Below are 71249 nucleotides of genomic sequence, written 5' to 3'. Positions count from 1 at the left end.
ACTACTGGTCACTGAAGAGGGATATTCAAGAGTGTACATATTTTAAGTGTAATAACAACCTTATTTATTCAATTAAAACTGATTTGAATTAGCATAAAAATAACTATGAGGATCACATATTTTAGTTTGTGGGACTATATATATATATATATATATATATATATATATATATATATATATAGTCCCACAAATATATATATTTAAGTAGCACACCGGGCAACTACTTGAGTAGTCTGTAGTCTTTTAACAGATACTTTTACTTCTGCTTGAGTAATTTTAAAGTAATAGTACTTTTACTTTAGTACAGTTTTTGGATACTCTACCCACCTCTGATGACAAGACAGCCATCTATGGGAACCCTTAAAACACTTGGCTTATTTGTTCAATGTATTGTATTAACTAATACCTACCCATGTCTAAGTTATGTCCTTCCCGTTGACCAATCATAAAAGCAGTGTGATTTAAAAAGGCAGTAATTGAGAGGGTGGCAATATCCCACCCCTCTCATGTTCAGAGGAAAATGTTCCAGATGGCCAGCTGTTTGCACGTAGAACCTGATAATCAAGGCCCTCCTCCTCGTAAGCCTCGACCTGGGCTGGGGGGGGGGAGTTATCAGAGACGAACCCCCTGTGGGCTCAGACCACGGATGGAGGTGGACGCCCTCATGCCTCACAATGCACTTAACTGATAATAACTTATCAGCCTAACCACATCAGCTCAGCTCTACACTGGCTGAAAAGAGACTTCCAGCAAGCAGACAGAATGGCAGTGAGATCAAAATGTCATACTACATATACTAATAGCAATACCAATATTACCATGAGTACCACAATCACTAATAATAATAATAATAATTATTATTATTATTATTATTATTATTATTATTAACCCTGGTAAGATCGCGTAGGAGAGCAGCTGCACCTTAGAAGTGCAAGCGAATGTGGTCATGTGCTCTTCTGGCTTTCAGTTCTGAGCAGGTGCAAGGAATGGGTGTCGTGAGAGGAAGTGGTGGAGATGGGGCATAGAAGGACAACATGGGCCCACCTCACTCTTCACGCACTCGCCACATCCAGAGTTCTCCCTGAACTAGACTGAATGATGGCCAAAGACACTCAGCCTGCCTGATGGACTCTGCGCAAACACTTGGACAGGTTGGAGAATCAGACCCGCAGAGACAGCAGGTTGGCTTGGGAGTTACCTTCACTTTCTCTTCTCCTCGCAGATGGCCTGTCTGAAATAGCCACTGCTGAGCTTATTATCTTCATTATGTTTCCACTATACCATTTCTAGGTGATGTAATTCGATCATTAATTCAAAATGGCAACTAATTTTTGCTACATGAGTGAAAAAGTCATTGTGAATTGCTTGTCTACTGTACATTCCCTTGAACATGAAGTTGTAGTAAAGCTTTCTTGAAACCATCACCCACAACACTCCCTGAGGGCACAGTACATAGTACAAAGGTGTGTTCTACACCTGGCAACGCAGACGGAGGCCGTGTAAGGCTTCTGTGTAAGGCTCCTGTGTCTTTAGGAGCCAGTTATCCCAGCTGAAGAGGGAAGAACAATGAGGTCACCTTTACCCTCCACATGGCTGCACAACAGAGTGGAAAGAACAAGTTCTGCTCCTAGTACACTGAGATGCTCCGAGCAGTGTTGTCTGACTTTTTTAAACTACTGGTCATGCTAAAGTTGTTAACAAATCAGGAAAAAGGGGATAAAAAGTTCTTAAGTCTTAAGTTAAAAGTTTCATTTTTCAACTTACACATTCATATATTCCTCATTAATGATGAGTAAGCAAAGATTTGATCTAAATGTTCTCTTGTCCTAGCAGACAAAGAGAGAAATGCATGAGTAAATCAAAGAAACGTGTGTCAGCATCTGAGCAAAGAACATCACAGGGACTAGTGACCCAGAGAAGGCAAGGCTTAGGTCAAAGGTCCTGACCTAATTTCACCAGCAAAAAAAAGCCAGCAGGTGCCGAGACCGTTGTCGCGTCCAGGTAGACATGATCTCTAAGACAGCGGGGTACCGATGACAGACATATATGTATTTACTTAGAAATGCTTTCAAAAGCGAATCAAGTCCAGGAAGACTTACCCACTTTAATACAGTTGTTTCAAGTTCCTTTTATATAGTAAACCTTTTTAAAATGTAACTGTAAATTCTTTTGACTGTTTAAATGGCATATATACCTGCAAACCTTTATTTGCTTAACAAATTCTAAAAACCTCCCCTGAGCGGAAAACACCAAAAGGGACAGGTGGCGAGCGCTTAAGGAGAATGCAATAGTAGATAGTAGAAACATATTGACATTTACAACGTAAACTCTTCTTCCTTTATGGAGGGGGGGTGTGGGTTACCTGGTCGCACACCTGCACAGCCATTCACGAGCTGTGGGTTACCCTTTGTGTGTGTGTGAGGCTATGAGGAAGTTCACCACCCTGTGAGGATGTTACATAACAGTTAAGTCAATATGTCTCTGCACATCACAGGGAATGTCTGAGTTCTTTTTAACATGGTGATTTAGGGAGGAGAATAACTAATACAGCCAATAGAAATGTTTCTTTTGTTAACTGCAGCTTCGGTTACATGCATGAACGCAAGTTAAGCGTCATAACAAAATGTTACAGTTACAGAATAAAATACTGAAGATGTAATAAATATGGCATTCATATGAATACAAAAAGGATTCATCTTAAAATGGACACCTCCTCCTGTGACCGAGGCAAACAGCATTTGTTTATCTTTTTGTTTGCCTGCCATCTACGCAAACATTATCAAAACAAGTCATTAATAAATCAGTCTAAGCCTAGTCCATGCACTTTACGAGTTGCTCTTATTCCCTTTTTATATAGAGAGTGATGGTGCTAACAGCTAATTTGATGAGTTTTAATCCTCTTACACAACCGGCAGTAGACAGTCCTGCAATCGCAGTTTCAATATGTCCAGTCCTCTCCGCCACCTACTGCGACAGACAGAAGAGGATAGTCCAAAGTTTCCCGCTTTCTCGCGCACAATCCAAACTGTCATTCTGATTTCCAGAGCCACGCGGTAGCGGATTACTTCTAGTCCAGTGGCTCCAGTCAACAGGTCCTAGTTCCTGGGTGGCTACCCCCCCCCCCATCCCCTCACGACCAAGAGAACGGTTCCCGTTTTCTCGCACACACACAAACGCAGGCACAAACGTGATGTCAGAGATGTGCGCTTGTTTAATCACAGGGAGGACATGCGTCCCCTCCCACCTCCCACTGAGCGCGCCTTTTCTGGGCAGCTGTCCCCATGCTGGGCTCATGAGTGTGTGTTTGTATATGTGGCTGAAGTCGGCAATTCGGAGCTGCATGCCATTCACATGTCAGGGGACATTGTGCGGGCCAAGGCAGATATTGGCAAACAATGGTCATCTGTCTGTTCGCCCAGAGCCAACTCAGCAATAATAAGAAGCTGTCAAAAGGAGTCAAACAGGCCCCGTGGTCAGACAAGTCTTTGTTTCTGTGAATGGACAAGGTTGAAAAGAATGAAACGATGCCCTCGTTTCCAAAATTAAAAGAGGCCCATGGCACAGTCGTACATTTACAGTTTGCGAGTCAGTCCTTGGTGCAGGTGCAACATGTCAAAACGCATTTTGGATTTTAGCTACGTCTAGAATGGCACAAACACTAACCACAGTCTGATCGCAAGTTTGAGTGTGGTCCAAAAAGAACAATGTGTGGGTTGGGTGCAAGTCAAAATAAATGCATTAAGATATGTTACGTATTTCCATACTTTCCAATCCAAAACAATGCCTCATATCCGCAATACCAAAGGAGAAACAAAAAAGACACCCATCCCAGCATGCATTTTCAGCACAGTAGGACTTTACTAATGAATACAATGACATGAGCACTGATACAGTATGAAATTGCAGCACTTCTGCTCAGAACAGTAGCCAGTACGGCTGTTACTCTCTACCAGCTTGTTCGTGGCCTTTGTTTTTTACACTATATACTATATTTTGATTATTCGACTACCAGTTCGCAGCCCTGTGAACCCTGGATGAAGATTGTATGCTATTACTGTAATATTTATTTTATTGTGCACATTATATGTTATAGGAGCAGGCCAGTGCAGTCTTACTGAATGACCTTTTGACTTGACACAAAAATGGATGATATGACCTTATTTTCTTGGCTTTTAGCAAGAGACTTCAACTCTTTGTCCATTGTTCACCACAAATATGTTTTTATCTAAGGGAGAGAAGATAGTGCAAAAGGGAGGGAAGGTTCCCACGATTGCACAGCATTAACAAGCCACGAACGAGTGGACACTACGCGACTGATGATTCCTGCAACTGTCTTCTGTGGTAGGCAGTGGAGTTGTGGTGGGAATAATTCCTCACCTGGGAACATGATCCCTGAGGAATGTTTCCCTCCACGACCGGATGCATCCGTGGCCTCTGAACCTGGGGAGGCAGTCAAGTGAAGCTGCCGGATTGAATTTACCCCTGATTTGCAACACAGATCCCTCTATTGTCCAAACATCTCTACTTCTAGAGAGCAGTCATGAGGAAAGGAGCTGGGAAGATTGCAAAGAGCCCAGATTTGAAAACATAGCACAGAATAAATGCTTGAAATCTCTGTTTTCTATTGCCCTTAACATCTAATGTAGTCCCAGCACAATGCAGGAAATGTAATAACTTTAGCAAAAACAGGTGAAAAACAAGTGATAAGAGTGATAAAAGTATCAGTCCTGCTAAACAAGCTAGTTATCTGTTCAAGAGAGATTTTTTACCCAATTCCAATCTGGTGCAACCATCATTACAAAGTCCAGAGCCCAGCATTATGGACAAATCTGGTCCAATTAGGGCTAAATCTGGGGTGCCATTCAGTGGACAGAAGGACCTTACTTCCAACTAATTGAACACCTTCAAAGTTCCCTGATGTTGTTCTTTGAAAGTTCCCTGACATGAAGTGAGGCCAGCGTGTGCCTCTCATTAATTCTGCAATCCAACCAAGCATCTGCTCAACTGCCACCAGCCAAGCCATGTCTCTTTCCAGACCCTTTTCCACACAGGCATCATGAACCATATTCCCAAAAGCGTTTGGCCAATGTCCACGCTGTACCCGTGTACCTCCCCTGGTCCAACCTTGCCTTATCCTCCATGCTCTCCACCAACAAGAGGTCCTTGGCGGGCCTGGTGCCTGTTGCACAAGCCCCTCGTCTTCCATCTGCTTCTGGCTGTGGCCACACGCTCTAGAAGCCGGCCAACCATGCCAGGACCTTGTGGCCATTCATGCAAACCAGCTTTGATTCCCTTTGTCGCTGCTAACTGTACTGAGGAGTCCACATTTGTTCAGGAATAAAGGAGGTCCTTGTATCTTTGCTCAAGGGTGGGGCCAGGCCGCCGCAGACGAAGGGTGATGCTGGATGGGCGTTTGTTTTATGTCTGTTTACCCACACTTCAGTGTAGTGCGCATCCCCCGCCCCTTGTTCCTGACACCCATAGACAATGTCTTCGCAGTGTTCATGCAATGGCCTCTCCACCAAAGATGCACTTCATCAATTATGCTATTCAAGGATGGTTCAAAGGTCACCACCGCAGTAAACAAGGCTGTCTGACTCGATGGCTAGTTGGATGGATAACTTGCATTTCATCCATTTATTGCTGACTGTAATGACCATTACCACACAAAGGGCAGCACGGGAGACATCTCTGTACTGCCTATTGGTTGTCTGCATGCCCAGGCAAACACTGGCTGGGTACAAACTTCATTAGCAAATAGAATGGGCTGCTAAATGCATGTGGGAAAGCTACCCTTAACATGTGGGAGACCTAAACATAAACAGAGACAATGGATTTGCCACTGCTGAAGCCATGCTCAAATTATCCTGGCCCTCATCATAAAATGCAGACACTACTGATGCTACAAGAGCACTGGAACTGCCCGTCCGTCAGATGGGCATCTGTCAGAACTGCCAGACTCCTATAGGACAACTATCTATAATATGCATGTTGATTAGACCAGTCCAGGCAAGCTATTGGAATAATTGATGTCTTTACGATATCCATCTACAAGACAAGAGTACTGTAATCCATCAGCTCTCATGTTTATAATATTCTGTTTATAATTGAAGTCTCACAAGGGTACATGCAGAATGACTACAGTTGATCAGGCCAAATTGTCTTCGAGTCCCTTTAGTGTTGTAATGGTCCAACAAACACCTCCATGTGTACCTCAAGCATCCACCCTTCATTCAGTGTTACACCCGTGCCCCTCACCAGGGGTTCACTCTGGCCTTCTCACCATCCTCCTCACAGCAGGGGGTGGGGGGTGGGGTGTCCCTTAAACATGGACACACTTCCAATAGCCTCACAATAACATTCCACTTCTAACACCATTTGTGTCAAAGGCTGAGGTCAGCAACCACACCTAATCTCAAACCCAGGTGGTAAATATGTTTTCTGACCACCAGACCAAATGAGGCGGGTCCTTGACAGAGCAGCCACACCACCACATATTCAACTTCCTGACTGTCTGTGTCACACTTTGTCCTACAGGGGTCATTCCTGAGTGACAGCCTCCAACCCTTCTGCACGCCCCCCTCCTCCCACCCGCAGGTTCTTCCTTCCCCTAATATCTAGTGTTTCTTTTCCGTATAACTGTAGGCTCGGGGATGGGGTGGGGACCTGGAATCTGGACAAACGAGAGTCCGCATCTGCAATGATAAGGGAGAAACAAGGGGAACAAGGTCGGCATGAGGTCCCCACTATTAGCGAGCACTGACCAGTCGCCGCCTCGATCAAACACAGCCCACAACCCCCCACCGGGCTCTGTCGTATCTGCTGGAGGGAAAACTTGTCAACTGTCATACTGGGGCTGAGAAACTGGAGGAAAAGGGCAGTAGGGTATATCCTCCCCAGTGCCAGGACTAAAGAGCCACTTTGAACATCTACTTGTTTCTCTGTTGAGCAGGGGATTAGAAGACTGTGGAAGACAATGACTATATCAATATTTTCTTTTTGTGAATATATCAGATACATTTTCATTATATTCTCTAATTTACATATTACATATTCCACACTCGAAAGTACCATAGCACCATATCATTCCCCAACAGTATCAAAATAACTCAGTCCCCCATCGCAAAGGTGAAGCACAACATGCGAGGAAGGCCTCGTGGCAAAATCAGTCAACCTGTGTCACATTCAGTGTATGTGTTTCTCAATAAGATTCATGACCTCAGTTCAAATTATATATGACCTCTTAACTTCTCTTACCCAGTCTGCCTGAAGCCTCTGATAACTATATGTTAGTGAGTGGCCTGACGAGGTCTGGGCCATTGTCTGCAAACATTGCCCACAAGACAAAAGAAACACCTGCCAGATTAGTTCCCTGATGGCCCATCAGCAAGCTCCCGTGCTGGCCGGCCATGCGCTGGACACAAGGCCGTCATTGTTAATCCAGCAGCCCGGCTCCTCATTTCAACGTAAATCCCTGTGGGACTGAGTACAGTGTGACATGCCTCGGGGTCAACTTGGCAGGGCAGTACAGTATACTTCATGTTGGCTTTATGTTGGCTATCCCACGCCTGGAGAGCGAGCTCCTCTGGGCCGCTGACCCGCCGGGGGTGTGCGGAACACATGCACCCATCCTTCTACAGCAGGCAATAAAAGGTCGCATTATGAGAGCGTCCAGCTACCGTACAAGAGGCCAATCTGTCCAGGCAGGGCCCTGCATTGTGCCCAGGCACAGAACCGTCATGTGCATGTGTCATTTTCTCGGGTTGGTGCCAGAAATGACGGCACAGGGACATGTGGTGTCTAAAGGAAGCCGTGTCAGCCACTTGTTGCACATCTGTCTTCTGCCCTAGAAATCCATACTGCTGAAATGCTTAACTTTCAAAGGGTCTCTCTCATTGCATGGGCTGTGCTCACGTACCCTGGGTGACATGTTAATCATCAGAACTGTAAAAAGCCAAAGTCTCTGTGCAAACTCGTTCGTACCTTCCAGTAATGTGCGGTAGATTTAAAGCATGCCATGTAGTGTTTCAAACGACTGCAGATCATTTAAATTGGCCACTGTAAAAGTGAGACCAAATCCTCCGGATGTGCTAGACAGGGGCGAATGCATAAATCAAGCCACACATCTGTGGGGAACGTAAATGGACAACCATAACTTTTCTCTTTAGCTTGTGAAAAATCAAAAGCACAACCGTTTTCAACTGGTTTTTAATAGGCTGTAACCATACCTTACATTGCCTGAATGCCTCTTTCATCCCCCACAGGAGGGCTGGAGCATTCCACCCTAATCTGATTGTGGATGTGCTCGTGTGCTGATTAGCAGGCAGAGGGAGCAGACACCCATAAACAGAAACAAAGCTTTTAAACAATAAGCAACACATATCTCTGACATCCGAAGATTTAGAAGGCAGTCTAAACCTTGCCCAAGTAGACATTTCCTCTACTCAAACTCTCCCTCCAAAAGAACCTGTCGGTATGAAAGGCCAGAGTGGGCCGGCAGGTCGAGGCAGGGGCAAGGGAGCGGGGGTTCGTCTCCAGCAGCTGAGGTGGCGTGTGAGAGTGGGCGTGCGGCTAGGCCTTCGTGGCCTCCGTGGCCTTCATGGCTGGGCTGCTGATAAGGCTCGTGGGAACGGAGTGGGGTCAGGGTGCGCTGTGACCAACTCAGGTACACGTGCCATGGTTGGATTTCCTGGATTCTGCCACCCACGCCGTGATCACAGGTTAGAGGGTGCAGTCAGCACGGAGCCACCTCAGCAGAATGCTTGTTTGTTCTGGAGAGTAAACAGAGACCAATTACCAAGCGGTAACTTTGATCAGCTCTCTGTGTTGTTTGGGGAGAGTTACCATGTTCCACAGCAGAGCAGGCAGAGTTACCATGTTCTGCAGCCTTTGCTTGATGGATTCCTTATAGATTTGCAGTGGAACTGACAAAAACATTTATACAAAGATAATCAGTAGAACATTAAGCAGAACTTCATAGGTGTTCTTGGGACTGCTCTTTAACGTTCGTTTTATTCCTCCGTACTAGTTATCTTAGTATTCTTAAGTGTTAGAATTCTTATTAGTAGCAAAGATTAGTGTTTGGACACTAATTACACACTCTCAGTAATTCAGACCCAAAAATGAATAGCTTCATTCAATGTTTCAGAGTAATCCAAGATAGCAGGATTAAGCCTGCAACACAGACAAACCTTGAAATATTCTAACTCAAACACAAAACAGACCCAAGGAAAATGCTGCAGGCTCCCACTGACAGCTGAGTTCCTCTGTCACAGAGCGCCACCCATTGGCCAGCCTTGGTGATGTCCCAGGCCGCACGCACAAATTAAGTGGGAGGCATCAGTGCTGGGCTTTATGCACCAGGGCCCGTAGCATCCTCAGACAAAGCTGCCTTCACTCGGAGACGTGTATAGAAGGAATAGAGGTCTCATCAGGAACTGAATGGAAGGAACAGCACACAAGACAAATGTGCTTTCATGCGACAGGGTTTGTGAACGCGCAAATCCTCCGTGCTCTCTTTGATAGAGCCTGAATTCAGAGGGCGATCGTGTAACAACAACAAGCAGCAGCAACCTCCGCTCCCCCGCCACCTCGCCAAAAACACAAGACCTTGCGATGGGCTTCAGACCGTTCCAAAAAGAGTGCTGTCTTGAGATGGCCACACAATCGAATTACTCTAATGCAAGTGGACAGGCAATCTCCATACTATAGTAAGCGGGCACAATGCACTGTAATTACGTATTCACAAAATGCAAGCATTTAAAATGTGTAAGGTGTAAGAGAACTATAGGCTTGGAAAACAGAAAATAGGCCACGACTGACGTGAAAGTAAGCGATCTATCCTCAGAGCCCTCAAAGGAAACTGAGCCCAGTGCCCTTCGTGAATAGCTGAGAGTTAGGCATGATACAAGGTTCAAATAAATAAACTGATTTGAAGTCTCTTACACTAAAAGGTCAGACATGCGAATTGAAAGAGGCCTAGAAGTTTACCATAGGCTGTGTAATGCGGCTGGTTGGACATTGTTGTGCTTTAAAAAGAGAAGTGCCCTGCTTTCAGTAACTGAAGATGGACAGGAAGCAGAGGAAGTGAACAGATAAGCAGGATTTCCAAGTAAGCAAAAAACAAAAAAAAAAGAAAAGAAAAAAAATATATATATATATTTATATATAAATCTGAAAAAGAGTCTAGGTGAGTGCAGTGCACTGTAGTAAGAGATGTAGAGATATTCAAAATGGTAGTAAAGTACACAAAGAAACAACGCTGGACCACCTCTGTCTGAAATGTTCTGACTCTCTGGAAACTGTGTACTTTACTACAATTTTGAATTTTTTTCTCTCTCTCTCTCTCAGAGTGAGAGAGAGAGAGAGAAAGAGAGAGAGTAAAACAACAAGTTTCTAGAGAAATATATGAATACATACATTTACATTTGGAAAATGTACTACTCTGGTTAACTTTAAACCACACACAAAAAGCATCATTCCATTTTATAATATCAGATTCCAGATGCTTTCCCCCAGTTAGCTGTTTAAACAAAGCGCTCCAGACATCACTAGAGAACAATATGGAGGCAGCACAGAGTTTCTTAGAGCTCCTTCTGCTCCTTCTCCCGGCCTCTTCTCAGAGCTGGAGATTGAGAGCTGCAGAGGGTCTATATTTTCTTAACAGATGGGTGCTCTGCTGTGCTAAGCTGTGAGGGTGTAGCCCTTGTGGTGCACACGTTCAGAGATGCAAATGGAGGCTGTCGGCAGATGTGGCTTTAAATAGCCTCACACAGAGAGCCCCACTGCTGGAGCCCAGAGGGCTTGAGCCCAGGCAGGACTGGGTGGGGGAGCCTCCCCCTTATGGAAATAAATGGTTCTTTGGGTTAAAGCTAGTTTTAAAGTGTTAAGGTCTCTCAGGCAAAGACAGAGGGCTCAGTGGAGGGGAAGGGAATAGTGAAAATGTGCATTTAGCACTGTTGACAGGTTCAGGGTGGTGTGGTGCGGTGGGGGAGTATAAGGTTTCCCTAAGAAATAAAAAAAGCAAAAAGCAATACAGATATAATATGTGCAACAGAGAAACTATTCAAGCATTGCTATTGGCTAGCTCTGCCTCCATCTCCAGATTAAACCAAAGAGGAAACTTCATGCCTTGTCACAGACCTGAAAGATTTGCAGAAGTTCCGCAGATGGGTTGATGTAATCTAATTTTGAAGAACTGGAAGAAAATAAAAAATTTAGGCTTGACCAAAAGCACAACCCCAACACTGCTCTTAGGTAAATGTATAGCTGCAGGAGGAAGCGATGACAGTTAAATAAACACTTCTCCCCCTCGCAATGCTCAAACCGAAGCCTCCCAGATGCAGCTTCAATAGGCCGGAAGAGTTTTTTCTTGCCCTTCTGGAAGGAATTCCCATTCACAAAAAGATGAAGTGTTTTAAAAACACAGCTAATTCCCCCATGCTTCAGAGAGTGATGAGGTAACAGCTCAGTGAACGATCAAGCCATACATCATTAAATAATATGTAAAGCATAAATAAATACGTGTGTGTGCGAGAGAACTGTGTCAGAGCAATTTATCAAACTATACTCTTAAATTGTCGGGAGTCCTCATCTACATCTCTGTACATACCAACTCTAAAAAAAATTATTTCATCGTATACATACAAACATTCTAATTTTTTCCTTTATAATGCCAGGGTCAAACGGTCAAAAAATGCTTAGGCAGCTGAGATTTGAGAAATCCCATTTTGTAGCCCTGAAAGCGTTAAATAAATAAAAATACAGGTAACTTCTTATTTGAAAACCTACAACTAGTCACCTAGGTGACCATTTAAAAAAAAAACCCATCTACTTCATCTGAATTAATCAATTAGCATTCAACAGGAGTTTGGCTACTTCACAGCTTCTGTAGATGTGATATGAAAAGCAGCGTGGATCTTCTGCACCCAAATAGCTTGGCATGATCAGGGTCTTCTGAATAATCTGAACGGTCAAGCAGCGTGAAGCCTTCTGGGGCTCCTTGAGTGACCGTCAAGCAGACACGAAACCGCGAGCCATCTCTTGCGGACGTCTTGCAAAAGCTAACATCGGATAGATAAAGCCCTCCTTAGCTTCCATACCTTGTCAAGTGACCGTGGCCAGACCACTGGGTCATCCGAGTGGAGGAATAACAAAGTGAGTCTGAATTCATGCAGAAGTGCGCAACCATTGCTCTGCTTTGTGAGGCTGCCTTTCAACATGTACATTTGGCCCTCAGGCAGAGTCACTAAGAGGCCATGCTGTGTGCCACATTCTAATGAAGAGCACCTGGATAAGGTGGTGTTAGGCTGGTCCCAGTGAGCCAGGCCATCAAATTTAAAAGCTAAACAAAACAAGTAATGAATAGTAACATATGCCATTGAAATGTGAAGCCACTGGAGGCCCTGAATTTGGGGAAACTACCCCAAAGGTGTTTTTCAAATGGTAAGTGGAGGAGCTTAAATATGCTATAAAAGGTAAGAGGCCTCTTGTTGAGGTGTGAATCCTCGCTACCCCTGAAAAAAAAAACAGCACAGTGCTCCATTTATAAGCTCATTCCATTCACATAGTCATTGTTAGGATAGGTCAGGTTTTCCTGCTGTTACAGAAAAGAGGAAGTGGAGGGCAGGTTTACACACTGACTTTGCCACAGGCAACGGACGTCTCTGGTGGTCCCATTAGGGCTATTAGTTTTACTGACATTTTTTAAGGGCTCGCCATCCAGGCTGACCCAAAGCCTAACTCCAGGCTGGACACTGCCGTCAGCAGGGCCTCCTATAAACATGGCCGGGAAGACATTCTGCTGGGAGAAGACACAGCCCTGCTCCATCAAAGCACTGGGGAGCGTCTGCATTGACACGGCTTGGGTCTGGCATCCAAGGAATCCTTTTTAGACATTTATGACCGGTTGAGGTGACAAAGACATCAAAAAAGCATTTGTGGAAGTGAGAGTGACCAGATGGCAGACGGTAAAAATAATTACCATAGGTTATCAGATTGTTGGTGGTCAAGCCCATCCTAATGTTTTATCAGTTAGATATTTTTACAATCTATAAAAACATTGGGAGGGGCCCTGAGGATTATATAGACTATAAAAATCTGTAACAGGTTTACTGCTTAATAAAAAATTAAAAGTAATAACCCATGGCCATTACCTATTTCACATCCAGCCATGCCAATGCGAGACAAATTGGATGTTGAGTTGCATTGGTCTTCAATAAACATTTAAAATTTCCATCTACTAATCAATCAATCTATTAGTCAGGTCTTTCTGCTAGGAATGTTTTGGCCTTCTTTAATTAACCATTTCAAGAAGAAGACAAAGAAGAAAAAGAAAACAAAGATGAAGTAGACAAAGAAGACAGAGGAGACAAAGAAGAAGAAGACAAAGAAAAAGATTAAGGAAGAGTGGTCATTAAGTGGAGCCATCTTCTTTCCTAACTAGGGTCACTCTCTGTTCTTGCCCTTTGCTCTGTGAAAGCACAATGTGAAACTCTGCAACCAGCATATACCACTGTGATAACAGAAGTGTGCTCTGAGTTATCTCCACTGTAACGCCACCTAACATCATTCCTTTTAGAATCATCAACATGTCAGTGTAAGACTAGTTAATAGAGGAAGATGTCAAATTGAATAGGCATATGTTAGAGATATAATGTTTGTTCTCGATAACATTGGTAACAAAAGGTAGATAAATGTTTGTCCTTGATAACATAATAATAGCAGTTTATTTTTTTCTGGCTGAAAAACATCCATCAATCCATATATCCATCCATCCATCCATCCATCCATCAGCAGGTCCGCCAAGTACAATATATGAAGCCTTGGGTGTCTTTTGGTGAGACAGAGCATGGGGTATTTGACAAAACATGTCCTTGACTTTGGGGCTCCAATAAAACAATAAAAGGACACTAAATCTTACCAGCAACAACCTGTGGGAGGGTTACAGTCACACCATGCGCATCACAAAGACATGCTCCTCCGTGTTGAACATTGTTGGACAACTGAGGAGCTGCGTCATCATATTAAAATAAGAAAACAAAAAGGGCTGCCATAAAAAGAAAACAGCAGCCTCACAATGCCGCTATTCTGAGCTCAAATGAGATATAAATGCTCCAAAAAGGCATCTGAAGGAGAGGAACTTTCCCATAAAAAATAAACACATTCTTGCCTTGCCATTGCCTCGTAAATGTGCTGGCCCTCTTTGTGTGAGTTATAGTGCCTGACTCTTGGTCAATCGAGTTCAGCTCCTGCTTCATAGTGAGTGAACAATCGGCAAGTTCCATCATCAAGAAACGAGAGCATTTTTACGCATTAACACAAAAATACATAAAAGCCGCATGTACGTTTAAAGGCAACTTTTCTTAATAAACTTTTGTAGAATAATAGTAAAATAAGGCAGTGCCTGAATTTTCCCTCTTTTAGGGTCTAGTGGACCAACACCAATCAATCAGTGAGTCCAGTCACAGGCAAAGTGAAAGAGAATTCTTGAGCTCTCTCCCATGACAGAACCAACAATCCATTAGAAGTTAATAGAAACAACTATTACTCTTGAGAAAATAACACCTTTAAAAAAAACACATTTTATGGAGCCTTTAGTGCCTTTTTTAATTTTGAAAAAAAATGTGATATGTCCATTGGTCTTAAAATAACCCAACAAGCCCATTAGTCATCTCAATCAAACCAGATAAGCAGAACAACAATATAACTGTGCTGCACGAGTCAATTACGGCAAATATTCAGCATAGTCGGATTACTCAGAGACCTGTATTTCATGAAAGACTCAACATTTAGGTTGTATTTTTATTTTCTGACAGGGGGAATACCTTTTGAACTGGTCTCTTCACATCCTTCACTGCTCACAGCTCTAAAAGCAAGGCCAATACACATGGAGATGGAACAGCAACCAGAAATGTTTATTTATTACCAATAAAACATTTCAAACCAAGATGTTATTAAGGCATTGCTTGTGAGTCAGCACTGGGAGACAGAGGCACAAGTAATTATGCATATGTCTAAAGCACATTACACAGAGATAAATTAAGCCGTTGTGAAATGTTAAACCGCGAGACATACAAACCTTGAAAGATGAATCTAGTTTACAGATTTTATTTTAATACCTTATAGCAGTCTGACAGTCATGCTGAAGCAGTGTGTTAAATTCTATTCGGACAACTCACTCTGTCTCTTGGCTTTTCCCTGAGCAACTTGGCACCAATGAAAAGACAGACAACATGCCATATCACCCTTCGGAACAGTAGTAGTATAACCAGTACCACCATAAGAACACCAGAGAACATTTTGGAACAAAAGCACACGGTGGCAGCTAATGATGTTTTAAAGTGCCAATGGTCCTTTTTACAACTGCCCCCAGTGTGCGCCGGCCAAACAGAGACGAAGAAGTATTGATTCCAACGGAGAAGACAGAACAAGTGCCTTGGGCAATGTCATATTAGCTGCATGCCATCCTCAGGTGCAGACAGCTCACAGGGCAAAGTTGGGTTGCTGTTGCTGTTGGCGGGGGGCACAGCGGCGGCAGTAAGTTGGTGGGGGGGGTGCTATTCGGTCCTGCAGCACTATTCAGCTTTGGATTTACCCACTTCAACCTGCTAACAATGACAGCTCTGTCCGAGAGAGCGGCGGGGCCCTGGCGTCCCCCCGCACACACACCCAGAGGCCTGATTTGTGGAGTGCACCCCACTCCCTGCTCCCTACTCTCCCTTTTCTGTCCACCCTTGGCTCTTTTCTTCGCGCAGCACTGATGTAATCCAAAAACTTCCACGGGAGCAGCTGCACAGCGAAACTGTCCTCTACAGCTCACTCCCTCGCTCGCTCTCTCTTTCTCTCAGACTGCTTTCTTTCCTTTCTTTCTCCAGTGGCATGCGAGGCTGTTTCTGGGAGGGAGCGGTGGGGAGCGGGGACAATTAGGGCCTTTCTCTGCGCTAAAATGGGCTATCGCTTCAAATCTCCTTTGCCATCTACCTCTGTATCCTGTTTGAAGAGCCTTCGGCGTCTGGGTGGAGGAAAAAAAAGAAAACCCAACAGTTTGGAGATGTGCCTTTAGACAACAGAGGTTTAGACACAACCAAAAAAATAACAGAAGTGCAAGCTAGGAAGTTCTGCTAGCAGTTAAACCTTGCAATGTTGTATACGATGTGAAAAGCTCACTCCATGTTCAGCTGGGATAAACTGAAAATCACAGACTGCGACAGAGCCCTTAACTGCTGGACTTGGATTACATCACAGGCTGGACCCTTATCATAGTTACAAAGCAAACTTTAAGTGTATGATTTTAAGATCTTGGCATGACCTTTCTGATACAGACAGAACAGCACTCAGCTTTTGTCTGATAAGGCATTATGTTGCAAAGCGATAAGTTCGGCAACCTTCAAATCGCGTTCAAGATATAACATTTACATAACAGGTGTCAATGAGCTGTGAACCTCCGAAGGTGAACTTGTGGGACTCCAGAGAGTGGATGTCTGTTTTCATTTGCATTGGAGCTTTCCAGGACCCTGCTGCATGCTTTGGTGGAGGCCCAGAGGGTCTATGGGAAATCTTGTTCTATACCCTCCCCACTACATGCCACCAAAGATGGAAGAGCAGACAGCAGTCTGTTAAAGTACAAGGTTGTCTGTGTAGAAGACCTGCATAAAAATCAGTCCAAAAACAGCTAGCATGCACTACATAAACATATGTGGCAAAATGAAATCTGGGTGCGCCATTGTCTGGAAACATGCAACAACAAACACGTAAAACTGATTCCACTTAGCTTCCATGATATCACCATCCAGATCTGAGAAATACCTTGAGTTCTGACATTCTGGGCGCCCCCTTTTGACCTCTCAGAAATGTGATGTGGGGCAAATGTGTGCAGAGCAAACCAGTAGTAATGGCAACCAGAGGGGCAGAGGCTGTGAATCAGCGATCAGAGGAGCAGGTTAGGGTGCTCAGGGTCGGAAACAGGACTCTGCTTAGCCGCAGGGCAGGAAGTAGTCTCTTCAAGCCAAGCAGGAGGGCACACGGATGGTAAATAAACAGTGTTAAATACACTCAACACAGTCTCCATTCAGCTGGGAACATCTCTGGGGGCAGGAGTTGCACCCAAAGTTCGAAGGGAGCAGAAAGCAGAACAGACAGAGGGAATTGATTAATTAGAACATACAGCTGTGAAGCTTCAGACATTACTGGCTTTGTAAATATTATTCTTGATATAATCAAACTTCACAATTTGATTTTTAACATTTGTTCTATAGAATTATATAAAATGAGATTCATGCTAAATTATAAATAGGTAAGATTTTATGTTTAAAATCACCATAGCTCAAATCCCTGAAAGGTAATTTTACCTTCTTTATGTTTTAAGCAGCTCCTTTAATATAGGTAATAATAAAAATTCTAATTATTACTGCACCGTGTATGCAGCCCTTTTTCCTGGAGTAATTACTTTTTAGCACTACACTCAGGAAGCAGGCCGGATCATCTCACCTGCACTGGCTTGTTCACCTGTCGGGGACTGAGCTTCACACGGCCCTTTTTTTTTTAGAAGTTCCTCGATCCTCCAATGACATACTTGTAAATGGCGACCTGAATGTTTCACACATGCCAGTAGTATTTAAATGAATTGCAAAAGATGTCCAAGCAATCAAATCATATTCAAATAACTGTACACAGGTGGTGAGTTGGGGGTTGGAGGGGTGCAGTGTAAGAGGAACTTGGGGACAGGACTTTCTCGGAGAGGAGAAGTGGGCTAAAAGGAGGAAGTCGCACACAAAACCCAGAGTTCAACTGGCAGGACTTGACAGGCTAAAGAGGCACTGCACTAGCGGCGACAGCCATTTTGGTCCTCGTCCAAGCCATGTTGAGTGCCAAATGATGAGGACACAGGACCCAGGATGTGGGCAGACTCTGCAGTGTGGGTGGGCTGACCCCACCTCTCTGTGTGCCTGGGCCCCCGTTGATAAAATGGGCATGGAGGGATGTGCCTCTTCTATCCCCATTTAACCTACATTGTGAGCTGTCGCTACTTAAATGGGCTTCAATTGAATTGTTTCCATCACTTTATGCCAAGGTTCATGCCTTATTACTTTTACCACATACAAGCAAATTGGTTAAGTGTGCATCTCAAGGGCCTTAAAGACAGAACCAATCTATGCGATTCTGTGTTGTAAAGTCATAATATAGGTGTTTTCATGGTATTACACTCAAGATTAGAGAACATTCCACATTACTTTCCACAAAGAAACAAAAACCACGTTTATTTGGTAATAAAATGAGCAAATTCCAGAAATGTGTCACCCATTGCTTTCCCGGTGGCATTCAACTCCACACTTCTGACTCATGGCCAGGCAATAAAGCTGCCAGATACCAGCATCATGTTTGCAGTCAACTAAAAGCAACTTTAAAAACAGAGGAAAAACGGTCCAAATTGCAAGCAGTATTGCTCAGCTTAGTTAACCAGGAAGCTTATTTTGTGAACAAGAACTTCTGAATTCTGAATGATCTGTGTCTTTTCACAGATTGTCCACTCAGCAAAAAAGCATGTCAGCTAGGAGCAAAGATATAAAAGCCCAATAAAGAATAACAAAAACCAGAAATGGAAGTCTAAGGTTTAAATCAAAAGTACATTATGGTTGAAAATAAAAAGGATGTTTTTATCCCACAGTTCAAGAAGGAAAATATCACTAGAAACATTACGGTACATTACTAGATTGACTTGGCATCACAACAGTGTGATTATAACAAATTGAGTTTTATTTTATTACATTTAACTCCAGCATTTATTTCCTGTCTGGAGAAAGCTGACAGTTGGGATTTCCCATTCCGTGTGGGGGAAAGGAATGTGAGCTTATCGCCAGTCATCAGCTGCCGTTGCTTCATGCAAATAATTCATTTGCCTGTAAGTTTACAGTAAACTTCTATTACCACTGTCTCCCAATCTGCTAACCTAGCAGGCATAAGAAAGGAACAGATGCTTTTCTTGTGACTGACTATTAAAAAGACCCCCCCCCCCCCAATAAAAGCATGCATTGTGAAGTCCCAGCTAGCTTTGCGATTGGAACAATATGCTAAAACCCTTAGCCATATTGCAGCAGGCAATGGTCAATGCAAGAATCATCAGGAACAAGTTTCCTTAAAAAGGTGACCAAAAAGCTGGTAAACCATTTTTATAGCTTTTTCGAAGATTTTTTTGCTGGCTTTTTTGAAATCTTGATCTACTTGCTTATTTCATTCTCAAAGTAAAAAAAAAAAAAAAAGCCCACACTGCCACAAACTTAGCCTAGCAAACTATAACCTAGTCACAGCCTGAAGATCGTTCCTATACTAAACATTGCATCCAAGCCCTCTTTCATGTAGTTTCATGCAGTTTCATATACTCTTAATAATATTCATCAGCTATTTGTGTGGTTATGCATCTGGATAAGGTAAACTGTACTGTATTTTGTCAATACTTCTCTGAAAGTGGCGGACCGACATCGAGAAAAAGACGGGGGGTGGTATGCTTCTGTGTAGACTGGAAGAGAAAGCAGGTTTGGGCTGGGGGCGGGGAGGGGTGTTCCAGGAAAGCAGGGAAGCGGGTTATCGACAGGCAGGGCGCAACGAATGGCTGGCGCCAGACAAGCTCCACAAGCCTGAGGAAGATTTAGCGCCAAAGAGAGCAGAGTGTCGGGGCGAGTGCGTGTGTGTTTGGGAGTGTGTGTGAGAGGGTCAGCCCCTGAATGCAGAGCTGTTCAGGGCAGATTTCACGGCTGGCTGATCACAGGCGTCCGTGGCCCGACCCTCGCGACAGCTGCAAGGCCCTGCCGGCATGCCCGCTCCCCCCGCTGCCCCACACGCTGCCTCCTCCTCCTCCTCCTCCTCCTCGGCCCCGGCACAAAGGGGGCCCAGCCTGGCCCGGCACAGGCCGGCCCAACGCCGCAGTGCCTGACAGGCCGCAGTCACCGCTAACGATAGCAACTGTGTGAGGTATGCATGAAAGAGAGAGGGGGTAGGGGGAGGGAGGCATCATGCTAATGGAGTGAGTGAGCGGAGTCTGCAGCTCCTTCTTGCCCCTCTGCCGCTCAGTGAGGGGCTCCCGTCTCTATGAGATTATTTCTCTTTCTTCTCTCTATTTGCTTTGCCCCATTTGTTTCACTAGCGTAATTTTTCCCCCTCCTTCTCACATCTTTTCTTAGAGGCTTTATCCCCATCTGCATAGCCTCGTACCGGTCTCGGCTCCGGCGAGAGCAGCGGCCCGTTCCCCGCTCACAATGCGGGGACGCCGCGGCCTTGACGCAGGAGGCCAAACTGGGTCAAAGTTCAGGGGAGACAGACTGGCATCGTGCACAGCCAGCCTCACTGTGCCCGATCAATGACACCCACCACAGACACATGACAGGATGATAAAGATGGCATGAATGGTTGAGAGCGTTGACAAATGATCAATGCTGAATCAATGCTACGATAAACACAAAGTAAATATGCTGACCAACAAGTTTTTAGTTACTTCCCAAGCTGTAATTATTCCTAAAAAATACTTCTTATGTTTCTTATAAATGTCCATATATTAATATGGTTTGGGACTAAAGAAGTCCTGAGCTGACTAACCAATGTCATAAAATTATATTACTGAGACAGATTTGCCTCATGTTGAAGCATCCACTTTAAGGAAGGGTAAAAGCAAACATTATCATATGAAGGGAGTTATAATATTTACTTAATCAGGAGTTATTACCTCACAATATACCAACTGGCCACAATTCAAACAATACAACAGTAGTGTTTAATTTGGGGAAGAAAAGGTTCTAAGAAACAGCATCAGAAAAGAACACTATCCAGAGTAGTTAGCAACATCCCTCACCAAAAAGTGTCCCGCAAGCTTATGACCTGCTTAATACAATCAATCAATCATAGGAGCTGGGCTAGAATCTAAGGCCACAGTACAGTTAAACTCCCCCACCACTACCCAAAAGGCTTGGAAAGGTGCGTGACATTCAGAAGACCTATAGGAGGTATTCCCTCTGCACTTCTAAGAATTACAATGGCTGGGAGGGAAATAGCTTTAGGATCAACATATTTAGAATAGGAATATCAAACACGACAACGTATATTTGCACCACTTTGTTTTCTTACATTACCTCAGAATACATTACCTCAGAACTTGTGTCTGGTGGTTTATCTATGCATCTAGATACATAGGTCAGTAGCGCCATTAGACATCATGTTTTGTGCTTATATTTGGGGGTCTTTCCTTGACCACCCATATATCCGAATGAGATTTTCATCTCGCTCTGAGGATAAAAATCATATTCCAGAGAATGAAAACTCCACCACTGCTTCCGTGGCTGGATGTTGAGGTCTTCTGACATGTTCTGTGGTGGAAACCTCTCCCTAGTATGACAGGAGGCCTGGTCATCCTCTAATGCCTCACATTCATCATTGCTGCGAGGTCTTGCCCTTGCCCAATCACGATGAACTGCTGACCCCACAGGGTCACTTCGCTTGACCACTGGCCACCACTATGTGCCCCAAGCCAATGGAATGAGCTTAGATTGGACCGATGGCTGCTGAGAGTGTTTACTAGAGCACAACGAAACCACTGACAGCCTTAAATCTGCGATGACATGGACTTAAGGTGGAATAATCGTTTTTCTTAGCAGGACAGGCTTTGCTGTACTGCTGACATCATTCACCGACACAGTTAGATCAGACAGCACACAGCAAACCTACAGATGCTTTAAAGATTGGGGGGGGGGGACGACAGAGAGTAACAAAAACAAAGTTGCTAAGTTCAACTTGGTCCAGATTTAGTGCTCCAGAAAGTTGAGTGCAGAAGAGGGGGCAATAGAACCTGATGACATCATTCCTCAGAATACAAATACAAATTTATACAAATTTATTTTCAAAAGACTCCTAACAGAAATTAACATCCAGTTAGAGGCACAGGCACCTGATCCGTTTCCAACCTGAATGTTTTGGATGAGCGTTCCTTTTCAAGAAACCAATGACGGGCATGAATTAGAGAAAGAAGACAATAAAAGCTAAGATTCCACTCCTTCTCCCTTAGGTTGGCTGGCACAGAGTCACATGCACAATGAAAATTTGGCTCAAAGGTTTCATGCACCTCATGTGACAGCGAGAGCACTTGAGTGCCTACTGAATCTGAGCCGATATATGCATTCCACACAGGGATCGGGCCAGTGGAGAGTGAGAGCAGGTAGCTGCGTTTCACTGCCCAATACTGGCCTCATTGTCCCGTCCCTGTGGGAAACTTGCAATACTTCCTTCAAGGGCGATTACCAGGAAACTTAAGATTCTGTATCAATGACCCTTCTCACGTTTGTCGCGAGAACACTCATCTGCCCTCATATCTTGCAAAACGCAAGCATACAGCCTTCCACCTCACGCCCTACACACACAAACACAAACGATGGAGGGTACCTGTCCTTTATTGCTTCACCACTTGACCCTGTGTAGGAGGGCAAGGTGTGAAGGTTTAATCCAGTCCCTCAGCTCGGTCTACATGCGTCCTCGGAAGAGAGTAAGATAAGCTTACTCTGACCAGATGACAGATGGGGCCCTGCAAGCAAAATGTCTGCATTATCGTGTCTACGCAGAGAGAGATAACAACAACATCCTGTGCCTATATCAGCCAAACGGGCTCATAACTCCTGGATGACACGGCTAAACAACCACTGGCTGGCGAAAGCCTCAGGCCAGAACAAAGTGCAGGACACACCAAGGCTCACCGAATGCGCCATCGGGCACACGTGTAGGGAATAAAGGGAGGTATGGAAAACTGTTATCTGGGGAAGAGAAGTCAAGGAGTGTTTCCAAGGTCTTTAGACATGTAAACCTCGCTCAATTGATCAGCTGTCCCAGCACTAAGGCCTTCTGTTTCTCCGCAACAAAAAGAGCACGAGAAACCTGTCGCTTCTAGGGTGGCCCATATCGACATCTAGTGGCAGCCTGTGGGGCAGCTCTGTCATGCCTAAGGGAGACTAACCAAGAGCAGCGATGACAAGGACTAACGGCTCCTTTTTTCCCCTTTTTTTTGCAGCTAACGACGGAGAAATGTGGACAGCTGCTGGGCAGTCCCATCAAATGCCAGCACTGACCCTGGGCAGTGAGCTGGGAGGAGGGTGGGCGAGGGCTTCACTTTACCTCCAACTCTCTCTCCATTCCTTCGGCCTGAAAGTATCCCTCTTTTGCCATTCAAAGCTCATCACCCCAGTCTCTCTGCTTTCTATAGGGCCTGCTTCTTTTGGTTTTTTTTTCCCTTCTTCTCACCTGTATGCAAATTGGCCAGCGTTCTGTCTCATTAATGCAGGAGAGGTAGGGCGAGATAGCAGCAGACCGCTTCCGCTGCAACAGCAGGTCCGCCGCACTTTGGCCACAAGTTAATTTATTACTGGAGGGTTTGGAGGGCCAGGCGCACAGGGGATGTTTGTTAAAGATCCTTTTCAGCGTATTCACTTGGCCGGTGTACGGCGCTTTGAAACCCAGCTATTTTCCCCCCGCAAAGAGTGGCCATTCACAGAGAATACAGGCAACCTGAGGGTAGAAGTGGAGGGGCAATTCTAGAAAGAGAGAGAGGGAAAGATTAAGCAAGGGAGACCAAGAATGGATGTGTGTGTGTGTGTGTGTGAGGGGGAAAAAGAGACAGACAGATATAGTTTTTAGACAAAAGTAATGTCTTTATGTAATTAGAGCATTTCTGTTAAAGACAAAAACCATTCAGACACACTGGAAAGAAAAGCTATGAAAGGGATGTGGTTTATTCGAAGAATCAACAAAACAGGGTTAGGCCACGCAATCCCAGCTGTCAGTACAGAAACATGATCTTTTTTTCTTTTTTTTTGAGTTTTTGGAAAGTCCCTGATGATACCTCAAAAACCTGATGTCCTCATTCAGAGAGTACTCCAGAAGTCCTTATCAGTAATCCAGCACACACAACACACACACACACACACACACACACACACACCTCAGCAGCTGCTGCTTACAAAGAGCAAGGAAGAAAAAGAAAGGTGTGGGTAGTACTGGGGCTGTAGAGAGCTGAACTTTCCCTCGGTGTCTCTCATTATTGACCGCCCTCCTTATTCTTGGAACAAAACAGGGCCGGCCCAGCAAAAGCTGAGCGCGGTGGTCCACTGCAGCGTCACCTGGCTGACAGGTGTTCGAGAGAAGCTGCCAGGGGTGACGGGATTAACAGCCTTGCTCACCTGAGCGAAGGAGAGGGAGGGGGCACAGGGCAGAAGCAGACAGGTGCATCTGCTACGGCAGGGCTGCGGACACACACTCAGCAGCGAGGAGCGCAGGGGCAACCACGTAATTACAGTTAGGCTGGCATGTGGAGAGGGCTTCGAATTGCAGCAGTGGAGGTGGAGGTGGAGGTGGAGGTGGAGGACAGATGGGGGAGCGAGAGGTGTAGAAGGTCCAGTTTCCACGTATCAGATTAGGGGGCTCCTCCTTGATCCCCGGGCGAGGCCACATCGCGTGGGCGCAGTGACCGCCTCTTCTACTTGGCCGCGCCCCCACCAGAGGGTGAGGGCGGTGGCCCCTTTCACTGCCGCGATGGAGGTGTCCGTCTCCTTAATTACAGCCTGGGAGGAGGGGGGGACGGCTTGAGCCCCCACTTTGCACAGGAGGAGCAGGACTTAGGGATCGGGGCCAGGTGCATGTGCTTCAAAGAGTGCACTGGAGCAGACAGAGAGGGAGGTGAGAGCAGGAGGTATCATTAGTGCTTAAAGAGGCAGTTAGCTAACACCCACCACCCCCGCACCCCCTTGCAGTACAGGGCCCCAGAACAGCTGTTTTGGGATCAGTTTCCACCCACAGAGTTCTTTGGGATCAGTACTTCGAAGGGTCAGAAGGTCACACTGACTGAAGCTAAACTTTTAGCCTGTTCTGCCACTGAAGAGTGTTGAACAGAAAGGCAATATGAAAAACAGGATAACCGATAAAGGCTGGTGGTAAAAGACAAAGCTCATTCTGTGCACAGAGGAGAGAATAAATCATTAGCATGGGCAAACATGATAAGAGAATGGGCAAGAGGTGCATTCAGATGTAGACAGAATGAGAGGCAGGTGAGTAGTTACTGCAGAAGGAAGGAAGCCCAAATAAGGGCATTAGTTCAGTGAGATAAGCAGCTCCAAGGAGCAGGTGAAGCTCAGGAATGTCAGCCCTGCCACCTGTCAACGGAGGTTTCATAGCTGTGGCCTCTAGATTGACAGCAAACACAAGCAGACCCACACAAGTTGGCGTGAACAACTTATTGGTTCAGTAAGGATCTTTCTGATTAACCATCACAAATGTGAATATGTTAGCAGAGGTATTTTGCACCCTTCAATTCCTTTCTTCATTTTCTCGGCAACTGCAGTCCTTTTTGAGGCATGCTGTACTGAATGCACCATATGAACTATGTGAATAATTTCAAGATATAGAAACCAAAGCTTTTCCTCCATAAGTAATCGGACAGTGACAAGGTTGTTCTGGTTGCAGACTTCAGCACACTGCATTTAAAGCAAAACAATGGCTCTGAGGGTAAAGTGCAGAATGTCCACTTGAATTCAAGTAGAATGAGTAAACGGTATATGAATCAGAGCCCTTTTAATAGCCTGTAATTTATCAAGACACATTCACTGTACATACTTCAAGCCATGTGCAAGAAGCCATTTCAAATGGGAGGAGGACCCTGGCTCCCTCCGCCAACCAAGAATGCAGCAGGAGGCCTTGGAGGCTCAGAGTTCCACAGCCGAACACCTCTGCCAAGGTAGCCGTGGGAAACATCTCAGTCATCAAAGAAGCACCGCATGGAGGGAAGATAAGCATGGGAGAACGAACCATTATCTGAATAGCTAACAACACAGGACCCAGCATCACCCACACAGATTGTCAAGCAAGCATAACCTACATTCCAGCCCATAACAGTGTTGCACAGGCCGGTGACGTGTTCTGACTGACAGGTACAGCCTCAGACCCTATACTCTATCTTGATCACAATCTCACACAGCCCACACATCACAGTACCTGAGGAATACATTACACGCTGTGGACTGACCTGCTGGGTTGACCTTAAGGTGACTGGTGGGAACCTATGGTGGGAATATCTGTTGCTCCGGAATACCAGGACTTTATCCTTCAGTTCCCAGGACAATGTTCTTCACTGCCGACAAGGGGGGTGCTCAGTTAGTCTCCATTCTGCACCACTGTATATTATAAGTGAGCTCCAAAGCCTAGCAAGCAAAGCTTTAGCCCCACAGCAAGGGACAGTTTAGGATTAGGGCTACTGCTAGTCAGTAGTGCTAGGCATTAGCCATTCCATTAGGAATTACAGCTATTCTAGAATTAACTGGTTATCAGTTTTTGTTTTGTGTTTTTTTTTGTTTGTTTTTTTATGAATCGCACCAATAATTTTATTAATTTAAAGCCATTACCCACATGTTACTCTTGTTAGAAAAGAACATTCCTCCAGCGCTTTCTAGTTACAAGACTACACTGTATCTCAGAACAGACAGCAGCCGGATGCTCGGTAGGAATTGTGTCTGGATGGAACACGCCAGCAGAAATGCATAACTATTAGACACTAATGTCAGCCATTTTTATTAGGATGGCTCCCATCATAGAAAAAACTGAAATATTTTCTAATATTAAAATCAGTGCAGGTATTAATAATATAAAAAATGGTGAAATATTCATAGCCATTAGCATTGCCTTAACAGTTAACAGCAATTATAAAATTGTTAGAATTTGTCATATTCCTGGATTTTTATTTATTTATTTATTTATTTTAAGATGAACATTGTAGAAATGATAATGATATGACAGAAATGCTACGATATCAGTGCAGTTTTTATTTACGGCTGGGGGGAAAAAAAAAAAAGAAAAAAAGAAGAAGTTAGCTACAGTCCTGAACCTCAGAGTTAATGAAAACATCCGAATGGGTGGAGTCAAACCACAATGATTTGTTTGAGCCATTCCATGTGAAACCAGCCAAGAGGGAAAACAAACAAACAGAGGACTGGGAGAGTCATGTTTGTGTTTGTGTATGGAGGAGGCATGACTGCATGTGCACTGGGCTTTCGGGGAAACCTCACTTTGATGTGTGCGCCTTGGGAGGTCAGGCTGTCAACCACAGACTGTTTTGGGTAAACATGCCCCATACACGAGGCTGTGTTTGTGTTTGTGTTCAGGTCAACTGTGTTGAAAAAGCAAAAAGGAAAAACAGAAGGAGAGGAGACTGTTTCGTTACCTTTTGTCAGGGAGGGGAATTCACCTACATCACAAACTACGGAGAAAATGTGTTTATAAAATTCTAAAGCTTACTGTACGTAATATTACATATTTCCACACCGTTTTGCAATCAGTAGCAAACAATTTATTAATAGTGATAATAAATAATAATAATAATAATAATAATAAAGAAAAAGAAAACTGCATTCTCTACATTACTGGCACAATTGCATATTTCAGCAAAATTTGCAAAATGTCTACTTATAATGAAAAAAAAAAGTTTTGTTTAGACTGTGACAAAGAATAAATGATATTGATTATGGGGTGTAGATTTGTGCATGAGATGCATTATAAATGCAACCACAAGAAAGAAAAGAAAGTTGAAAAAAGAGAAAGTAAACAGCACAAATTAAACTATATAAAAAAAACATTTTATGTCAGAACATCTTTAATCCTCATTTGACAGTAACAGGGGTTCTCACTAGGTATACATTACAGATTTCAGCCCTCACAATTATTTAAAATATTCCTGTTAATTCCTTTTATCTCCCAAATTATTTCTCTTACATATGCATATCCAAAGTGACCAAAGACATGAATGGCATGTTTGTAAGAAAGCCTTTTCCCTTTTAATTCATATTGACAGCATGAGCATCACTGAAGAGATGCAAATTTCCTCATACACAACTCTAAACTATTCAACAACTTTATCTGACTGTGTTGAGTGTTCTGACTGTGATGACAATCTAGTTCACAAATACAATTCACTGATCCACAGAACTATATAGGATCACCAAATCCTGTCTGCCTGTCCTTAGAAGAGCATTTGATCATGATCTGTTTTCACTGTAATGACCTTAGCAGTCCTGGTGAGATATAAATCATATCACTCTGAACTCATTTGAGATTTTCCCATACAAATTGCCAGATAAACACAAATTGTAAAATGTCTATGAGGAAATTCACCACATTACATTGAACTATTCAAAACCTACCATGAGCCCAGTCTATTGCTGAGGTTACAAATCTATCTGTGGTATATTAAATATAGACAAATGTGGACATTCAATCATGATTACAGAGTCAGGGAGGATAAATTACAGACAATTAAATGTCTCATTAACATCACTAATGTCCTATGAAAGTAAGGGAGGGTACAGTGGCAACTAAAATCACACAGTCAAAATGCAAACAGAAGAGGTTTTCACAGGAATTCTCCTCCCATTGGAATATGCCTGCCTGATGACAAAGGCCAAGCAGGTCCCATGCCTGTCTGTCTGAGGACGGACTAGCAGGAAAAACTGCCCTCCTGACCCCTTACCTTTACTCTATTTTTACAGTGGTAAGGCTGAATGTTGCCTTGGCTGAATTATTTCTTTTATTTACTTACTTACTTATTTAAGATGTGAGGAAATAAAACACCCCTTATATGCTGTAATGCTCATAGAGGTGGGAGATCAAAGAACAGGCAGTTCCTGTCGAGCACACCGGGCCGTTACTCCCTGCTTTCTATAAGCAGCGCAACATCACCGGAAACATCTAGACACAGGAAACCTGTCCTTTTCTAAAGAGGCCCCGTGGCCGGGCTGCTGGGAGAGGCTGAGGCTCATCCTCGCCTTGGCATTAACAAGCACAGTGGTGCCGCCCAGCAGAGCCCGGGGCACGGGTCCAGACCTCAGCGTGCCGCTGCCGACCCCGTGACATCTGCTGGCTGCTGTTTGGCTGAAGCGCAGATCCACAGGGCTTCCAGCATTCAGCTCCGGCCAGATCCAGCCGACCATGTAATGAACCCCTTCCAGCCTTTAAGAGATGCTCAGGGTGGAGCCGTTCTCATACGACACTTCACACAATGGACTTCGTGAGGTTCGTTTGCTTGCAACGTCTTCGGGGCCCCCCCGACCGGATCGCATCAAACGATACAGGCCAAGAACAGAAGAACTTTGGGTTCTTTGCCAAGTGTTGATGAGCAGGACCTGCTTGAAGAATTCATTCCAGAACAAAACTCCAGATCTGAGCACTTCAATTTGAGCAACTGGTTCCTGGCACTGATCCAAATAGAACTGGTATATTTTCTATACTAAAAGCTTATAAAAACTTAAAAAAAAACAAAAAAAAAAAAACAAACAAACAAACAAACAAAAACACACCACACCAGGCTTTGGGATAAAAAGGGGGCTGGCATGATATTAGTACCTTTCATAAGTTCAGACGTCCGATTTCAGCACCTGGAAACCAGCAGCATACAAGATCCCCCAGTCAAGCTAATGCCACTTAAAACCAAAGGGAAAAAAAACCCCTCCAAAGGGAAGTCCGAGTAATATTCCATACACAGCAGCAGTCCCTCCACCCCCCGACGTGCCAGGCAGGCCACGTGTGGTCACCACAACCGTGCACACATCTATGCCCGCAAGGACAGATCGGCAGGCAGGCGTGCAGGGCACAGCGGCTGTGGGCCAGGTGGCGTGTGTGCAGGTTCACCGGGACAGGTGGAGGTGGCGGTGCTGCCGCAGCTGGGTCAGCAGCTCCTCCTCCGTCGGCTCTTGGACATGTTCTCTGAAGAACAAGTGGGAGTTACAAGAGCATGAAAATGGATCTATACTGGATATTACTGAACAAGCCAGATGTGAGACTGGGAGATATGTCTGAGGTATGCGTGAGGCATGCAGGAGGGATTACTGAAATGATGTACATTATGTTAGGAATTAGTTGCTAGCTGCAATAGCAAGAGTTTTATAGGATCACAGTGAACAGTGAAAGTGTCACAGTTAGTATTCAAGAGCAGTCCAAGAACGCAAGGATCAGATAAAACAGCTACAAAGAACGAAGCCCAAATACAAAATAAAAACAATCAAGGTCCTTCATTGAGGAAGGGAAGACGGCACAGTGATGAGTGACGTGTCAGTGAGAAAGTGAAACATGTAAATAAGTCATTAAACAAATCACTGAAGCCTTAGGTTATTGCAGAATGAAATACGGAGTAGTTTGAAAGATCTAAGGGTTTTCTTTGTTTGTTTTGGGGTATTTTTGCATATGCAAATGTCCACTGGATACATAATACACTGGATACATTTGTAAAAACATTAATGGACATGTTCTCATCCATCTCCTATTGTCCTTTCTCGTTTGCTGTTGTCTTTGGGTTAAAACAACTGCCGCATTAAATATTTTCCGAAATATTAGTGCACCTAAAACTCGGAGTAGAGACAGGAAAACTTTCTCTCATCAGGTGAAGCATTCTCAGGTGAACTCCCCAAGGCCCCAAGCAAACGCCGCACGGAAAGTAGCCAGAAGCAAAGCCCTCAGGCAGTGTCATCATGCAAATAAGCCTCACCATTAGCCTGCAGACATCTAGAGCAGAGTACATGTGTAACACGCACACTAAAAGCCCCAGGGACCGACCTGAACATCAGCTGCACTGTGGTTTCGTAGCGCATCCTCTCCACATCTGACACACTAAGCGCGTGGCTTTTATCCCATTTGTAGGTGAAGTTCTACAGCGTTAGCACAGGTGATGTCAGAACCTTAATCGTTTCAAGACCTGCCATATCAGACTTTGAGTCTGCTCTGAAAAACCGTCTGCGACACAGTCTTGCGCCACCAAACAAGACGATTTTGGACAGCCTCGATAAACGCGATGCTCATAACAGCCAATATCATCTTACCTCCAAAATGAGGGCCACGAAGAGATTGACCCACATGACAGAAGAGGTGAGCCACCAGGACACAAAGTACAGCTTTGACCACCTAAAGACAGCCAGAGTGACGCTCAATACAAGTTACGCAGTGACATAGGGAGTCAAGGTGAGGCCATTACCGCTCCTTTGCCTTACTCTGTGGTGTATCTTGTGTAGGCATCCATGAACACCTGCCAGTTGTTCACCACCATGACATCATAAAGCAGGACTAGGGAAGACTGGAAGAACAAAACCAGCAAGCAGAACAGACACGATTAAAATGTCTGAAGTGTTTGGCTCCCCCCACAAAACCCAACACATCCACTGGCTTTCTCTCACTGGCCTCACTGTTTGAATGTATATCACTTTATTAGCCCGAACACTTCATGATCATACACATTAGAATTATGAGGTCCTGAACACAAAAATATTCTGGCCAATCCGACTGACTGCCGGGTGGATCCAACGGGCATGGGTCAAAACATGCTTCAGTACTATGGGAACAGAATATACCAGAAGAGATTATGAAAAAGTGAAAATTCAGGTGTTCAGGTGAATTAGGTGGTTACCACACTGATCTCATGCAACTGGAACCATAAACGATCATTTGCTTTCCCACCACAGAGTACAAGTACAAAAAACAATCTGCCTTGGTTGACACACTCACAGCAAAGTCATCAAAGTTGTTGGGCCAGTACTCCAGCTGCTCATAGGAGCCACACTCCATGGTGAAGTTGGATGTGCTATTCTCCCCGCTGAAAGTGGAATCCATAAACGACAACAGTATATAAGATCCAGGGTTAACTGCCGCTCATACAGCCAGAGACCGTCTGCGGTTCTGATGATTAAAGCCCGAGTTAACTAGTGGTTTTTTTTTCATTTTACTATTAACACTCCCACTGAAATATGTAATATACACCTTTACCATAATTTCTACTACTAAGCTCTGAAATCATCCTTTCAGGATAAATGATAATGTAATATTCCTTATGCACACATGGCCTTCATTGTGCACTACTAACCCCTACCTTGACCCTGCTGGAGCAGGAATCGCTCCGTGGAAGAGCCACATTCCGATAATCGCGTACACGTAGTACACCACCTGTATCAGACAGAAAAGGAGAGGATGACTAGGACCTTGCGTGGCTGCTGGACACATGTAAAAAAACGCTGCAGCACTGTTTACATTAACTGGGGTTCACTCACCACCAGAATGCCTGCAAAAGCCCGCAGGTTCTTGACAAGGTCCACGAGAGTGCTAGCCACCAGAGCCATCAACTACAGGCAAGAGCAACGCACGCGCATGCAAAACCTCATTCAGCCTGTGTTCGTGTTATTTTCAGTATGACACAACCACAAGATGGCGACACAACCCTGCAGCTATGATGGTAATGGTCAGTCACAGGAGGGTTATGCTGCTGACCTTGATTTCAGGGATGACCCTGAGGAAGCGGAAGACGATGAACATGTTCACGAGTCGGACCATCTCCCACATGGATATCACCCCCTTCTGAGCTGGCGTCCTGAAGATAACAATAAAGAGCCCTACTATATCTGTCTGACTTCCGTGGGCTGTTCTTATATATAATATGCAGATATTATAAATATTATATGTAATGATAATAATATAAAATCAAATAAAAACACCACTTACGGGTTTTCATATGAAATTTTGTATGTGACGAAAATGGAGATCTGAAGACCCTGCGATATTTAAAAAAAAAAAAAAAAAAAAAAAAAAGTTTAGTTTCTATTAGTTTCGCAGTCTGTGCCAGCAGAGAAAAATAATGTAACCCTTACAATTTAGTTATTATAAATGTCATTCTTAAAAAACAAGTCATACCAACAGAAGGACAGTGAAGACCCCGTCGAAGATGTTATTTCTGTAAGACAGGTAACCTTTCCAACCAAAGCCAATCATCTTTAGCACCATCTCAATAAGGTAGTAGAGGATGAAAGTACAATTGATGACCTAGAGAAGGAAAAGACATGAATTCTCCCACTCACAAATACGTGAAGATGAATTCTTAATTAAATCTTCTGCCTATTAAATAATACATAGTAAGCCATCAGTTAAAACAGAGACAGTTACCTCCATGTAGTAGTCGTCCCTCTGGGATACAATTTTTTCTGAATCCAGAACCAAGATGGTCTGCAAGACAATTTTATTGCTCAAGAAAAACTTTGTTTTCACAAAAACATGTAATTCATATAATTTCATCTTTATGGATAACTACTAATGTATACATTTATTTATAAGGCTTTTATAAATTTTACAATGTACTAAAAAAAAAAAAAAAAAAAAGTCCTTTTGTGCAATTGAAAACTTCACTTCACTGTATACTGAATTAGATTTATTAGCTCCAGAACAAGTGTCCATAAAACTCTCCATAACACTTCTCTTATTACTTGGGAATATGAGTGTAAAACAATAATTCATACTCATCAGATAATAAAACTTGCAGTTTCATAAGATAACCACAAGGTGTAACTATAGACACATATACCAGGCTTTTCTGCCACTGAGTCTCTTATTTTTTAGGGTTTCTAATGATAGTAAAGGCAGTCTTACTATATGTTTTATACAATGCTACCACTCACAGAGATACAGAGCACATTGGCCAGGGCTACTACATTTCCCACCACAGTGAGATAGTAATGGCTTCCAATTTTCTGGATCCACTGTAGGACTGGAGATCTGTATTCTGGCTTCAGTGGGTGCTGGTGAGGAAAGAACAGACAATCATTTCCAATTAGGTCTACAGGCAAACACAGTTCCAGTTCTACACACTGTAAGTGCAGAACCATGTGACTAATAAACCTTCCCTGGTGGTAACCGGATACAGCAATGCAAATAATCGGTCCCCAACAGGATGGGCTTGGAAGCAGAGAACTCCACCTCTTTGATGATATCCTTGTCCAATTCATCAAACAACCTCTGGAATGCCTCACCATCAATAAAACCACCCGGCACCTGTTCAGCAGCCTGTGGAACGACAGATTTTGTGCAATCAAAACATAAAACTGAAAAAAAAAAAAAAAAAAAAAAAAAAAAGCTTTATTCCAGTGCTGCACAGAGCGGCTTCGTTGAGCAGGCTGGGGTTAGACGTCGGGACTCACCTTCATGATCGCTTGTCTATAGTAAGACTTCATCTTCACTTTCCTCATGATCTCCAGCAAGGTAGGCACGTGGACCCTTTCTCTAGGCAGAGACGAAAAAGCAGGGAACAAGAACGTCACTGGGTGGAGCAGAAGACTCACTTCTACATTTACCTGACACTTTTATCCAAAGCAACTTACAAATCTGACTGAGTACAACTTGAGCAACTGAAGGTTAAGGGCCTTGCTCAGGGGCCCAACAGTGGCAACTTGTCAGTGGTGGGGCTTGAACCAGCAACCTTCTGACTACAAGTCCAGTACCTTAACCTCTGAGACACCATTGGCACTGCCCCTTCTAGAACACAGCATTATCGAGCAGGCGACACGATGCTCAAGCAGAAATAAATCTGTATTTTCCATTCACTTAACATTAATATGTACTCACAGTGTAAACAGGTTCATATACAGTTTACATTTATAGCTTGCACAGCTGCATAAATATTTATCAAGAATTGCTAATTGTACTACATGACTATCACCAATATATTAGCATGAGCATTAAGATAACCAACACAAGTAAGCTAGTTAATTTGTTTTGGGAAGGCTTTAAGCATGTTAGAGTAGTTAGGTAGATAGAGGTAGATAGAGTTTAGAACAACACTGTTTATCTAGCAACAGACAGGCTCTGGCTGCTCATCTGAGAGGAAAGTTGGCACTAAAAGCTGGTGACATCAGTCGGTGGTTACAAAAGGAAGTTTGCAATTGTATGTGAATTTCTACCTTGTGGCCCACCAATTCGGACTGTTGAATAAACTGAGAATGTGGCGCTAATTTCCCCTACAAATGTTTTTTTTCCAGTTTGACAACTGGGACCACAATGAAAGTGCTTTTAGATTTTTAGTTAAAAGATATATTCAGTCCCGGCCATGTTTATAGTGTATAATTGTTTGTCCAACATCACTAGCTACAACATGATTATTCATAAACTGTCACAATTTTCTTGCAGTCCAAAATTTGTGACTACAGTCCAAACAAAAACCTACAGTCCAAACAAAAACAACAATGGTCTCATATGGTCTCAATGGTGCACCGTAAGAAGGAAAAGACATTTCTGACTAATTAAGCTGTTATTACAATTTTGTATTATTTTATTTTGGATTCGAAAGTGGGCATCACAAGCATTGGAATTTCTACTCATATTACACAGACTTTCTGTTCTTGTCTTTTTATTTTCTTGTGCGTGTTTGTTTTCTTTTGCCACTCCCAGTCTGTAGGCTGTGAGTGCGGGTGATGGGGTTGTCTTATGGGAAAGGAGTGGAGCGGTGCCACTTACACATGGTCCTCGGAGCTACTGCCGTTTATTGGACCCTGGCAGCACAGTACTTCAAATGCAGCTCGGATACCCAGACGCCTCCTTATGATGGAGGTCTGCACTGAAAGCTACAACAGAGCCAACGGAGAAGACAACGTTCATAAAGAGCATGGCGCGCACGGCAACGAAAACCCACGTCACCACAACCCCGCACTCACCAGAAGATACCCCCTGAACTGGTTGTATATGATAGCAGTGAGTAAATTCATCAAGATGTAGGTTCCTGAATAACAAAAAAAATAAAAAATAAAAAAATAAAATAAAATAAAATAAAATAAAATCACAACCACCCCTCATTCACACGTATCAAACACATGATTATGTATAATTGTGTATTATGAATAATGAAGTAGAATATACAGAGGAACTTACCACATACACTGAAAAGTATAAAAAATATAGAATAGCCTCTGTGCAAAGAATATGCAGGGACCATCACTGTGGAAAGACAGGAAGGGAAAATTAGGAGGGAGTGTTTTTTAAAGGGCCACTGAGAAGGCTTTCCCAATAACAGGCATGCCATCAGGGGAAGAACAATCCCGTGACACGGGCTGCGTTTGTGAAAAGCGCAGTCGTGGAGCAACACTACGTGTAAGGTTTTCCAGTTTGTAGTTGTCTTTGAAACACTGTCACAAGCATAACTGAGCACCTCACCATGATGACATATTTTCTGTACATCTGCACATCACCTACTCGCAACCTGAAATCTTCCAGACGTCCAAGAAAAACATCACTCGTGGCTGAAATACTGCTCAGGTCTTACCGTCAGGGTTGTTGGCAGTGGTGAGCAGCACCAGGAGCGAGGACAACGCACGGGGGAGGTTTCTGAAGTAGGCTTCCCATTCTCCGTTCTTCTCCTTGTCCTATTAACACACACATTAAGGGCAACGGACAAAGCGCATTTCTAATCGATCTGCCATCACCAGCCACATCAGCCAACATCCTGACTGCCAAAGGACAAAAAACAGGAATGGAGCTAACAGACCGCAGTATGAAAATGACAACAGTGCTCGCCCCTGGCAGTCGCATTTGCAAACACAACTTGATCTTCACAGTGCAGATAAACCTCTAGTTTGCCATGGTGCCTCTGGGGGCAGGATAAGGGAAAACGACACTTTGATGCTTTTTTACCTCCGACCTCGGGAAGATCAGCATGCCGACCATGGTGAATAAGCACAGGTGGAGCGCTAAGAGCAGGATCACACTATGGAAAGGAGAGGCCCAGAAGAGAAAAGAGGCAAAGAAGGGAAGTGCCAGTTCCACATTGGTATTCGCGTGTCGAGGACATTCTCATTAAATTAACCAGCTGGTACTGAAGGCCTCTAGAAATGTACAAATGTAAAATAAGCATATTTTACTAGGCACACCTGCTTTACAGTTGTTCCTATAGCAACCTGTCCTTTTTCTATGTACTCAGACAACAGGGGACTGATGGCCACAAGCCTTGTATTATGCAAAATTGTGTAATGTTTCTGCTGGTCTTATTCATGCATCATCGATCTCACAGATTATCTGTTCTGACAGGTGATGTGTGGACATTCTGCGTATGCATACATCAGTTTATCCTGTTTTCATAAGTGTTTGCAAAAGATATTGTGAAATAATATTAAATATTTTAATATTTAAAATATTTAATATTTTAAATATTATATTAAAAATATAAATGCATATTAAAAGCATTCAGTTACTGCCTTTCGGTCAAAACCGGGCCCTCCATGAAAGAGGCCAGTAACGTTTGCCAACATGAGCAGGGTACAAGACTCCAGTTCAGTCAGCTGACATCAGCATAGCCTAGTGGTTTCATCCGGGGTGAACTACAACTCAGTTGATTTAAAAATGCATGACAGCCCATTAGGCACAGCTATAGAGTAGATGCACCTAAAAATGCATCAGACAGTGTAAACTTGTATGGAAAAAGATTATTCTTTGATTGCATTTGATTTGATTTAACTAAGTCACATCCCCTCTAAAGTAATGTTGTTACCTTGCTATCTCTGGAAGAGTCCTCTTAATACACTTTAGAGTTTTCTTCATTAAGGAGGAATTTTGCAAGAGGAAAAATGGCCGAATTAGTCGTCTGACTCGTATGGTCTGCAGAAGAAAATGAGGAATGGAATGTGTCAGCTCTTCCACCAACACGTCAAGCAGGACACTTTGCATTCAACTAGAACTGGATGATACAGACAAAAATTTAAAACTGCAATCAGACAGCAGCACATTATGACCTTTGACAAACACATGATTACCTTTATCTTCCCTGGTGACCTGGTTAAAGATAGAGCTATACCATTCTGACACAAGGCTATGCACATTTCAGAATGCTTATTTGTAGATTACATTTAAACTACATATCATGATATACTAAAACCAAAGAACAAATATAATAAAGAGGAAACAGTCTGACAGAGGATACTTTTTTCCAGTCCTACAAAATAATTCCAATCCTACAAAATACATTTTAATAAAATAAAGTTTTCCAAAATTTTGCAGACTTGCTCTTTGAATCTAAAATTAAATTTTCAAGTTCCACAGCATTTTCCATCCTGATCCTTACGTGTTTTACCTCACTTAGCATTGAATAGTTTTTGTAACAGCTCCCCACCCCCCAAAACAGGAAAAAAAGTGCTTCAAATAAAAGAATCTGCTTTAAACTTAAACAACATATGAAAAAATAAGATCAAAGTTTGGAAGTGAATTCTGATTAACTCACCTCATGACACAGCATAGAAACAGTTATCGCCCAGTCAATTACTGATGCTGCTATTATCAACACATAGCCAATTAGCCATTTATTAATGCAAAACTCATCCCATCCAATCAGATAACTCTGTAAAACACAGATTGGCCATACATATTACACATTAGCAAGGTAAGAATAATATACATACGAGTGTTCTGCACATGTTAGCAGATAATAGATAAAATACTGAAATGAAATCATCACTGAGTATTTTTCATGGGATACCTTCGCAGCAACATCTAGGGTGAAGATGCAGAGACAGATTAGCTCTATGGCCTCCGTGAGGCCGCACGGGGGCTCCCAGGGGTCAGGTCTGAAGCGGGGGTCCGACGTGTAAGTGATGGAGGAGGGTTTTTCCACAAAGGCCAGAGCCAGAACTACAGCTATGGTGAGGCCAAGACCCCTTCATCACACACACGCACACGCACAGTGAGTGTGGATTAATACCATCTGCATATTTACCAATGGAACTAAAACTGTAAAACAATTAATTATCTTTAAAAAGAACAATTTGCTTAGAGATCATTTATATTTACTGATTGAGACAACTTCTATGAGAGTACACATGTAGCCAACAAATCGATGGCTTCAAAGTTTGCATGGAATCTCTTAGAATCTGCAATAAGTACACATCAAGCAAAAGAATAACGATAATCTTCTTTGTCTTGCTTGCTTACCACTGACAAATTCTGGAGTAGTACCATCTGTACAACCGTAATGATCCAGAGTCAACTTTGTGATTGATGGACCGATACTGTGGAGGGCAACGTATATTGAACACAGTGTGAAAGATGTACAAGAAACTCCAAAGTATTCAATAGAAAATAGCCCTGTTTTATTACCTGAATGGCATCCTCTATGAATACAACTGCCTGCTGGATATAGAGGCCTTCATCATCTTTTCAAATAAAGACCAAAAAACAGATATGAATGAACAACAGAAAAGGGAAATCAGCTTGTCAAAGAAAAGTACAATTTTATGAGCACTGTGACATGCAATTTTTTCCTACCAAGAACACAGGATGTAATTACTAGAATTTTCACTGGTTACAGAAGAATTGTGAAGAAGTACCACAATGGTGCTTCTTTGTCAGATGGATTGTCAGAATGTCAGTGGTGTCATGCCTTCAGCCTCAGACCGGCTTCCTGTGAACTACGTTCCCCATGATCCCCTAGTTTGTACCCTATCCCCTGATTATTAGATGCATCTGTGTCTTGTTGGTCTCTCTCTATATGTTTGGTTTTCTTTCTTTATGTCATAGTGAAGTCTCATTTTTCTAGTGTTGCATTTCTGAGCCATTTGCGTGGGACTTATTGCCATCTTGTTACTGACCTACACCTGTTTATTTTACCTGTTATTTATTTGGACTGTCCTTTACCCATCACATTTATTGGATTTTACCTGCAAACGACTCGGTCTCTGACAAATGGAGGGGCTATAAATCACTCAGCCAGAGTATTTTAAGGACAGTCTAATGGGAAACAATCATGTCATCGGTCCCAACATTACTTCAGTACTATATTTTATTAGCTGGCTGTAACTGTGTTGTGGTTACTTGAGCAGCTGTGGTGTCTAATAATGAGGCCAAACAGGAGGAAGGTCACATGCATCACTAATAAACATCCGTTTACAGTTATCTCCCTTTAGCAGTTCACTCACTTTAAATTGACACTGTTAATTGTCTTTAAAGCTGCACGTTTGTAAACACTTGTTCATCTTTTTATTGTCTTTGTTTTCGAATTCATTCCATAGCTACCCCCAAACATATGGCAGTCCAATGATGCTTTTCCTCTCTGAGGTTATACTTTATATATAACACATTTCTACACTCATACCAGTGCTGCCCAGGGATATGTTTAAATTCCAATGCATTGTCATTGATCTTGAAGCTTGGGAACCTGTGTTCTGTAGCAATATTCAGGTTATAGAATCAGAAACACAACTCACTGTGAAATTCATGTTTTCTAGGCAATTGGGGTGTATAGTCAATGCAAGGATGCTATGTGTCTTGTTTATGTAAATCTATATTGTGCTAACAATAACAATTTACAGAGAAGATGACGCCCTTTTTATGGGGTTCACGGCACACTGCAGCCTGCGGCGCCAAAGCCGGGTGCAATATTTTATTCATTTTATTTGGTTATGAGTGCATATAGAAGTCAACTTTTCCACTGCTAAGGTGACACTGATGTCCAGATGTCCCCATCAAAACTTATCACTGTCATGATGCCATGATAAGCAAAGTACATCTGCATAACTGAACGTAGATTTGCTTGCACAGTGAGTGGTTTCCCCTTGATATATGTACAGCACAGTATATTATGCTATTGAGAAGCTTTTTAATATACAAGATGTATATGGAGTATCAGCTTTGAGCTAGAACAGCTTGAAATATACAACCTCAGCTGACAGAAGAACCGTTTAAACAAATCATTCATTGTTTACATTGACTGGATAGCATAATGCATTGACTGCCCTTTTTACTGTGTCTAATTTAATTAGCCTTGAAATAGCTCTAGACAGCTCATAGCTTCTATACAGCTCACTGTCATCATCAAGCGGTATGTCCAAAATGTCTTAGTGGTGAACACAATTTCATGCATAAAATAACAATCAGAAATAATAATCAGAAATCACAGAAACCATGCTGTGATCTAACACAAACAACTCACGTGTCACAGAATGCTGTTGGGATGCAACCGTTCAGCAGTTCACTACTGAGATATATGTAAGCCTGAGCCATGCTGAGACATAACTGAGCCTGCCTGAGCTGTGATTCCCAAAGCTTCAAGCACAAATCTCACAGTACGGCAGTGAACCAAGCAATACACTCTCTGAAGGCCTTCTCCATCTGCCTTTCGCGCATCTCTCTCCACAACCTACACTGAGACTCACATGTGAGTGATGTCCCTAAAAACACATGAAACTTAAGGGAAAATGTTAATTGAGTCAAACTGAATTACCTTGGGAGCAAATGTGTGTCTGCCTGTGATAACAAAAAGGTTTTTCTGTCGGATCAGGCAGAGTCAGAATTCGCAAAACGTGGCTTAAGAGCCTCAACGTCGCTGATGCCAGAACCATTACTCCTGAGTGAAGTGGCTCCTTTGCATGAGGGCTACGCAGCTACACACACTGACACAGGCAGACAGTCCCCTTGTGCTCACACACACCTGTTGGTTGCTACTCAAAACAGTATCTCACTAGATCTAGTGTGCTCACACAATGCTAGCTGAGTACAAAAATACTGTGGTTTTACCAGACTTCACCCGTTCATCTTAAAATAACACTGCTGATGAAACGGGGAAGTAGGTGTTCCCCAAAGGACACATCTTCTGTCTAAAAACGTGTATGCCGGTAATACTGTAATATAACTAACCATAATCGTGTCTCAGTACGATGAAAAATCTTTTACACACCGGTCTAATCTGTCGTACTGCGTGACTACATCAATGTTAACATGAAGCAAAAAAGCAATGCAGTAGATTGTGCAATAAACAACAGATTTGTTTGGAGCAACAAAATCTTTATACTTTTCTTTTAGCTGGCGTTTGCAAGGGTCGTTTTACCAAATAACGACAGGTTAGACGGTAACGTGTCGTTACCACTTACATGTGAAGCCCGGTTTCAGCCTCAAGAAAAGCGTGACCGAGGAGTGTAAGAGTTACGAGAAAGCTGCTCTAGGGTTAAACATTTCAGATATAGGGATAAACAGGCTCCAGCAAGCCAGCTTGGCAAAAGCATATCCAGGAAGAGAAGAAAAAGAGGAAAGCGTTGATTTGGGTAACCTGCCAAAATATGTCTAACCATTCCTGGAACAGTAAGAAAACTGAGTCGGGTACGACGTCCGAAGACCGCAAAACAACTGCTTGGGGTTAAGCGTTCACGCAGTCTCTGATGACTTACGGTCTTCAACGCGGCAGGAGTCGTCCGTCACCGAGCAGGACGCTCCTCTCGTCCTTGGCGAGCCCGGATCAGAGTGACTGGAATCTCCAGTGCCGTAATCTACCGAGGCCCGGTTTGTGCTCCCACCTAACAGCGGCTCTGCCTCCATCCAGACCCAACTGAAAGCCCCAAGACTAGACGACGAAAGGTCACGCAAAGGGGATCCAACTGGCGAACTAGCAGAAGATAATCCTGTCCATGTGTGTGCGTGCAGCGTGAAGTGTCAAAGTCTGCCAGATCTTTAAAGTTCCACGGTTCCTCTGGACGGGCTTAAAAAGGTTTCGCTTCTACCTCGCCGACACGGTAACGCAAAGTTTTAGTTCATGGCAGAGGGCTGGTGTTAAGATACTCCGCCCATGTGCTGAGCTTATATATACCCTTCTGCCTGTTGGTGTTGAGCGGTTTTTGAAGCTTTGGTCTTGGATCGCTGCTGTTGGGAAAGGTCTCGTGACTAGATATCTGCACAAGCGATTTTTTCTCCTGCTTTCCGGAGCGCGCGTCAACATAAGCGTTAGTGTACGACTTCACCGAGGTGAAAACGTTTTAAGTGTTATATAAACACTAAGTAGGCCCAGTACCGCAGCAAAAGCGTTATAAGATTAGATAAATATAAGATCTCTGTGAATGTTACTGTACAAATCCCAGTTAGACGCGGTCTGGTGAAAATGAGCTGAAACAAAAAATGAAAATGAAATAAATACCCGATCCCAGCCAACCACAAAAATAAAAAAGTTTCTTGTTAAGCTTAGTCATAGCTTGACATTCAAACCCTGAACATCAGGGGCCTGAACCGTTTCACACTTCTGTGGCAAGAAAGTTCATTTTAAAAGTGCAAAACCATCCGCATGTTGAGCTGTCGCTCACCGCACGCGCTTATGCACAATCTATTCAGTGACCCGTGCACAGAAAACAGAATAAAGCTGAAATAACTCTGGAAAGACGGACTTTAACATGTGATACGCTTATTTTCAGTTACTTATACCGACTGGCTGAACTGATTAGTTCTACTGGAACTAATTCAGACGTAGACAGGGACGGCGACAATGCAACAACTAGTACTGTCTCTTGTTAAATGAAGATTGATAATATCATCACCTTTATTTAATGTTATTTGAAGACAATGAAATCAACATGAGCGACATTCAAAGTTGGTGTAGCAACGTTTTAAATAAATTGTAAATGTTTACCGCTTTGCATAGTGTTCCAAAGATAACCAAACTGAAATGTAATCAAGCTCCACAAAGTACTGCTTCGTTTGATGTTGTTAACAAATCTTCAAAGAAACATTATCCAGGCACTTGGGGCATTTTATTTTTAATTTTTAACAGATAATAACCAAATATCCACTGTCTGGAGGCAACAGTACAAAATATGAGTAAAATGTAATGTAAAGATACAGTAATCTAACAGCTACTACGTAATAGAGTCTAGCAAGTTACTTTTGAGTGGCCACAGGGAGACTCATTTGACAAGGGAAATCAATAATGGCCAGAATAGAGATCTTATCTTAGATACCCCTAATACCCTAGATAAGGTTATTTAATATATTCAGAATCTCCACCTTCCATCATGGAAACCTGTGAAAGACAGAACATGTCTGAGAATAATTGGGGCAATTGCCAGTACAAGCAAACATTGGTGATCCTCAGATCTATATAGTATTGTAAAGTCATAATGTGCTTAAAACCAGCAGCAGAGTAGACTAACCTCCTGGTCAATGCAGCGGAACTGCAAAGACCATTTTGTGTTGTAGAGAAAGGGACGAAGGTCAAAGCGGTTGTCGTCTGGCCCGTAGCTCTCAGCATGGTAGGATGGCGTCACTGTGGTCATCTTGTGCCTGTTGACTGAGTACATCCGGAAGAAACGCTTCACTTTGGCAGCCACCTAATTAACCAGAGAAGGAAGGCCGGAATGTCAAACAATCAGTGAGGTTTTCTGGAAAGGTTTAATGGTCGCCTCTAAATGGCATTGTGAAAATGAGGACTGGATTTAACTAGAGCAGCCAGAGTAAGGTGAGGAAGAACTGCTCCACTGAAGCAGCCAAAAGGTACCCAGCAGGGCTGATCTGTACCCAGCAGGGCTGATCTGTACCCAGCAGGGCTGATCTGTACCCAGCAAGGCAGACCTGTACCCAGCAAGGCAGACCTGTACCCAGCAAGGCAGACCTGTAAGGGAGAGTAGGTCTCTCTCCATGAATGAATGAGCTTGCAGAACAAGCTGTATGGGCCACACTTGGCGATCTTCCTGAGCTTGCCGATCACTGACAGCTCTGAATAGGTCATCCCCATATCAGCCTGAGAGAGAAAGAGAGAGATTGAGATTGACCAGAAGATGAATTAGGAAGAGGTTATATGTTACATAACCACACACACACACACACACACACACACAGCCTCTCCTTGCACATATGAGAAAGAATGGGGAAGTGTGAGAAGGTGTAGGAAAGTGAGAAGGCCCAAGGAAATGGGGGGGGGGGGAAACCCCCACACTGATTATTACCTCATCTGTCTGAGACACTTGGCCATCAATCAGGGGCTCGAGTTCAGCGGTGGGTGGAGCAGCAACAATGCTATTGAACATGGAGGCAAAGGTAGGTGTTTGGAGCAAAGTGACTAGTGAGTGTGTGGGAGGAATGATGGCACACTGGTGGCCATCTGCATGGTGGATGTTCACACACCTTGTAAGAGCAGTGAGCTGAAAGTGCTCGATGCAGTACTGAAGGAAGCGCTTCAGGTCCATTTTACCAATCCCTCCAATGGGGTTGATGTCAGCACTGGAGCAGTCATACTTTGTGAAGTAGCCAGTTAAACTTGGGAAAACAGATGCTTTTTATGAAGCCACCCCTCATCATCGCAATAAACCTGCAGCTTTAATGAGGTAATGTGGTCGCAGTGATACAAACCTCTCGTCCACGTTGGCCGAGCCAAGCACCAACAAACCACCGGGCTTCCCTTGAGCCCACAGAGAGAGCTGGGCAAAAAGATATGCCAGAACCATCCGGACACGAGCCTGGGAGGTTAAAAACAGTGCCTTCACTGCATGTGATAGATTTGGACTGACAATCTGTGTGCCCAATATGTGTGTGCTCAATATGTCCATAAGTACATAAGTTTTCCATTATTCTCCATCCACACTGTCATTTGAGAGTGATTAACTAAAACACAAATATTTTTTGTTTATCTCTTCTGCAAATGTAGCCACTGGTATACATTCAAACAGTGTATGGGCAAAGCAGAATGAACAGGCAGCATGCGTTATAGCCATGCGTTGTGCTGCACAGGACATGTGCTGTGCTTGTGAAACTGGAGAACCTCCACTCAGTAGGGCGCCATGGGGTGTCAAACGGTCCAGTGTTCCGCGAACACTGTGGTTAGGTTGCGTTACACTGCAAGCAAACATTCAGAGCTGAAACAGCCAGTCAGCACCATTTTCCCGGGCTTCTTTGATGGATTACGTTGCAAAAGAGATAAGCTTTTCCCACAGCAAATGGGTCTGAAGCAAGGAATACATCTTATTAAACCAAGTGAACTTTAATATTGGTCTAATGGATTTTTTCATTACAGTGTTGTACAGGTGATTAGGTAGGGGGGTGGTGGGCTCAAAGAGTAGTCTATAATAACAGTAACTTAATCATGTCACCAATTTAAGATTATCAAACACAGATTAAGACCAATCCTAGAATCTTTACGCAGGACTGGGTGACATTCTAATGATTAATCTCTGCATCACAAAAACCGGAGCAATGTTTTACGAAGCAGGTATTGTATGGGTATTATATATTCTAAACGTTTAATGGTATGAACAATACATCCATGCAAAAAGTCACAAAATTCACCTTAGACATCCAAGTCGTACATTAAGAAATGTTTGGGATGGAAATGACTGCTTTCCCATCACTAGTAATGATATGTGGTCTTAATAAAGCCGTATCTTACTAGTCTTTGGGCATGAAGTTGTGTGGAATGCTGAGACCCACCTGCACATTCTGCAGGGCTAGGTTTTCCCTGCGGCAACCTCCGTTCGCCCGGAATTTTGGCCACTTCCCCATCACTATGGAAAAGATTCCCAGCATGCCTTTCACTGCCATGTCAATGTTTATATTAAGATGATTGCTATCGGGATGGAAAAAGAAAAAGCATAAATATTTACCTAGTCTGCATATAGAATGTATTTAAAAAAAATAAGGCATTTCTCAACCTCAGTTTGTGTATGTTCACCCCATGCCATGCCACCACTCTATGTACACGGTTGACATAGTGGATGACCTCATGAATATGATTTGAATTTGGCACACCAAAGTACACATTCAGGTTAAACTGATATCAAGAATTAGATTTTTTATTTTTTTTTATCATTTACAAGCATTAACATGATCACAAAACTTGGGGAGGCACAGAAAGAGCGTGCCTCTCTGCCGGACCTGCCAATCTGGGTGGCCAGAGCTCTGGCTCGGTCACGGGTGCCCGTGGAAGAGTTCTCACTAGCCATGTAGCAAGTGGTGAAGAGCCGCCCGCACAGCTCCCGTGGGTCCTCTGGCCTGTAGGAGCCATCGGACACCACCCGCTGGACATCCTCCAACACCTGGGCGTCTACGGTGCATCAGCACAATTAGGGCTAGTGCTGCCATGACAAGTCTTAGTAGCAAAAGCAGAGTAAGTCCCTAGGTGTGTAAGCAAACTAGGTGAGTAAGACTTACTGCCGTCGTGGACTGCCTTGCAGAGCAGCTCACACATTGAGTAGACGATACAGGCAGAGGAAGCGCTGTCTACACCACCACTCAGAGGGAGGAGGAAGCCAGCCTAAAACCACAGACAGACAAAGACTTCATGAAGAAACACCGCTAAGACTACTTTGTTTCCCCCTGCATTGACACACAATGATCCTCACCTGACCACTCCTCCTTAAATAGTCCCATAACCAGCATGCAGGTCCAAGACTGTGGGCAAAATGTACATAACAGTAAATATAAAAATGGAAGCAATACAGACAGTAATGCATTTGCAAGACTAAATTCAGACTAATTCAGCATATATTGTTGTTTAAGTTAGATACATACTGCACGTATGTTTCATGGTTCACTAAATACAAGGGAGAGGTAGTCAGTTAGCTCGGTGTTAAGAAATCTTAACACCACTTGTGGGACCATTTTAATTCAGCTTGTGGTTCTAAATGAAAAGCACTGGAACTCTTGGTTACTAGTGTTACTACAATCCTCCAGGTGGTAAACTAATAACCAAGTACCTTTTGTACCAATAAAAAAATAGGTGAGAGTATAGTAAGCAATGAACCCCACCCAAGTTAAAACCAAAAACACATATCCACATATGACTCAATAAATAAACAAATTTCAGAAAACCTTAATATGTTTAATGAATAACCAGTTTCTCTCCTTGGGGTGATTATGCTCTAATGTGTCTTAGTGGTCATTTTAGCATTAGAGGACATTTCTAAACACCCCCAAACACCCTAAACACTTATGAAAGTTGAGCACTGGGTCACCTGATCTCCTCCTCAGGACAGTGAAAGCCCCAGTCCACAGGCTGGTGGGTGGGCAAGTAGATGTCTTTGCAGTCTGACAGGGAAAAATCAACTTTTATCCTTTGATATGGTTTGTGTTCATACTCCTGGAGACAGTAGGAGATAGAGGAAGAGGAAGCAGTTAAATACTGTAACGTTAATGCATAGTGGTCATGTCTGAACATTTCTCCAACACTTCTCAGAGCATCTCACCATATGTGGGTGACATCTCTCTCCTCGATAGCTGCGCACATCCTCAAGGTCTAGAGTGGCTGTGACAACCTCCTTTAATGTCAACAATTGAGAGAAAAAAAAAAGAAAGAAAAACAGTCATTAACAATATTTTGTACTAAACATTATTGCTTTGGGAACATGCCACCAACTCACCCACAGTAATATTTTAAAAATAATTTGTTAAAATGTCATATAAAATACTAATTACTATAATAAATACTAAAATACTTAAATGCTATCCAACATGAATATTAACTAGTATTTTTATATAGGAATATTTGCAAACAGGACCTTTCATAACAGTGTTCCAGTTTGTGGTCATGACCACCCGTTTATACAATTTAGCAGCTTTGATGAAAACAGAGAGAGCTCTTACCACGTCATCTAGAGAGAACTGTGCCCCATGAGCCACAATGTCTCCATTGATGGCGATCATAGAACACCCATCATAGTACAGACGGTCCCCATCACATCCTTTCTGATTAGCAAAGAGATAAATCCCCCCACTCTGTAACACACAAGTTCACTAATCAACCCTCCCCGTAAGGTGGGAAATTTGAGTGGAACTCAAACTCTAACGAAAGCTGATTCCGCGAGGAACGCTATATGTGTCCCAAGCGCCATCTAGTGGTAAGTGGAGGGAAAGCTATGGTAAGCGCGTAGTGTTTCTCTCGGCTAGGAACAGAACAACCATGTGCGACTGACCTTTGTGGTGGCTGATTTCACCAGGTTGACCCTCTGGTCAGCCTTGCGTAGCTCATGATAGCTGGCAGAGGAGTTTGTGAAGATCTCCACGCCATCTAAACCCATGTCAACATGAGGACTGAAAAATAAACAATGCAGTGCAACTGCATAAATTAATACTAATATATTATGACTCCCTCTGACATTACAATCAGGCTAGAAATCTAAATATGGAAAATAAAATGGGAAGATGTATTGTGCCATTTCTGTGTGTTATTTAGTTTTTGCAATCCTACTAACTTTAAGGCTCTAACTTAGAATGTGCAAGCCTGTAGTTTTGTTATTGGTTACATGTATCAATGTCAATACTGCTGCAGAGGTGTTGCTCATGCCTCACCACAAGCATTTCAATGCATAAATGTCCTGTATGTTTATGCAAATGACAAATAAACTTGACTTGGCCACCCGATGATGTGTTATGTGAGGTCTTCAGTGGGGGAGGGTGCAATACCTCCTGGGATTCCACAGCTCAGCACAGATCTCACTCCCTATACAGGTGTCCTTTGTGGAGAGAACTGCATCTCCAAATGGCACCGTCACCTAAAGAGGAGCATTTTAGTAATAACTACAACGGGTTATTTCATAGGACCATGGAAAACTAATAGCTCTTTAGTCCAATCTTTCTAAGTAGAGGCCATTAACTGAAAGTCAAAAGCCTTCAAGTCATTAACTGTATATTTGACACCAAGATGCAGACTATTCCCACATGTGCTTTACTTTGAATATGAACAGATTGCTCAATACATTTAGCTAAATCATGTACCACATGCTAATGATTAATCTTAGGGAGGAGCTGCATTCTTTACTTGTCCGGTCACATCCTGGATCATTCTGGGCAAAAAGTACTCCTCTACATGTCTGAAAATAAAGGAGAGGCACATGGCTCTAGCTGGATCATCGCATACATGGCATGGGTAGTTTTGTTAAGAAATTCCCTGAATAAGTGTTGCAGAAATGAAATCAGAACATAACATTGTGTACCTGGGCTGACTCCAAGGTGAATACCAACGAAATTCCCTGTTATTGCCATGATTTGCCAAAAGCATTTTAGGCCGGATCAGTAATATCTTCCTGCGACAAAAGAAAACGAGTTTCAATTGTGCAAAATCTTCCCTCCAGACGAAAATGTTATCTAAGTAACATGAGGGGAAATGATCTGGCACTCAACAAATACAGGAAGGCTTTTTCTCATTATATTGTCAATACCAAAGACTAACTTGTTCAGGAAAAGGACCCTGCAGTTGTAGCGAACACTGTGATGCATAATAGGCCTGTAAAGAAAAGACACAAGACATGATTCTGCATGTCTTTGAAACCACCGCGTTGCTGCATTACTGGGTGGCACGCACACTGAATACAGCACAGAGTGTGAAGCGTTTTTGACACTCACATGCCAACATCACAGATAATGTTCTGGGTCACGGGGGACTCCAGCAGATCCTTGAGGACTTGGAAGCAGTGGAGTAGAGTGTCCGATTCATAGAAATGATCAGCACATCCATATCCACTGATGGTCCAAAACGGATTAGAGGCAACCAAAGAAGAGAACAGAAAGGGTGTTATTCATCTTCATCAGAACAACTAGACCTGGCTGGTGTCTCATACACTTACGTTAAGGGTAGATTTCTAAGTTAGACTATCTCTCTGTTTCATGGACAGTCTGTCTGTTCATATGTGTACTTGTTGGGCCAGTTACCAAAACTCAGGCTGGTCATTTTAGTCTAGTCTTAGATTAAAAGATTAAAAAGAATTTCCAATAGTGGTTTACCATCAACACTGCAATCTGTTCCTAATCTAGACCCAGGACCGGGAGAGCAGCCCGTTATGAAATCACAAATAGTAATCCCCTAAACAAGAGAGCGTAGTGGACAACATTAAACGTGAATTTATTCATTATTAGAAATCAAAACGGCAATTACCAGATTTCCAGCTCTGGTCCCAGTCTGTACTTAGCCCCTTTCGATTTGGCTATTTCAATACCTGTTTCAGGGAGCAAGGTGACATTTACAGTGGTAAGGATTACGTTACCAAACCTGAAAAATTATCCTCTTGCTTACTGTAACCAAATAAATAACAGGACCAGTGTTGTATTGTATGATGCAAAATTATTCACTTCCTTGCAACGCGAACTTTTAGAAGCAAAACTTACTTTTCAGTATTCTTAGTACATTGCCGTCAAAATCTAAAGCCCACTGATTCAGGGAACAAGTCGCCAGTGTAACTTTCCGACCCATGACGTCAAATTAAGAAACAAGTGTAAAATGAACAGCGCTGAGCACACGAGGCTGCTCTATGCCAAAGTGTCTTTCACGTTTATAAAACAACTAGGTAATACCTAAACTTCCGGCATTTACATTTCAAAGTAAAAGTCTCCATGCTTGATTCAAATATTATAAAATACCATTCTACTTCATGCAATATTTTGTCTCCGAGGACAGAGCATTTACATATTTCATTACAGAAGTAGCAGGTTTGTTTGTTTGTTTGTTGTTAAGAAATAGTTGAGCTGGTAGTGTGTCAATACTCAAACTAGTAAAAAGGATTTAAGTAATGACTTTTATGTGAGTCCTCAGGTTATCATCAATGTAGAACAATGTTATTTATGTTATTTATGTTACAAATTTCAGTGTAATTACGTTTCTATAGCCATGGTTATAAAAGAAACCCTAACCATATCCCGACTGTAAATGTACTCTAACTGCAAATACAGTCACAAATCCAGTGGTGGCAGAAACCTAAAATTTTTTCAGTTCTTCTATTTAGGTGCAAATGAGTTTCATATATCATATTTGTGCAGTATCGCATCTCATTCATGTGGGTTGTATTTAACATAAAAATAAGCACCCTTACATTTATGTAGAAATATTACTAATTTTAAAACTAGATTTAGCTTTAACTAGCATTATTGATTTCTTAAATACTAATATTTTTGGGAGAAATGCAAAAAGCAAATCGGACAAACATCAATCCTCTTCATTCCTTCTTAATAAATAACTTTTTTTTCTTTAAAAAGTGGGCCTAATTTCTGAATAGTACACGTAAACTTTTTTAAAATTATAATTTGTTATTTTTCATGGAAGATATTGTAAGCATGTGGTCTTTTTCTTTGTTAGTAATAAACCCAAATAAATGCCAATTTTGTACAGTGATTGTGAAAACGCAGAAATTTAATTGTAATTTTAAAAAATGTAATTGTAACCTTTTTTTACACAATAAAACTCTCTGCCATCTCCTCCGGTACCTCTTGTTAATAGTAATCCTACCACTAATCCTTAATAAATGGGCTAATGTAACCCACATATTAATTACTGTAGCCATTTCTTGTTGATGTACTGCGTAAATCTAAGGCAGATGGACGCGCTTGAGGAAGCATCGTCACAGCCTGATCGGGTGCTTATGGGTTCAGGCCTTTGTCGTCCAATCACAGATGTAGATGTCCCACTTCACTTTACTCTGATTGGACAAAATTCCCTTCAGCACATACAGATGGAACGTTATCCAATCTCATCATCAAACTCTCCAAGGCTCCATCATAGAAAGACCTATGTCCCAGAATTTACGACATATACGTAAGTAATTATTTAAATATTATTGTCATAATATTATCATAATCATGCTGTTTCAACGTCCATTGTTTTGTCATTTGACATTTTTCTGTCACTTCGCTCCAAGCGCTCATACCTGCAGAGCCGCGTTAGTGATATGTTTCTGATCAGCTACGCGGACGCCTGTGCATACAGCTAGGGTTGGAGAACTCCGGCTGAACTGGTTGCGCTTCTACTTATTTAGGAGACCAGTTCACGGACGCTGTTGGCTAGTTTGTGGATTTTTGTTTTGCGTGCATGCACAGATACCATTATCTGATCTTGTATTGTGACTAAATGTAGCTAGTGCATTTTGACTCAAAAAAAGGTTTGATGCAGATTTAAAATTTATGGCAGATAGATTCCATAAGATTTCATAAAAGCATAATGAAGAACGCTAGTAATAACTCATAATGAACGCTAATACACTAATAATAATGCACAAAGTACGCTATTACTCTAATAATAACGCATAAGAAGAAATATGTTTCTTTTTTAATTGGTTTAGTTAGCAGGTTGAACAATTAAAGTGGTAGATTCCACAATTTATGTTCTGAATAAATGTCACAGACATCACAAAAATATGTCACTTGGGCGGACTCGCACGAACAGTGTCAGGTCAAAGAACTGGAAGATTGCGCATGCTACTGGTTATAAGTATTTTTAATTGGGTAATTACATTCCGAATGAAAATTAATTTTTAGATACATTGCATTGCATCGTCGCGTACTGGTTTAAATATTGATCAGTCTCATAAGCTTATGTATTTAGTACCGCTGTGTGTTATCTTCAGTTCTCAAGTCCATCCAATGCCCTTTGAATTCCTGTTACAGCTGGGTGTGTTATGAAAGTTTAACCTGCATGGATCACTTAACCCCCTCTGAGATTCTCATTCTTTCTTGGTTAGAGCATCATGGATAAAGGAAAGAATCTCAGGAGGCGTAACAAAAGCCGGGTGAGTGGTGCTGAGCCTGGGCTGCTTGACGGGAGGCAGGAGCTGCGCCCGTGGGGCAGAGCCTGGTGAGTCACGGCTTGAGCCTTCCAACAGAAGGAACCAAAATCTGGGATGAGTGCGCATTGTTGTTAGTGGCGTTGAAATTCATTTTGAGTACATACACTCATCTTGTCATGCATATGTCTTGTTTGTTGGTGCGGCATCATGGAAAAAGTGGTTGACTGCAGGATAGAAAACAGGCACACAGCGATGAGCTGGATAAGATGCATGCTTGTGGTATTCTTTATTACACGCCATGCTCAGGTGCACAAATTTTTAAGCCCCTTAACTTTTACCATCTACTAATATTCCAGGGAGGTGGACTGGTTTTCACTCTGCGGAGTGATTCTGCTTCTGTGTTTGGCCCCCTTCATCGTCTTCTTCTTCGTCATGGCCTGTGATCAGTATCAGTGCTCCATAAGCCTAGTCCTGCTCGACTTGTACAACGGAGAGGCTACCCCACTGAGCATCTGGAACAAGGCCCCTTCCTTCTCATGGACTATTGCCAAGCTCTATGCCTCCTGGGTTACCTTCCAGGTACAGGAGAATCCAGGCACATAACAGCCGGGTGGTGCTTTGAGTTGTGAATTTGATCTTTGGGCCTCTCTCCACTAGGTGGTGCTGTACATGTGCATTCCAGACGTTACCCACAAGCTGCTGCCAGGCTACGTGGGAGGGGTCCAGGAGGGAGCACGCACACCAGCAGGTAAGGGGCTGAGCAGTCTCTGTTGCTCAATCAGCTTGCAATAGAAAAGCAGGGAAATCTTTGGAAATTAATAGTGTTCTCATTTTCGCTAACATCAAAGCTTGACAGGAAGCACTTAAATCTTGCCCCCCCTCCACTGCGCAAACTAGACATTCATTAGTTTGGTATTCCTAAGGTCTTTTACATTATTTGACTGAGATTGTATCACTTGTATCATCAGACATGTTCCTTATGTTTTTTGTAAGGCTGGTCAGTCCACATTTTTCCAAAACATTTAGAAATGACACCACCTCTACTGCTCTTTCAGGCCTGATTAATAAGTACGAGATCAACGGCCTGCAGTGCTGGATTATAACCCATACCTTATGGCTGGCCAACCATAACTATTTTCACTGGTTTTCTCCAACCATCATCTTTGATAACTGGATCCCGCTGCTGTGGTGCACCAATATCCTCGGCTACATCGTGGCCACGTTCGCATTTGTCAAGGCCTACCTGTTCCCTACCAATCCAGAAGACTGGTGAGAACCCAAGAACTGTAGTTACTGTAGCTTGTCCCCACCCTGTTAACGATGGACTAATCTATTTGTCTGTGGACTTGTGTAGCAAATTCACAGGAAACATCTTCTACAACTACATGATGGGTGTTGAGTTCAATCCCCGCATTGGAAAGTGGTTTGACTTCAAGCTCTTCTTCAATGGTCGTCCTGGTATTATAGCCTGGACCCTGATTAATCTGTCCTATGCTGCCAAGCAGCAGGAGCTTTATGGCTATGTGACCAACTCCATGATCCTGGTCAATGTACTGCAGGTAGGTCTTTGTGCCACTAGATGGCGATCTCTATTAACATGAATAATCTTTACCTAACCTGGGTGCTGATTCTTGGTGTTCTTGCAGTATTTTGTGCATATAATTGGCAGAAGTGCTTTTTTAATGATAATGTTGTTGTGATGATCCCTAAATATTTACCTAATAGTTCATTTTCTTTATCATAATGAATCCTAATGTTCTGTCCTCAGGCCATCTATGTTCTGGACTTCTTCTGGAATGAAGCCTGGTACTTGAAGACTATTGATATCTGCCACGACCACTTTGGCTGGTATCTGGGCTGGGGCGACTGCGTCTGGCTGCCTTTCCTTTACACACTGCAGGTATTCCTGTGCTATGCAGCACTTCATAAAACATTATAACCGTCGATTTCTAAAAGAAATGACTAGTACCATTAGTTTTCACTCATTCTTATTGGCTGTTGTACGGCAGGGCCTGTACTTGGTGTACAACCCCATCCAGCTCTCTAGCCCTCACGCCGCGGCCGTCCTCGCGATCGGCCTGGCGGGCTACTTCATCTTCCGCTCCACCAACCACCAGAAAGACCTGTTCCGTCGCTGCGACGGCAAGTGCTCCATCTGGGGCCGCGCACCTACGTACATCGAGTGCTCGTACCGCTCATCGGACGGCGGCTTCCACCGGAGCAAGCTGCTGACCTCAGGCTTCTGGGGCGTGGCTCGCCACATGAACTACACGGGCGACCTGATGGGGGCGCTGGCCTACTGCCTGGCCTGCGGCGGCGGGCATCTGCTGCCATACTTCTACGTCATCTACATGACCATCCTGCTGGTGCACCGCTGCATCCGCGACGAGCACCGCTGCAGCAACAAGTACGGGAAGGACTGGAGCCGCTACACGGCCGCCGTGCCCCGCCGCCTGCTGCCCGGGGTCTTCTAGAAATGGGGCAGGCAGGCAGGGGGCAGAGGCCTCATGCTCCTGAGCGACTGGCCGTTCTCGCTGTCTTGCTAGCAGTCGGAGCATCTTTAACTAGCAGTTTTGGTTGAACCGCAGGTTTGATTAACCCTGTCTACCTCATTTTTGCTTCTCCGTGTGTGAGAAGGGTGAAGTGTGTAGGGATGTTGTTTGGATGACCTTGTTTGTTGGCCAATTTGTAATATGTGTGTATGCGTTTTCTTACTTTTGAAAACAACCACCTACAGAATGCCATTTTATACAAATGACTTGCATACATACACTAATATTGCACCTGTAAACATTTTCCTGAAACCATTCCCGTTTCTACTGAACATCTATTAGGCTTTCCTGGTTGGAAAGAAATCAACATTCTGTTTGAATGAGGAGCTACAGGGCAAACTTACTTTATAAACACTATACTATATTTTTATGTATTGTGTAGTTGCTATTTTAACCACCTGAATGGACAGATTCCAGAAATATTAACACTACTCATTTTAAATTGCACAATATCTGCACCTTCTTTTGTCTTTCAAAGCATTAAATGCCAACATAAGATGCTTCCAAGGTGTTAAAAAAAATAAATTAGATAATTTCTTTTATTTTTTATACCCTTTCTCTTTTTGGCAGCCGTATCTGTAGTCGGAGCTCGAGGAACAGTGCCAGCAGATGCCATAGGGGTCTTGACCTTAAAATAGGATTGCTACCAGTGATCCTAGACTGGTCCGGAGGAAACAAGAGCACACAGCTTCACAGGTCATCCAGAAGAGCTGTCCTTTTTATTGCCTATATTGTGAATTGTGCTGAACATTTGAGCAGTTGATCATGTTACAAATTCTGATGTTGACTCTCTGAAAGGTGCTAAATTCTGATGCCTACTCTCTGAGAGGTTTGCTTACAGGTTTTCTGTTGAGTCCATGAACTCAGCTTCTCTCAGAATGTGTTCCCCAAAGTTTTTCACCCAAAAGGTTACGCCCTCTGGTTCCAAGCCCTTGCTGTGTTCTTATAACGACGAACCTGTTGTCCTCGTATATTGAAAACATGTGCCAGCTCTTCCTCAATAGGATAAGTGAATGCCCCGCCAATCCCCTTAAAAATCCCTGTATTTCTCCGAATTCCAACTTTATATCGCTATTGATCCGGGACGTCTTTGGGCTCGAGCCTCCAACTGTTTGAGCGCAGCCGCTAAACATTTCTCCTCTCGAGCCACCAGAGTGGAGCACAAAAGTTGTTAGTCACAAGCTGCAATTATAAGCATAACACTGTCATAAAATGTTTGCCTTTGTTTGAAAACCTTTTTCCCCCAATAATGTTATCGAAGGGGAGCGGAGCAGAAATGATGAAGGCTAACAATATATGATTACATTTTTCTAAGGACAGCATGATAACTATATCGGTCCACGTGTCCATGTTCACTAACCCTAACCCTGTTTTAAGACAAGTCACCCATCTATAAATGAACTCCTTTGCTTGTCATTCAGTAACCTGAAATGTGTCAAATCACCATAGCCTCCTCTTTATCTTGTTTTCGGAAGAAAGTCTTCTATCTTCTGCCTACGTGCATAGTGTACGAGGATACACTCGTGCCTGGTGGATATTCTAGTGTAACCTTTAAAGTGTCAGCAATGCAAGCTGCATTGTTTTAATTAGCCTGGGAAAAAATGCATCAGGGATAGTTTAAGCCCCAAAAGCGCACCCCTAACGACGCCCCTGATTATGACATTATTCCTCAAATTGATTTTATTTCTTTATTAGTGCACTATGGAGACAGAAAGATGCAACTTTTAAAAAATATTTCACTGATTATTTGATGGTATTGTTCCAAAGTAACATTATTATGGTGAATTGAAGTGTTAAGTAGTTTATTTTAAAAGAGCATAATGCTTTCTAAAATAATGAAAATAATTATTTTATTATAAGTAATAAAAATATTCTTATAAATTAAATCCTATAATATATAACTGTAGAACTGAAGAAAATGCAAGGAACAATTATTTTGCACAAGCATGTTAGCGCCCAAATGTACATAAGTGTGCTCTTGAGAGTGTAGGTTCTGTTCTCACCTAAAAGCAAATCCCAAATAATAAAACTGGTGAACTTCAGAATCTTCATGAAAACTGAGTGAATTGGTTTTAAGAAGAAATTTCTTCTTAAAAATGGTTGGTGAATGAGGCCCAGTGAGCTCTAACATGTGCTAATGCGGGCCCTCACTCAAACTGCACACATGATGCATGGTTCCCTCATCACACATAAACACACCTTCCCTCACCCCACAGTTTTCCTCCATCTCATAAATAAACATGTGCTGCTCGCTACAAATGCATGACCGATCAGCCCATAAATCCACATCTCGCGGCTTCGTGGTGGCTCGTAGTCTGTGGCAATGTGGAAACACTTACTGCAGGTCTGGGATGTGCTGTGGGCCTTTAACAGATGGACAGCACTAACTAGACAAATCAATGGTACTGTTGGGACTGCTCTTGACTATAGATGTGCACAAACAACTGAAATCACAAATTCTGAAAATAGCAGAACTAAGTACTCTGTGACCAGCCAAGAAACAAGCCCAAACTCCTCATTATTTCATGCAAGGGCTCAGCGTCTGACCACACTCAGTCACTGATAAGATGCTTCACACTGACTATAATGGACATAACTAGGTTATGGTATATGGATCGACCCCCACACACACACACAAAACTTTTTTTTTTTTCTTCAAAGCTAATACAAAGTGAAGCAAATCCATTTCACTACATTAAATGGCTGCATTACATTAAATGTCTAGATTTCGATGAATGTCAATGGATGAAAAAAAAAGGGTTTGCTTATGTGTATCTTCATTTGAGACAGCTAGCCTTATATACGTGGTTTGTCACAAAGTCTGTTATGATAAAGCCATGAGTTTAGAAGGTACCTGTTCATGGTCAGTGGTTCTATGAGATACCAGTCTCAGTAACTCATTAACTGTGAGATACCAATCTCAGTAACTTATTAAATGAGGTTTCAATGCCAGTTATTAATTAACTGAAATACTAAAACATGATGCTTTAGAAAGAGCACAGAGGTTACTGTTGTTTCTCTCCTCCTTCACTGTACTTTACTGCCTTTTCAAACATGGTACTGAACATATGCTTGTCTAGTAGCAGAGCAGGAGACAGAGATCAATATGTTTGTTGAATGTATGTGAAAGTGTTCACACTTTGGCTAGATTTAAAGAAAGAAAGGAAAAGAAAAATAAAGATCGCAGTAAAGCCTTTGCACTGAAACCATCTTTCTGAGAGCTGTCCGCACGCAGGACCATGGTGCCAGTGTGGGAGAGGCAGGTGAAGGGCTTGTATTGGCAAGCGCTTCCAGTGGTCTTGATGTGTTAGCACACACCCTGGAATTCCCTGCGCACAACACCAACCCAAAATCCCACACACTGTAATATTCCCGTGGGAGGATGGAACAATAACTGACTGAACAGCTGGAAATGACACATTCATACACTTTCAGTCCTCAATCTTTTTATCATGTCCACGTATCTCGCTTTCTTTTTATCTTTCCCTCCTAGCCCCCCTTCTCTCTCTCTCTCTCTCTCTCTCTCTCTCTCTCTCTCTCTCTCTCTCTCTCCTTACCTCTCTCTCATTATAATAACCTCAGGGGAAGGGGCTCTTCCCTTTCTCTCTTTCCTGGAGGAGGACATGAGGTGGAGTCCAGGGTGATCCAGAGCAAAACAGACTAAGCACACCCTAGACACTATGACCCTAGAGGTCTCTGGACTGTTTCACCCTAGCCCCGCCCTCCACAGAACAATACTACTCACACACGCACACATAGAGGACTGTTAAACACCACTGACATCAGAAGATTACTGGACTTGATGTGGAAAAATTCTTGGTCTGTAAGGGAGTGGAAGAGAATGGGTAAACTGCTTGTCAAGCACTGAGAAGGGGAGGAGTGTGTGGAATGCTAGTGGATCGGTCAGCTGGAGGTGGAGCAGTGTTAACTGGTACCTGGCGGGGGCTGGTGAATATGACAGAGAGAATGGGGCTTTGTTAGGCTCGCTGGCCTTGAGGTCTTTGTTTCCTGATCTCAACCCTGCACAAGAGATTACTGACAGTAATCACCTAAAGAGATGTATGTTTATTAGGTGATTGAAAGGAGGTTGACATGTCGATCATAAAAATGCAAACATACAAGCACATTCTTTTTTTGGTTTCCCACAGAGCATTCACACACACACACACACACACACACACACGCCCTCCAGCACACATTCCTTTACACATGTTCACACATAAGGCTCTGGCTGCAACCCTTCATAGGGAAGTATCAGCTGTCAAGCGACACATTTATTTTGATGTACATGCGTGGGTGTGGGTGCCTGGGTGGGAGGTGTCTGAAGGTCAGGAAAGTTAGTTCATATTGTTCTAAAAGGTCACATGTAGGGTGTGTTTGCATGCAAAGCTTAATTATTTCCGTCTGTTTCCATCTCTTCTGTTTTTATCACTCTATCTCACACCATTTTTGTGTCTCTCCATCTTCCTCAGAGAAGAACAGGTGGAGAGGTCCCCGGGGGAATCAGAGGACTGACACATGTCTTCCAGTTGCTGTAGCGACTGATGGACATATTAGTCATGGAATGGGAGGGGGTGGGTGGGACAGGGTGTGATAGTGCAATAGCCAGCTGTCTGCATGGCCACTGACAGAGAGCCGGGCACAAACTCGGCCGGGCCGCCCATCACACTTGGCAGAGGAAGCTGGCAAAAAGGTCAGTGAGGCCCATGCCAGCACAACCCGCAACCCAGAATAGCCGTGGTGCAGGCAGGGCCCCACACCACATCTCACTGGGAGATCACAGCTACATGGGGCAGCATTTACTGGAATGGGTCTAAGGGGTTTGAAGAGATGCAAGTGCTTGAAAGTTCTTAAAATGTATTGAATGGTTTCTAAGAGTCTTTTCCTTAGTCAGCAGATTTCTATGTTTCATGTGTTTGTAACGTGGAGTGGTTAGGAAGCGGATGCATGTGCGGAGAAGAGTAAGATTTATTAGGGGCATATCCAGAATCAAAATCGTTGGAGCAGTCCATGGTCATAGAGCCAATAGATCACAAGAATACATGATTAACTAAAATTAACTAAACACACAATCACAAAAAAAGTAGTAAGCTATAACACAAGCAGCGATAAGTACATTTAACTAACAGTAGCGGATAACATAAAGTGCAGAGAAAACACAAACAGCGGCTCTAAATCACAGACAAGACATAGATTACAATAACAAGCAAATGCACAGGCAACAAGGCAGGGTTTAAATACATGTGCTCATAAGACTTAACTAGACACAGGTGCAACTCATGAGGGGCGGAGAATACAAAACTAAGGAACGACCCACAACAAGGAAGTAAAGTAAAACAAACACATGAGACAGGGAACCGTCTCAGTATTCTTTCTCTTATTGTTTCTCTAAGTGCACACACACACACACACATGCATCCCTAAGACATACAGGGGAAAGAAAAAAGCTTCAATATAGAAATCATTTTCACCATTAGAAATAACCCTAAACCCCAGAATCCTCATTAAAAAAATGACCCTCCCATACTGCACTCCCACACACGCCACACCTCTGGAGTGTTAGCCAAGTCTTTTTCACACTAGGAAACCATTAAACATCCCTAAAAGCAGAAACCCTAGCAATTCTGCTCATCCCCAAAGGCAGTGTTTCTTCTGACTCCTCCTTCATGGGTTTCACTCTGGCATTCCTCACCCCTGCTCCCATCATCATCCTCCCTCCTGCGCTACCTCTACAGGTCCTTACTGGTTTTAACTGGGTGGTCTGGGGTAGCTCTGTCTTGTAAGCATCTTATGAGAAACCTTAGGAGACTGCATTTATTTTCTGTATCCCTGCAGAGAAAAAGACTCCATACAGTTAACTTTTTCATAGTCTTGGTTCATGTGACTCACATGTGTATGCATATGGGTGTGTGTGTGTGTGTGTCTGTGTGTCTGTCTGTCTGTCTGTGTGTGTACATGTGTGTTGTGTTTGTGAATGCGACCTCTACAGGTCCTTGATGGTTTTATCTGCCTGGGGTAACATTGTCTTGTAAGCACCTTATGAGCAACCTGAGGGACTGGATTTATTCTTCCTAGAGAAAAAGACTCCATACAGTTAACCTTCTCTGTTTCATAATCTTGGAAAAACAAATGCTGGAAAGAAAAAGAAAAAATGAATGGCAGAGCGGAGACCTGGGGGTGGGTGGAGAGGTGGAAGGCCAAGAGGCCAAGAGGCCGAGGGAAAAAAAGCACTTCATAGGATCTCTCTGTCTGCTTGTGAAGTCTCATCAATTGATGGATATTTTATGACTTGGTTCATTTCTGATTTCTCAGAATCTTTATTCGAACTTAATTCGCCAGTGCTGCTTGTCACAGAAACACAATACATCAAGTTACTAACTTGTTAGTAACAGGCCTGAAGTCCCGTACACTTTTGGAACTTGCACAATAATGGATGACTTCAACAAACTGACTGAAGATGTAAAAACTGGAGCTAGCTAACCTGTGCAGGAGGTGTAGCAGGGAAGATAAAGGTGTAGCAGGATATACGTGGCTGGAGCAGCCACCTTTTTGCATTTGCTTTGATTTGAAGAGAACAGGCGTCTTCTCCCCTAAAGGGAACAGAAGAGGTAAGAGACTAATCTCCCCTAATGGTGTAGGACAACTGAGTGCGTAGGTACTGTTCCTTGTAATTTAAACCGTAGAAGACCCTAAGATTGTTCACTAGAACTGATTCACTGTGAGAGTGTAGTGTTGGTTGTTTGTAAGCAAAGTTTGTTAAGGTTAGTTCTCAGTAATCACATGCTTGAAAGAAAGAGCTTTACGGGTGAAGAGTCGGGAACACTTTCCTCCAATTGCCATAATTCCACATTACAAAAGTGTTTCTTAGAAAGAAAAGTTGGAAACGACACTTGAATTACTAACAGTCCTTCTCTGGTATTTGTATGACTTTTTCTGGTGCAAGAAACCCAGTTTACAGAATAAACCAGCAAATAAGTAAGCAGGGATCAAAGTGTCATGGCTGTCTGGGTCAGCATCTTGTTCTGGCGACCGCAGACTAACATGGCACATGGTACCCACAGTAACGTTAGACACTGTGACTTCAGTGCTGAGGCATCCCGCCCCCACCAAGCTCAGCAGAGAACTGCAAGCTGATCCCCCTCTGCTTTAGCTCCGCATGCTCTCTGGGTCTGGTCCCCCACCCCCCCACAGGCCCAAGTTCCCTGGCAGTGATGAGCTGGACACGGGACAGAAATGAAACGTGCCCCCGGTCAAGTGGATTGCAGCAAGTGGAAGCAAGCAAGGGGTCGGTTCTTACACAGACCCAGGAAAACAGGGCCATTGCCTCCATGTTGCCAGTAACGACACACCCGAATGCCAGCTGCAGCTTTGAATTGAGGTGAACACCCAGCTCTGAGACGCAAATAATGAAAACATGCCTTGATCCCAGTAAGGCCATGCAGAGCAAACATGCTGTAGCAAAAAGCAATTAAGGTACTGAATCTTTTCTCCTTGCAGTGCCAAAAGAAGAATTTTTGTTTTTGAGAAGCTCTCTCTATTTCACAATGATCCCATGTAGTCTTCGGTGAATTGTACTTTTGTAAAGTTGAATTTACTTTAGCTGTAGCACACAATGTCTATTTTCACCCTGGTGATTTCACGGTTGTGAGCCAAGTCCGGGTTGACCTCTCCGAGTTGGAGGCAGGGAGGCTTTCACAGCACTCCCCGGGTACCTAAGCAGGGAAGCCCCAGACATGGGGACTCCAGACTGGCTTGTTCCACAGTGTTGTATCCTCCAAACATGACACACTCACACTGCCACAGGAGCCTTGGACTTCATCATTCCATTTTCATGTTGTACTAACAGCAAACAGGGATCAATCCTTTGAAAGTGTGTGTGTGTGTGTGTGTGTGTGTGTGTGTGTGTGTGTGTGTGTGTGTGTGTGTGTGTGTGTGTGTGTGTGTGTGTGTGTGAGAGGACTGGGCTAATCCACACTGATGAAGTGGAGGCTTGTTCATACTAGAGACATCAGTTTTTTGCCTGGCTAAGGCTGCAAGGAGCACAGCATTTTTCCATAACCATAACTGGCTGGGAGGAACGTGAACAGTGAGGCAAGGCTAAACTAAGAGCGTAAATGGGCTTGGAATACAACTTCCATGGAGCTCCTTTCAAGTGTACCTTCACAGAAATTTCACAGCAGTGTCTAGAATGATACCAGAGAATGGACAGAGAATGATACCATAAACAACAGTGTACAAGGTCCGTAATGACCAGACACGGTGAGGCATTGAAGACCAAACTAACACCAAGAAAGTGGCTTCAACAGTCTGTTATGTGAGCTCAGTCAAGGCAATTAGCAGCATTTACTGGATAAAACCCCAGGTTTTTACCTACACTCACTGGTGAGCCTGGAAAATAAAATGCTATTATTCTAAAACAAAAGCTCACATTTACAAATGCCTGTTAGCAAAAGGTGACATTCTATGTCTTTCCCCTTTAAATAGTGACATTTGTTGGTTAAATGTAATGCCCTTAATGCCTATGCAGAAGGAAATGGAACCTTCCATTTCCAGCCCAGGTGCTGGAGGCATCAGTTTCACGTCCTCTTTGCCATCCTTTGGTGCGGTGAGGTGGTCTGATATATTGGTGTTCATAATCAGCATTAACACACACTGAAAGGCCAACAGCATTCTCTTGCCTGCGTGTGGGTGTCCTTGGGGAGAATAGGAGTGCTGGCAGGGTAGTGGAAACCTCTGACTGATTCCAGACACCTTTGGCATCCAATCCAAGCACACGACTCGGTGGCTGACTAAGGGTGACTGAGGAAGCAGACGTCTGAGGCTGACTCCGTACTCCTGTGTGCTGCAGTGGCGTGTGCTTCTCTTTGATCATCTCCAGCGGCCTCTGTGATGTGCTGCATTAGCATGTGTGCACGTTATACGCTTACATTCTTGAAGCGCACATCAGGTGTGTTCTGTACAGTGGGAAATAAATCATAGACATCATAGATGCCATTCTGTGTAGTCGCTGCATAATCCATCACTGTGAAGGGCAAAGGGACACTCCTCACTCTCTTCTCTCTCGGTACTCTTTCTCTCATCAACTACAAGGCCCTCCGGTCTCTTCATCAGACAGGAGGGAGTTTTATGTATTTTATGCTTCCTGAGTTCAAATGGGGAAATTTTCTCATTGCCAAATGTGATTCTGGCCTCATGTGACTCTGTGGGTTGTTATTTCTGTTCCCCTCTGTCTGCTGAGACCAACGTTGCCATTATTAACAATAGTAACCTAGTGGCAAATGACAGACAGGGACTTGTAGTGCACAAGGTGTCTAGAGAAACACAATGTTTCCGACAGAGACCGTTTATCAGCTGTGAAACAAACAAAGTGCTTCTGAAGCTCAAGGAGGTAAAACAAGTTATATATATATATATATTCATTTGATGCTCTAAATTTGGTTGTGTGACACAGAGCAATGGTTTGTTACCAGGGTCACCCATGGCCAGAATTATCTGGCAGAGCACTTTTCCACAGCTTTTCCCAGAGTTCAGGACAGCTGATGGAAATCCAGCACATGACACTACCCAGCTGACTCTGCAGAACAGCAGTACAAAGCAAAAGGGTCCGGCTCACAAAAGCGAGTCTACCATCTCTGAATCCAGGAGCCGGTGGTCGCTGTTTACATCCTTCTCAATCCCCTACGCTGACCTCAGTTGTCCCACACTACAACAGGAGTTCCCCGAGGACCCAGGCATGAGTCTAGAAACTCGAGTTGCTAACTCGGCCTTTGTTTTGAGCTTTTAGCAATAAGGGCTTCGGAAATGCTTTTATCAGGCCTGAAGATTAATTAAAAATAGGAAAGTTCCAAAATAAGAAACTTTTCCAGGACCACCCCAACACTGCACTTCTCTGTCTGCTAGATTTGCTGGTTAGTGTAGTCCCTTTACAGCCAAGGAAAACAGAAAAAAGGAAAGGAACTTTAAAGAATAACCTTAAAGCTCCAAACTCTTCCACATCTCATTGGAAGAAGCACTAGATATGCTGTGCAGATCCAAATGTCCGAAGGGATGGATTATCAGAGCCTCAAGGGCTTTCTGCTCTGTGTCACACAACCACATGCTGGACACTGGCACACTGCATCATTCACACAGAGCACTTAAAGTCTAATAGTGAGTGATCCAATCTTCAGCAATTAGTACTCTCTACACACTATCCATTACATACTGGCTGCTAGCGGGTGTATTAGAGTGACAGCCAACAAGAATTTATTTGTGTGGGACCAAATGATGAACGCTAATGCAAGGAAGGAAGTCAGCAGTGAGATAGAGGTTCCTTCAGGCTGCACCGGCCCTTGTCAGTCAGCTGACATAGAAGGGGCCAGATATGCAGCGGTCGTGGTCTGGAAAGACAGGAAGAAGGAAAAGTGTTTCTGCTCCAGGTCACATCCGGCCAGTACGCACGTGCAGACTTCCCGACTTCCTCTCACTGTGGAACCGGTGGTTGTGTGTGTGTGTGTGTGAGAGAGAGAGAGAGAGAGAGAGAGAGAGAGAGAGAGAGAGAGAGGGTGAACGAGCGCAAAGTGACAGATATTACATGATACCAGAGGCATACACAGGGAAAAAGCACTTATCGTTTTATTTCAGCACCTCTACTCAGCACTCCTCCAGGTATAACTTTCTCTCTGTTGTTCCACCTCTCATATCCTCCCTGTCCTCCATTCTCCCCTTTGGCACGCCATGCCAGTGGAGAGGGTAGCACATGCTGATGAATGTCAATAGGTTCCCATGGTGCTCCAGGAGAGTGGACTGGAGAAAGGAAGGAGGGGAGGGGCCTCGGCAGCCTGGTCAGTCCACGTGCACTCTGTGGCTCCATTAGGCTGATGGGGTTTTTATTAAATTAGCCAAAGGCAGTCTATGGATGATTCCTTCTCCAGGGGGAGAAAGAGGGAGAGAGAAGGAAAGAAAAAGAAAGATACTCAATTACATTTGCCCTTATCTCATTGCTAAAGGCAGGCATTGGTGTGGTTATTATCCTTTATCATCAGCAGAACACAGAGGCTCATAAATGGAGAAATACTGAAGCTACAAGGGCAGCTAGATGTGGGGAACGGGGGCTGGGACAGGGGACGGATGGCGAGAATGGCAATTTGTTGCCACGTGATGCAGTGACAGCATGCCACGGTGTGCGCTCTGCCAAAAGGAATTTCTAAATTGGTCACATGTGTCTCGAACTGGTAGGGTTGTAAGTGGGCGTGTGTTATTCAGGGTGCATAGGTGGGGGAGGACTTTTGAGAGACAGCCACCTTGACAGGCTGGTTCGGGAAGGAGACAAGTGGGTTAACGAACACCAGAGCAAGCAGCTCGCAAGTCGGAGAGACAAGACATCTGATAGATAATGAGACAGAGGATGATGATGGTGTAAAGAACATTACTGAACATTATTTCACAACAGAAGGCTAGGTGGATAAGGAGAGAGAGAGATGGAGAGAGAGAGAGAGAGAGAGGCAGAGACAGAGACAGGGAGAAGCCACAGATCACAATTCTGCTGGAATGTATCATTATCAGTGTAGACAATAGCTACATGTGTGTAATTTGTAGAATGAAGCAAGCATCTCTGAGCTAGAGTGAACGGCACTGCCTTGCTCAATTAAGACAGGGACAAACAACAGAAAGAGAGCAGAGAAGGTTATGTAGAGGGCAGTAATGACAGCCTTGCTGGAAAAAACAGTCTAATGCTGGCGTCTGTGGCCTGCACGGAGCTCTGCGGGGGCTTGTCTGAGCCCTGCATACCTCTTTATAGGGACAACTGATAAACAAACAGTAGTGCTCAATTCACACGAACAGTTCAGTCAGTTCACATTGAATTACCTGCAAAACAGTGATGCTCAAGTCACACAACCAGTTCAAGTGGTCTGCAACAAATTACATATCATACAATGCCCCACTGGCTGATCCTTGGTGTGTAACAGGTTAAGAGTGTTAAAACCAAAGTTTATTTCTTACTATGGTGGTTTTCTCCTTGTTAGGTAGGGAAATGTGCCTCGGGACATCTATTCTCACGCTCAGACAAACTGTTTTCAGGTTAGGTCCCAGCTATCACCCACTTAATCTCATTCTTATCAAAGATCAAATCAGAGGGGCAGGGAAGATGGCGACTCGAGAGGAGGGAGTGTCGCCATCTGTCACTGCTCGGTGTAAACATACATGACTAAGTCGTGCACAGTCTTATTAGGCATTGGTGTAATTTATGTGAGGTCCATGTTTAAAAGCTCTTTACTGCCTCCATCTTTCTGATCCTTTTTCACGTGGCCATTTCTTCTGTACACAATAGCTCAGGGTCACCAAGGTACAGTCCAAATTGCGATGGCGTATACACAATACAGGAGACGTGAAACTGTTCCGTGTAAATACCGCATGGCACCACGGGAAAGGAAACCAAAGTCAATTATCATACGGCAGCTAGACTTTGCGATTCTATGTGTCTCTCCATTTTTCTTTTCTTTTTTGATGGTGGGCAGGAAGAGCTGGCTTCTTTGAAGGCAGGATCTGAGAGAAGTGGATGCACTAAGCTTTAGCAGACGCATTAAGCTCCATTACACTGGCCGTGACCTCACAGCAAAAGCATGGCATCCACGTTACTGCTCCATTAGATAGAGCTGGGACTCATGTATGGTCTGTTATTGCAAGCAGGTCAGAGGTTAAATGTGTGTACTTCAAAAGGATTCCTCCCACCTCTGTCTGTACTGCTCACCACTTCAGAGATAATATGTATGCGCATGCATGATTGTGGGTTTGCATGTGCATGAACGTGTGCAATATATATATATATATATATATATATATATATATATAGAGAGAGAGAGAGAGAGAGAGAGAGGGGGGGGGAGAGAGAGAGAAAAAAAGAGAGAGGGAGAGAGAGAGAGAGAGAGAGAGAGATGGGATGTTTTGGACAGAGGTCCAGACAAACTGTTTTGCTTACGCAGCTGATGAAGACCTCTGTATCTATTCCAACTCACTCTACATCCTACATTTTACACTCTCTACATCCTACACTGCAGTTACTCACCTGTTACCTTCTTCAGATTTATATATACAAATAAACTGACAACGCAAGCTACTTTAGACATAGAGGAAGATAAATGATTAGGCAGATAGAAGTAGACGGAAGAAAAGACAAAGGATTGTGTGTGTAGCTGGTGTTGGGTGACACCTTAACCGTGTGCCTATCAAAACAGGCCTATTCAGATCTTTTATTCTACAGAAAGAGGCCTCTGCTTGCCTCAACCAATTCAAAACTACAAAACAGAAAACCTTTTAATGGCCCTAAAGTTAGTACGAGAGATTTATTCCAAAACAAACATTTTAATAAACGAATAAGAAAAGACTCATCCTGCTTTGGACTGACAGTGTAAATCACACTACTTGGACTGAATACGAATATTTTAGCCACATGCTTGTATATGTCTGTGCGGCTTGTAATTGTAATTTTTTTCTCAGCCAAGCTCTGACGGCAGGACAGTCATGGGCATGAGACAACTGCAGCATCACCACTACTGAACCTCATGTCCATCCTCATGTGAACCCATGCACTCAAGAGTGTGATCTAGAGGAAGTGAGGCGTTTTGACATCACACCGTTTATGGCACACCATTCAGCCTCAGCCCCATGCCCCATCGAGCCCCACCCGCGCAAGAAATGATGTCATCCACAACCCTCTTCCGACAGGAAAGTCAGATCTGTCGAGTGTGACCCCCTTTCGTCCTTCCCCCGCTTGGCTGCCTGCCTTGGGGGCACGAGAGAAGAGGTCATTCCAACAGGAACAGGAAACCCATTGTTCTCTGGGTTTTTGGTGCTGCTCACACTTCACACGCCGACCCACGCCTGGCTCTGCCCCAGCGCACCATCCTGGTGACCAGAGTGCTGACGTAACCGTGTCAGCATTCGCCATGATAAGCACTATGCCATTTGTCCTCCTCTGGTCTGCTTTGCCTTCACAACTTCATTAGTGTCTGCTACATTTGATGCAAACTAGGGCAGTCAGTATGGCAGTGCAACCTTTGGAAACACAGGGAATGCATCATGTCCAGTAAATATATATGGCCTTTTTCGCTGTTATGCAATATGAGACACAAGTAGCGCATCTGTTTATATTTGTCTGCCAAACAGGAAAGACCCTCAGCTGCCACACTTTTGCATAACTGCAGTGGAAGTTCAAGGATGAACTCAAGCACATCATAGCAGAAGCAAGACGAGAGCAAGCATGCATGGAAATGCCTGTGTTTAGCAGACATGGGTGCTTTTCTCTCCCGGCCTTTGGCACCAATGCCAATACCATGTTAGAAAAGAGGAAGAGGTCAGATAACCCTAGCTGGTCCATGCGCTGGATATTAACCTCCTCAGCAAACATGGTCCTACGTGTCTGCTGCGTCTGCAGATGATTCTGTGGTTCCAAACTGTGCAGTAGCCTGAGGCCTGCATATCACCCCTTCTGTTTTCCTGCGCTTCAGTCAGACGGTTGTACCTTACCACCAGTGCCTGGGGGTGACAGGACAGGAGTGGTTATTGTAGCCCGGATTGTCCTCTAGCCATGCAAGCTGTAGCTCTGATTAATTGATTTGGTAGTGACTCCCACGTGTGATTTGATTTGGTAGTGACTTCCACGTGTGATTTGATTTGGTAGTGACTCCCACGTGTGATTTGACTCCCATGTGCACCCATCACATGCATGCCTCATCACAAACACATTCGCAAAACCTAACACAAAACAAACATGCACTTCATAGTGAGAGCGAATATATGGGTTTAATACATTCACATCAACTGTGCTATATCGATTTAGGTGAGGTAGTATGTTTCTCACAACATGTCACACATTTTGTCTCTTGCCTACTAGCACAGATGGCTTGTCTGGACCACACAGAGTTTATGTGGGCCTGCGCATAATCTCACATAACCAGACATAAACACAAAAAAAGAAACTAAAAAAAAACAAACCACATCAGCTACATGATCAGCTACTCTGAAATACAGAGCCACAGAACAGGAAAGATGATACTGCAGGTCACTCACTTAAGAACCAAGAGGAGGACCATGTGACCCACACAGACAGTGGAAGGAGAGCGTCAGTGTGACACAGAAATACGAGCTGGACACTTTCCTTGGCCCGGTGCTGTGAAGCCTGCCATCATTGACATGCGCTGAGGAAACCTCTCTTGAAAGTTACAAATGACGCCACAGGCTTTGACACAATTGCATGCCATCAACTCTAAGAGTTGTATTGGCCTCTCGTAGGAGACAACTTAACAGCATCAGATTGCTCCTTAATCCACATGAGACAACCCAGTGAGGAACAGAAAGCAGAATGACAGAATATGCGGCAATTCTTATGACATAGTAAATAAAAGGAACAGTGTGTATATATTATGACATTTCCATGAACTAAAGTTTCATCTACGCTAGCAACCCAGAGGGCAAGCTTATCTGCAGGAACTGCACTTCTCTGCATGGCAACGTCAAGGCTACCCTCGGTGGGAATAAAGCTGAGCTTGTTTGTTTACAGCCCAACACAACAGCAAAATTGCACTTTTGCTTGCCATGCCTACACTCCACACTGTTTGGAGAAAGCCTTCACTCGTGAGCCATACCC

The 71249-nt window shown here is 43.4% G+C and overlaps 3 protein-coding genes across 7 annotated transcripts; 1 reads left to right on the top strand and 2 right to left on the bottom strand.

Annotated features, from left to right (window-relative positions):
* Positions 1-27343: 27343 nt before the first annotated feature.
* On the bottom strand, positions 27344-42983 carry tpcn2 (two pore segment channel 2). 4 transcript variants are annotated; one of them, XM_027011979.3, is made up of 25 exons: positions 42003-42983; positions 38941-38996; positions 38776-38852; positions 38324-38501; positions 38069-38185; positions 37343-37449; positions 36490-36562; positions 36122-36221; positions 35731-35796; positions 35517-35581; positions 35320-35426; positions 34008-34089; positions 33787-33873; positions 33489-33608; positions 32980-33039; positions 32731-32859; positions 32542-32591; positions 32311-32410; positions 32094-32165; positions 31916-31989; positions 31555-31642; positions 31044-31126; positions 30876-30957; positions 30613-30704; positions 29541-29766 (listed from the first exon to the last, which is right to left on the bottom strand). In XM_027011979.3, the coding sequence occupies exons 1-25, from the start codon at positions 42148-42150 to the stop codon at positions 29688-29690; spliced, it is 2292 nt and encodes a 763-aa protein (XP_026867780.1). In that variant the 5' UTR covers positions 42151-42983; the 3' UTR covers positions 29541-29687. The 4 variants fall into 4 exon arrangements, with proteins under 4 accessions (XP_081565868.1, XP_081565871.1, XP_026867780.1 ...); XM_081709742.1 differs by lacking the exon at positions 30613-30704 and having other exon boundaries at positions 27344-29766; XM_081709744.1 differs by lacking the exon at positions 29541-29766 and having other exon boundaries at positions 29773-30704.
* Positions 42984-43104: 121 nt separating this feature from the next.
* Positions 43105-50842, bottom strand: nadsyn1 (NAD synthetase 1). Of its 2 annotated transcripts, XM_027013005.3 has the most exons (21): positions 50686-50842; positions 50456-50516; positions 49927-50043; positions 49754-49807; positions 49518-49607; positions 49343-49394; positions 48988-49076; positions 48498-48615; positions 48169-48300; positions 47772-47843; positions 47541-47665; positions 46929-46977; positions 46738-46840; positions 46462-46630; positions 46018-46153; positions 44944-45050; positions 44719-44850; positions 44541-44610; positions 44207-44335; positions 43749-43925; positions 43105-43618 (listed from the first exon to the last, which is right to left on the bottom strand). In XM_027013005.3, exons 1-21 carry the CDS (start codon positions 50768-50770, stop codon positions 43577-43579), a joined length of 2109 nt encoding a protein of 702 aa, XP_026868806.2. In that variant the 5' UTR covers positions 50771-50842; the 3' UTR covers positions 43105-43576. The 2 variants fall into 2 exon arrangements, with proteins under 2 accessions (XP_026868806.2, XP_026868816.2); XM_027013015.3 differs by lacking the exons at positions 50456-50516; positions 50686-50842 and having other exon boundaries at positions 49743-49807; positions 49927-50000.
* A 1181-nt stretch (positions 50843-52023) lies between these two features.
* On the top strand, positions 52024-58803 carry dhcr7 (7-dehydrocholesterol reductase). The gene is made up of 8 exons (XM_027011697.3): positions 52024-52105; positions 53028-53140; positions 53429-53651; positions 53730-53820; positions 54128-54341; positions 54427-54631; positions 54841-54972; positions 55082-58803. The coding sequence occupies exons 2-8, from the start codon at positions 53034-53036 to the stop codon at positions 55544-55546; spliced, it is 1437 nt and encodes a 478-aa protein (XP_026867498.2). The 5' UTR covers positions 52024-52105; positions 53028-53033; the 3' UTR covers positions 55547-58803.
* Positions 58804-71249: the final 12446 nt, after the last annotated feature.

This window comes from Electrophorus electricus, chromosome 3, assembly GCF_041902795.1.
Source record: "Electrophorus electricus isolate QZ-2024a chromosome 3, ASM4190279v1, whole genome shotgun sequence".
NCBI lineage: Eukaryota > Metazoa > Chordata > Actinopteri > Gymnotiformes > Gymnotidae > Electrophorus > Electrophorus electricus.
Note: the sequence above shows the minus strand (reverse complement) of the source record. Positions and strands in the feature narration are given on the sequence as shown.

What these genes read in the sequence shown, in the direction of transcription:
- dhcr7 (XM_027011697.3), top strand. Translation starts at nt 53,034, where the DNA reads ATGGATAAAGGAAAGAATCTCAGGAGGCGTAACAAAAGCCGGGTGAGT. An exon ending in GGGAGCACGCACACCAGCAG is followed by an intron (nt 53,821 to 54,127) that starts GTAAGGGGCTGA and finishes CTGCTCTTTCAG; the next exon opens with GCCTGATTAATAAGTACGAG. An exon ending in CCTACCAATCCAGAAGACTG is followed by an intron (nt 54,342 to 54,426) that starts GTGAGAACCCAA and finishes GGACTTGTGTAG; the next exon opens with CAAATTCACAGGAAACATCT.
- tpcn2 (XM_081709742.1), bottom strand. Translation starts at nt 42,150, where the DNA reads ATGGAGGCAGAGCCGCTGTTAGGTGGGAGCACAAACCGGGCCTCGGTA. An exon ending in CCAATGTGCTCTGTATCTCT is followed by an intron (nt 33,040 to 33,488) that starts GTGAGTGGTAGC and finishes ATTGTCTTGCAG; the next exon opens with ACCATCTTGGTTCTGGATTC. An exon ending in TCGTGGCCCTCATTTTGGAG is followed by an intron (nt 29,767 to 30,875) that starts GTAAGATGATAT and finishes CTTGTTCTTCAG; the next exon opens with AGAACATGTCCAAGAGCCGA.
- nadsyn1 (XM_027013005.3), bottom strand. Translation starts at nt 50,770, where the DNA reads ATGGGTCGGAAAGTTACACTGGCGACTTGTTCCCTGAATCAGTGGGCT. An exon ending in TGAAATCAGCCACCACAAAG is followed by an intron (nt 48,301 to 48,497) that starts GTCAGTCGCACA and finishes TGTGTGTTACAG; the next exon opens with AGTGGGGGGATTTATCTCTT. An exon ending in CAGCTCACTGCTCTTACAAG is followed by an intron (nt 44,611 to 44,718) that starts GTGTGTGAACAT and finishes CATGTTCAATAG; the next exon opens with CATTGTTGCTGCTCCACCCA.